This window comes from Populus alba, chromosome 10 (genome assembly GCF_005239225.2).
Source record: "Populus alba chromosome 10, ASM523922v2, whole genome shotgun sequence".
NCBI classification, from domain to species: domain Eukaryota; kingdom Viridiplantae; phylum Streptophyta; class Magnoliopsida; order Malpighiales; family Salicaceae; genus Populus; species Populus alba.
The window spans coordinates 3,813,561-3,885,649 of NC_133293.1; the positions used below are offsets into that span (position 1 = coordinate 3,813,561).

Below are 72,089 nucleotides of genomic sequence, written 5' to 3' on the forward strand. Positions count from 1 at the left end.
TACAACAACAACAATAACAACAATAACAATAATTATTATTATAATACTCAGTACGTGGCGTTGTTACACCTGAGAATGATCCAAAGATCGGGTCACAGGTTTCCAGCCTATATACTGAGTTTATGAAAAGATCAAAGGGATATATTACAGAATGTAAATAACAACAACAACAATAATAAAAATAATAATAGTAGTAGTAGTAGCAATAGAAGAAGATGAAGAAATTAATGAGAACTTTGAGTTGGAAGATTAATGTAAGGATTAAACAATGATAAAAACGAATGTCAAGGTTAGAGGATCCACTAATGGTACTTCAAACAAGTATAATATAAACTCTTATTACTCAATTGGAAACCACACATAAAGGAGGTTCCAATTAGATTATAAATTGTTAACATGATTACATTAGTTATCTTATTCGAATAAAGCTAATACTTGTAAATGTTGGCAGGCGTTCATGATTATAACTTATGTTAACAACAAATCAAGTCCCTTTCATAGCTCAGGTGTCGGTTATACCATACAGTATGGGCTATGAAAGTACCAAGTATTTGTTTGTACCCAAGTGTTATACAACATAAATCTAGATTAACCATTTAACAAGCAAAGTATTAAAAGTGAACAAGATAACAAATATAAAACATGTTAGTATCCATCGTTAAGGTCCATGTTAAGTTTATATTATACTTATTCTTACACCATTAGTGTGCCCTTTTCACCTTGACATAATTAACTTAGCTAAACATAATGGAAGAAAGAAACATAAATAAACAAGATAAGAACATAAATGAGAAAGAAGTTAACTAAGTAAAAGAAAGGAAATGAAGTGCATAAACTTGATATTAATGAAAGCAAGACATAAGCAATACAAAGAGAGAAACGCAAGAGCATGATCTTGATCTGAACACCAAGATGCCTCAATACATGGTAAGTGCCTCCTTTTATAGGCCAAAATTTGGAACTATTGATTTGTTGACTAATTGATGAGTGGGTGGCCACATCTTGACTAGATAACAATCCTTATCTTCTTGTCTGATCAAGACGTCATTTCTAACATCATAATTTGCCCAGAATCCTCAAGAATGTTCTAGGAAATTGTCTCAGCTTTCCAACAAAAAAAAGATGAGGTCATTTGGACTTCTAGAACTCAAGATATGGGCTGAACACTAAATAGTGTTTGGGCTGCAGGACAGCTTCGGACTTCTTCGTTGTTCCTTCAATTTGGACTTCAAAACGACCTTTTCAAATCTTGGGCTCCTCATGAAAGTTGTAGGCTTTTGTCTTACCTTTCCATCCATATAAAGTGGACCTAAATCCGAAATCTAGAGCTCCAGATATGATCCAATTACCGAGCAATGTTCCGGTTTGGACTGCACCGACATCTCTTTTCTAAGTTTGGCCATCTCTTTGTCCTTTAACTTTCAATGCTTAAACTCATCAATCAATCCTTTTATTTATGTGATAGTCCTGCATTTAAAATGAGCATTTACCATAAATTAAGGTATCTTATAATATCAAACTTGTTATTATAAAACATGCTTTAGTTAAGGAGTTATTGATACTTCAAGTGCAAAATGATGATATAAAACCTTGATAAACATGCACTTTTAAGTACTAATCAGTAGCCTACGCACTAGGCCTCATAATTTTATATATACATACATATATATATACACACACACATATATATATACATATATAATTTTAAAAGACAGATGACATGTTGTATATCCTTTATTTTATTTAAAAAAAACAAAGAGGCATCGGCGACGAGTATCCTGCAACCTTCGAATTAGGCGATTGTAGGGTTACTAAAAATGAAAGCAACCATTTTGTTTATCCCAAATACCATAAAGATCTTAATAAATCCAACAATGCCTCAAATAATCCTAAACTCAACGTGAATCAGAAAAAATTCTCGAGCTCATATCTACAATCTTAGGCAATCAGAACGCTATGAATACCTCGATGAAACTCCTCTCACTAGATGGAATCTGTTAACACAAAAATCAATTATTATGGTTGTAAGAATTAGTGTCAACTGATATTTTTCCTCTCGATTACCAGAATTCAATGACTCTCTCTCTCTCTCTCCCTTTTAAACTAAAGACAGAAAAAAGATTATACCAAAATTAAATTTTAAAAAATTAAAGATCAATCATTTAGAAAGAATGACTTACAAAAAAAATTAGTGTTGTTGATTAGCGTGTTAACAGTGTGTTTTCTACAGCCAACATCTATCTCATTTAGTTTTTGTCTTTAATAATAATTAGACCATGTCAATAGAAGACATGAAAACAAGCGATATATTTTCTTGACTTCTAAATCTGTCAATATCTCTGGATGTAACTCCTCTTTGATTTTTCTTTTCTTCCTTTGGATATGGTTATGGGCTTGACCATATTCTTCTTGAGGGTTAATAGTTTACTGAGTGCTTGATTCTCCAGCTACTTTTGAAATCACAAAAAGATCATCGGCATTGCAAATATTTTGTTTGGACCATATGATCAACATATCAAAAGGGGTAAATGCTATAAAACATCGATTTTATTGGGCTATTCTTGTTCAAACCTTTTATGATTCTTGTTCCCCAAAATTGCAAGGGAAATTATTAGCTACATTTCATAGATTGATGGTGAAATGACCCTGAGGTAATTAGTTTAGTCATTTTAACTTCGTCTTCTGCCTTGGTTTTTTTCCTTAGATGAATGCATGATTCTCGTTTTGCCTAATGCTTTTGGAATGTCCTGATTATTGTAGACCCTGAATCAGATGTTCATCGTTAATGGTGGTCCTGGATTCAGGCTTTCATGGAGCACTGCTAAACAGTTCATATCAGTTTCTGGGCAACAAATACTAGAGCAAATTGCTTAGAGCAATCGATGGTAGGTAAATAATTTGACCTTTCCAACGCTCTCTAAACTCTCTTCTGAAACTCATGGTTCCCTCTCTCTTTCTAACTAGTGACTTGCCAAAGATTTTTTACAGTACTTTGCATCCAGATGGCTCAAAATGGTGAGAAAGCCAAATGCCACAAGAGCACTTTTTTAGGAATTTATAAGAATACAATTTTTGAAGATAATCAGCCATACACAAAGGTATTTTAAACACCCAGTTTCATGCCAATAAGTGATTGCTTAACACTTTTTTGGAATTCCAGCAACATGAAGAAAATTTCTTCTTTTAGCGAAGAAAGAGTTGTTGATGCTGCAAATTATGGTCATTCAAGGAATCATTTAGTACATCAGATTGTTTCTCCGGTTCCTGGACTAAGTTATCAGGATATATTGAGAATTCTATGTGAACTTCGTGATTATATAGTTCCGTAACTTATAACAAAATTAATAACAAATCCTAGAAAGCAAAATAAGTTACACTTTAATAAGAATAAAAACATCCACTTAACAAATAACAATTCACGGACAAGAAATATATAAAAAAAACCACCACAAAGTTAGTTATACTTTAATAAGTTTAATTGTTCTTTGTTTGACCAAGAAGAAAAGCGTTGCGTAATACAAAACATAAATTTATTCAAAACATCATAGTTAAAAAGCTTAAATAAGTACAATCTAAATAGGGTGAAAAACATCCTAAACAATTCTAAAAAAAAGATTTATTAAAAAAACAGGTAAAAAAATTCTAAATCAACTAAGAAACTAATATAAATCATACTAATATAAATCATTTGTAGTAGATTCTAGATCTTATCACAATGTTTTTTTTATGATGGTAAATCTAAAATTTTAACATGATATAAAACAAGACCTCTGGAAATATCCAGTAAAATTTCAATTCGATTTAACAATTGAATAAAAAAATATGATTGTTAGCGTAAAATTATTCATTAAAAAAAAATCAGCAAAAATGGGGGAAAAAAAAGCTGAATGTTCTCAGTTCCAAACCAGAAGCCACGTCCCGTGAGAAATAAGAAATGCTGAATGCTACTACTATAAGGCGAGTCGTTTCTAATCATTTTCTTTTATTTTATCTGGAGCTGTTTCCGGCATGAGAAAAATCAACTGAATGTTTGTTTTTGTTTGCCCAGGAACTCGAGGATGCCCACGCTAAACAGGAGGAGGAACTCCTAACCTACATTGACAGGAAAAAGAAGGTATAGTTTACGTACCTCTGATATTGCATAGCAAAACCGAGTGATGCATGCAAACATTGTTCTAATTAACTATTTCTTCATGTTTTCAGATATTCGGGTTTTAAATTAAGAGTTCATGCTGATGAGGTAGTAGATATTGGGCTGACAATGGTGTTTGTAGAGATTTTTAGCCCCATAAATAATACTAAGGTCATGTTTGTTTCCTAGAAAGTAGTTTCCGGGAAACCATTTTCCAAACTTTCCTGTATTTGTTTGTTATTAGAAAAGTTGATCAACGAAAAACACTTTCCGGTCAACGGAAAATACTTTCTAGTCAACGGAATACTTTCCAGTCAATTTCAGTCAAAGAAAAATTTGACTTGGTTTTCAGGAAAGTGTTTTCCCTTTATCTGTGTTCGTTTTCCGGAAAGTGATTTCCGGGAAATCACTTTCCAAACTTTCTTGTGTTTGTTTGCCAGTAGGAAAGTTGATCAATGGAAAACACTTTCCAGTAAAAGGAAAAATTTCACTTGGTTTTCAGAAACTATTTTCCTTGAAAAATTTGGGGGGAAAACACTTTCCGGAAGTTGTGAAAATTTAGAAATGTCATTATTTATTAATTATATCAAATTTGATCCTCAAACTTTTGATTGTTTATATATATTTTGTTTTGAATATTTATTTTTCAATTTCATCTCTTAAAATTTTATTTTTATATTAACTTTGATCCTTATTTTTATAATTGCTATTTGTTTTTTCCTTATCATATTTTTATTAAAATTTTTTATCTATCAAATTTGGTCCTCATTCTTTTTATTGTTAACTTATTTTATTTAAAATAGTTTATGAAATGTTGATTATTATTATTTTAATTTCTTCATCTTTCTTTTTTTTTTAAATTTTTTAGATATGATCTCTATTATTTTTGATTATTATTATTTATTTTATTTGAGATAATTTATGAAATTATATATTTTTTTTTCAATTTCATTCTCATTTAACTTTTTAATTTGTAAAATTTGTTACTTATTATTTTAATAAACTTGAAAAAATAAAATATTAATAAGTTATTTTTCAGCTCATTTTCCATGACATAACCAAACACTGGGAAGTTTTTCCAACTCATTTTCCATTACATTATCAAATATCGGAAAATACTTTCTCGGAATTCACTTTCCCCAATTCACTTTCTAAAAGGAAACTACTTTCCAGCAAACAAACAGAGCCTAAAGATGTTTTCAGACAAATCCCGTATATGCTGCTGTGCTGCTATTATTATTATACTATACGATTCTATAAAAATTGAACAAACAAACAGGCCCTAAAAGCACACAAGATTTTCAAATGATTTTAAGAGCAAACAAGATATTTCATAAATTCTTTTCGGTATTGATTCCAAGATTTGAATCCAAAAGGTCGAGCATATTTTTTAAATTAAGAGTTTTTTGCGCCATGCTTGCTATTCTATATACATCAAATTTCCTAAATTGGAGATCATCACATATAAAATTAGAAAGGTGATAATCCAGAAAAATAAATAAATACACGTAATAAAAAGAAAATTTGATTGCTTTGACTACTAAGCTGCATCAAGATTTACTTGGGCCTAAAATTTTTGGCACGCATACCAAAATCCTCTTGACTGTCCATGTAAGCAAGCAGCTCTTCCTGCCTCATTGAAGCTTTCATATAGAGCCTGCTCAGGAAGCATAAGTGATTTAAGCCATCGCACAACTAGAGAACAAACAGACAATCCGTCCCATGATAACATGCATTTGATGAAAACAGAAGCACGAGATGAAACAAACAAAATGCATTAAACGCTTTGGAGAGGGGAAAAATTACCAGAAAGCAATATGAACAAGACTCCTCTCCCACCTTCAGCATGATACTAAGACTCACTTTAATATGAACCCCATATATCATCTACGTCCTCATCGCTAACACCAGATTTCAGTGGACCATGGTGGTCTTCAGCAACATTCTCTTCCTGTTCTTCTTCAACTCCTACATTCTCACCCTGCTCGGGTTTTGTAACTTCACCCTGCCAGCGCATCCATACATGCATTACCAATTGAGTGATTTTTATATATGAATACTGGCATAAATGTGTGTGATTGTTTTGAAGGTAAAAGTTGAGCCTGCAACCCTCCCACCACCCCTCCCCTCCCTATTGGTGCCACTACTGCAGATTAGACTACTGCAACTAAGCAGCAAGGGAAACACAGGATGAGCCAATGAAAGACATAACACTATTAACAGTGATCGTTACCATCTAAGAAAGTCACAGAAGGCCATATCTAGGCCCTGCAGTTGAGCTTCCCTTAACTTCTAAATCAAGTCAAGATAAAGTTCTCACACCGGTACTACCTATTATGCTTGAATCTCTTTATTGTGCAAAAGCCAAAAGCAGTCTGAGAACCACATGAATACCAATTGGACAACCATATCAGATAATCAACAGTAGGGAAATGTCCACGAGAACAATAGAAAGCATAACATGAAATATATAGTCAGATTCCAACACCAATAGAAAGGGGGCAGGAAAAAAAAGCATACACTAGTTTCAGCATTTAGCTCTGCATCCTCCTCGCCTGACACATCAACTAAGTCATCTTTGTAAGACTCTTGTTCTTCCTGAGTACCAGCAACTTCTTGTAGCTGCTCAATTAACTTTTCAAAATACGAATTATCTGCAAAAAAATCATATTATAACACATAGTATCCAACATGGCTCATCTCGCAATGTTTAAAATCAGTTTAAGTTTTGATTTCTTATTCGCTTGATCCTAGTGGGAATCCTGGAAAAACACATATACCATGCTATGTATAACACAATCTTTGGCCACGTATGAGAACAAATTATGGATTTTCACAATATGATATCCTTTTAGGCTTTAGCTAAGCCAAATGTATATTTCCACTTCTAGATTTTAAAATGAAGCTACAAATCAGCAAACTAGGAGACTTTGATTTGAGATACAGTAGAAAATGTGATACCAGGCCCATGGCCAGTCAGTAACCACTTTTGAGATGAAGCCAAAAGAGAAGAGAAGGAAAAAAAACGCCCAGTTAAAAGATCTTGGAATCCCCCTTCACTCGGTTCCCAAATAGTGCAGACACCATTGTGTAAAAGATATTAACTATACTATAATACAAATTCAGCTGACTAGGAACTGAACTTTCAAAAAGAAAAAAAGTTATGTGATCTATTCACCTTTTGGACGACTGCTCAGAGCTTCATGGAGCCTTAAGGGGTGCTGACGCTCCTCCTTTTTATATTTTAACTTGACTTGATGCCGTGTTCGACCAGGAAAAAGTTGTTGGATCATCGATAAATCAGTCCCAAATTGTTGAATCCCCTAAAACACAACAGCAAATATATCAGTTGAAACTTGAAATACAAGACAAGCACAAAACACCAGGCATCCTGGGGTTGCATGTTGTGGATTGGCTCGAAGAAATTCATTAAGTTACATAGGATTTCTATATCTTCTCTCTCTTCTAACATCTCAAATTATATTTTCAGGGAAAAGAATCATAAATTTACACATTTGTTTTTAGCTTTTCATCACTATAACAATTACTTGGTAGTAGAACTGGAATTTCTTACCAACCAGACATGATAATGCATGTCACAGGGAAAAACTTTCCCTTGACTCTCTGATGATCTGTCCACTTAACAAGTTTTCAAAATTTTCAACTTACTGGAAGAACCAGCCAAAAAAATATTTAGACTAAGGAACCCAACAAAAACTAACACTTAGCCAATCATCATGACCTTTGTTCTATCCATGACTCATTTCAAATAACCAACCTAGTATGCTATCTTAATGTATCATCACATAGAACAGCTTCAACAATTTAGGCTCCTAAGCACCACAAGCAATAGTGTACGGAGTTTGCAAAACTAAAATATAAACAAAAGATAGAATTTAGATAAGTTTTAATTTCATGAGTACAAAAATTGAAACAGGTAGTTCTATTTGCTTTGTTTGTCAGTAAAACATGTGGTTAATTATGGCCTTTTAAATGCAGAATCACAACTATGTTTACCTCATAAAACAACTCTGTGTCTTGTTTTGACCATCTTGAATTGGGTGCTCTGTCCATGAAAGACTGGTAGTTGAATAAAGACGAACTTGGTTGAGCCCTAACATATGTTTGGTCATCACCATGGGTTATGTCTTCTTCCGAAGCAAATCCATCCTCTTCATTATGGGAATATTCTCCATGAAATGGATTCTCAGTGCTGCAACATAGTGAACAAAGGTTCAAATCTTATACTTTAAAACTATATATAAGCATCTTCTTCCGGTGTGACGATTTTAGCAATCATTCCTGGAGGCTGGAGCATGAAGCATTATTGTCAGATTTTTCTTTTTTACTTTAACAAGACTAAACTGCTTTTCCGTTTATTAGACAGATCAAATTTTACCTTGAGTTCTATGGATTTGGTCCAAAAGAAAAAAAAAGGCAAAGCAAGTGGTGTGACATGTGATGAAATGTGCTTCCAATAAATTAGATTACTAGAAGCATTTGAACAACTTTTGCTTGTTTTCTATTAGAAGAAATATGGGAAAAACATATCATGCAAACAGGGCACAAAGCAACTGCCAAATACACGTGACATTACAGTGGCTTCCATTTATACGCAAAATTAGATGTATACATATACTGATTCAATCACAAGAGCCATGGCAGTGTGATGCAACATAACAAAAGCTCCTCAGCTAAGTATTACTCATCAATTCACACCATACCTTTGATTGTTTGGGGGAATTTTTGATGTTGTCATCTGCATAAAAAGGACAGGAGGTCAAGCATAGAAACCTTGAACTTCTAAATATGCAAACATAACACGAATACAAGTATACTAATATGGAGATGACATTGATAAACCAAATCACAGTAAATTGTTGCACAAGAGAGAGGGAGAGGTGCACATACTGCTAACCGCTCCTTATACTCTGCAAACAAAATGATGTCCCTGATAGGCAACCTCTTGAAATCAATCTCATCCTCTGGCATGTTAAGCAAATCCTTATTCACTGTATAAAAGAAAGCAATTTGGTAAGACTTAGATAAGAATTCATAATCTCACCTAACAACTGACACACATATATTGAGATTACCACATCTTTTTTTTCGACGAGTTGAATGAGAAAATTTCTTGTGAGGTTTTTGTGTTGACTGTCCTGGAGTGTCATTGGATCTGTTGCGCTTTCGAACTGGTTTTTGATTTTCAGTCACTGGTTCCTTTGATTTTTTTGAAGCTCGTTTCTTTCGAGATGCAATTTCCACTCTGTTTTCATCGTCACTCTCTTCATCCCCTCTAGGTTCATAATCATTGTCTTCTTCATCAACAGAACTACCAGGAGGTTCAGGTAACCCACCATTATCATGAGCTTCATCCAGCTCATCAACAACTTGAGGGCCAGCTGCCAAGGAAGATTTTTTGGACTTCCGGGAACAATTTGATGCTGAAAAAACCTTTCTTTTTCCACTCTTAGAACTCTAAGAAGAAACCAAATGAAGTTAAACCCAATTGTCAGAACTAAATAAGATATTTATCCATGTCAAACAGCACTACCTCCTTTTCAGGCACTACAGGAACATCCTCTGAGCGCACGACATTTGCATTAGCCAAGCAATTGCTTTCTGTAAAGTCTTTCTGATTTTGATCCACTTGAAACTCAGAGGTACAAGGATCTACAGGAAGAAAATCGCCTGGGTGCATGGATGAGTCATCATTGCCATGAGCCTCATATTCTGGCTCATCACCAAGTTGAGGGGCAGCGGCCTGCTTTCTCGGACGCCTTGATGATTTTTCATGTTCGTTCATGTCACCAGCTAAGGAAGCTTTTTGAGACTTCCAAGAACTACATGATACTGGGGCAGTCTTTCTTTTTCTACTACTAGAAGTCTTATAAGAAACCAAAAACAAGTAAGCACCCTATCTACACATCTAAGTAAAATATTTTATTCATGCAGAACTTATTACCTCCTTTTCTGGCAAATCAGACGCATCCTCCTGATGGATAGCAGTCACATCATCTGAGCGAGAAGTTTCTGTAAGGTTTTTCAGTTCTTGGTTCATTCGAATCTCATAACTACAAGGATCTGGAGGAATAAAATCACCTGGGTGAGTGTGTGGGGAATCAACAATATTATCTGATGGGAAGGCAGCAACTGAACACCCATCAATGTTTATGGTTTCAGAAGGAACAAGTTGAACATTTGGTGGTGGGGCCATAACAGACTCCATGACATCTGGGGACAAGAAACCTGGAGTTTCCAAGCCAGGAAATGCCCCTGATTCCTGAAACTAACCAAATTATTCCAAAATATATTTGCAAGGAAGAAATTATACAATTTAAAGAAAGGCTGTAGAATTCACCTCTAATTCCAACCTTCCATTATCAACCTGAACAGCAACTTCAATGGGACTTGAAAAATCTGGCGCCACCACATTACATTTCATGAATGCTGAAGAATCAACAAAATTTTGTGCAGGCGAGCTGGATTTTCCCTTTGAGTCCTTCTGACAAAAGACAGTAGCTAAAATTTCTGGAGGAGAAAGAAGAGCCTGGCCATTGTTTCTCCCAGGCTCTTTGGTCCCAGCACTCTCCATATTAGGCTCACCAACATGATCGGTTAGTCTACCATTTTCAACACCAGAAGATTCAACGGGCAGCATGTTATCCAAGACAGTGGAAGCTAGACCCGCCACCGTTTCTACTGCAGTATTGGGAACAGCAGAAGCAGCTAACTCAGATGTTCCCTTCCTAGGCCGGGCCTTTACCTTCGACTGTAACTTGCCAGCAGCCCTCCCTGACCAAAATAATAATAACAACAACAACAACAACAATAATAATTTCATCAATCATCTCATAACAAAAGCAAAAGGAAAGGGGGGGATCAAAGATTGTGCAAGCGATATATACCAGTTGATATGGCTGGTTGAGGATCCATATAATCAAAAGCATCCAAATCTAATCTCATGGAACCAACCTACAACCAACAGAATTTCCAGAATTATCAAACTCAACCACGCATCTTGGTGCAATATATCAAGGGCATGAGACGGATCAAACCCTCACCTCTATGGCAGATTCTACAAACCTAGAATTCAGGCCATCATTTCCAGACTTCATCTCTGCAAGTGGAGTATTTTGGGGGCTCACATCCTCTTCAGTTGCAATATTTTCAGATGAGGGGTTGACTAATTCCAAGCAGCTGTTATCATTGAAATATAAAACTTCGCTGTCTTTTGATGGCTCATTACTCTTAACATTGCCCTGCTGAAGTAAAGTTGGGCCATCTGGGTTCATCCTTGTATTTGCAACATCAACAGGCTCTGTGGATTGTGTTTTTTGAGAATGTGCCTGAGGTTCTTCCTCGGCACATTTAGATGGAGATGAAGAGACGGGTGCTGGATTTTCATTTCTTTGCCGAGGTTTAGCCTTAGGCTTGAATTTCCCACCAGCCCTAGCTGTAGCAGAAGTGAATCTTTCAATAGAAGAATAGGGTTTCCATTAGTGACAGATCAAAAATGTTGTGAAAGCGTATCTTACAATTATTTTTTAGAGATTTAGGAAGAATGTCTTCCAGTAGATCTGAATCAAACCCCAATGAGCCTGCCTAAAGACAGAAATTTCAGGACTTATCAATCCCATGGATGCAACACATCAAAAACAAGAAAGAAGAGGATGATTTCTTACCACTCCTACCGATTTCACAAAGCTAGATTCCTGGTCATCATTACAACCAGATATTGCAGCCTCCAAATCCATAGCACCAACAGAGCCTGCATCATTTATCCTAGCAGGGGAGAGGTTTGCTGCCTCCAAGCTTCCTATTTCCCAAGAGGACAAACCTTCCTTATATTTCTGAGGTTCTTTGACCCCAACCATGTCAGAGGTGGCTAAGGGACTCCCTGACTCTTCAACCAATTTTGTTTTTCCATCATTGCTTTTCAAGGGTTCCTTTGTCCCGGTAGGTGATGATGGAGACAACGAACCAATTTGACATGTCAACTTCTCATCCATGATACCAAAAGGCTGAACAGAAATATTTGTGTCCAAGCTAGTTTGCGATGCTGCCACAGCCTTTTCCTTGGCTTTACTTGGAGGAATTGAAGGAATTGGTACAAATTCCACCTTTTTTGGTCGAGGTTTGGACTTAGGCTGAAACTTCCCACCTAACCTAGCTGCTAACAAAATTAACATCAAACAACCCACTTTTTATTTAAAGCCAAAAAAAAAAAAATTTGTACTTTGATTTGCCAAGCATTGCTTACCATTAGTCAAGGCAGGCTTAGGAAGAATATCATCAAAAGGGTCCAAATCAGGATCCATTTGATTATCCCAACACAATATTGATGACCCAGCTATATTATCTCTGTCTCCACAATCAAGTGGAAGCCCAGCAGAAAAACCCCCAAAAAGGGCACTGGTACTCTTCCAGCACGCTAAGGAAATCAAGAAATATAATCAATCAGAAGATTGCAGTCTTGAACTTTCAAAATTTCCTGGAAGACTACTTCAAGAAATGAACTTACTTATACAAACATTCCCAGCTAAATAACACTATCACTCTTCAAATTAAGTTAAGCCCTGCTCTTCAAATCTGCATGTGTTAAGAGCTCACTTGAAAACAATTTCAAACCTAAATAGTTTGCTGCCAGGTTTGAGAACCAGCCATATGAGTTAGGTCCTCTCTGTTTTTGATGTTTATCCATAAAAATTAGAATGTCAACCAGCCAAGTTATATTAAAACCTAAAAGCACCAGAGAAGTGACCATCTATGATTAGATATTGTTGGTCCACTAAATCCCAACAAATAAATCAAACACTTACAATCAGAGCTGCAAACTCTCAAATATCAAGTGACAAAATAAACCATAAGGTATGCTTAACAATTCAACATTCAGTAACAAGTAACAGCATAAAACCAAATTTCATGATAGCTGAATCCCGCAACTTACGTTAGGGGGCCTGTAGCAAGCAATAACCAAGAAAAACTGCTAGTCTGTAATCAGTGCCCATACACCCCTGTGAGAAATAGCACATGAGGTATTTAACATAAGCCTGCATTTCATAGTATCGAAGCAAAAGTACCAAATTAACAAGCATGCACAAACCTTTTCACTGATGTAACAACATCACCAGATGTGCTGATCTCTGGATCAAGGGCTCCACTTGCCCAGCTAGTCATGATATAAAGAGACAATGAATAAAACTTGAGTGAAGAATTACAGTACTTTTTTAAATACAGTAGCAATGCATGGGTTAGGCTTTTTTTCAATAAATGCATGGTCATCTTCTGCATCGACAGCAACCAGTTATCGGAAAATATCATATATCCTATGAAAAACAGACAAACACTCATAACTGATGCAGACGGCTTTTAGGTAGGCACAAAGCATCCCTCGGTGGGTAAACTAATAAGAAGCGTACACACAGAGCATCGATTCATTCATTAAACATTAAAGATCACAGTAGCATGGCAACATTAAAAAATCTTACACTAGTAGATATGAATATGGCAAGGGCATTTTGATTTCAAAAGTTCAGAATCTAGTGTATTACTGTCTTACTTGGTATGATAAGCAATGTATCATCAAGACAATGAAAAACAATTAGTTTAGAGCAACTCTGAAATATAATATAGAGGAGCACCAAAGGCTATCAAATACAAATAAAGAGCTGCAACATCAGAGTTCATCACAACAATGATTTCCTTTTGATAACTTTAATCCACATGCTCATTAATTGACTACGGGATATATGAAAAGCCAAAGAAACAGAAGCCACTTTAAAAATAAGTTCAGGTTAGAAAACATAATAAAATTTGATTGAGCAAAATTTCATTAATTGACTCTGAGATTAGTAGTTGCAAGAGGAAAAAAACTTGAGCTCGGCTGATTACAATGGCTTTGTTTTACCAGGTGCAAAGGATTTTTCCACGTGGCTTTGTCAAGATTTAACAAAATTATTTGCCATTAAAATGACTCCCCGGCTCCCCCCTAATTAGTTTCCCAACTAAGAAAACTAATTCAGAACTCAGAAACTCCATATACAAAAAAAACCCTTCAAGGTTGCAGATCACTTACCAGTAGGTTGCAATTTGCAGATATAATTCTCTTCCACCCAGATGGAAATTGGAGAGATGGAAAGAGAGGTAGATTGTACAAAAGTGGAATTTGGAAATTGGCAAGTTATGGAGAGATGGAAATTGGAGAGATGGAACACTGGATGGTAAGTTACTTAAATGTTGCAGAGACGATTTGTTTTGAATTTGGAAATTGGAAGTTTGGATTGGAACACCGCAACTGGAAAGACTTTTAGAAAGAGAGGCGCTAGAAGACGCTAGGTTTTTTACTTTTTGGTGCTGTTATTGGTTTCCTGTAGTGCAGTATATATATTCCTTTTAAACACGTGTAAAACAGGTTCAAAATCGTGATTTTAAATGATTTCAGCCGATTTCATTAAATTTTACTACAATTTTACCACTTTTCGAGTTTATAAACGGATTTAACACGATAGCATTAATTACGATTCATGATTTTAACAACCTTACAAATAAATATTAATTTAAAATAAAAATAATATTTTTTTAAAAACAGAATCTCAATATATGTTTTTCACAAAAAAAAATATTAAAAACATAATACAAAAACATGGAGAAAATGTTATTTTAAAATAAAAAATAATTTAAAAAAAATTAAAATTTTTTGGGTTAGGTGTCGCAGCACACAAACTCAATATAGTTTATTTAATTTTTGAAATAAACATAACAAAAATATTAATTTCAAGCAAAAAAAACACTAAAAAAAATTGTATTTTTTTTTATAATCATCCTATGCCAATGTCCTTATGGTGGATTGTTTATACTGTAGCTATTTTGACCGTGCAGCACCAAAAAGCATTTTTGGTCCTGTGTCCACACGACCCAACACCCTGCAAAGGTGTTGGGTATGGCAACTCAGCCATACCCAAGGCTATTGAGTATGCATGTATAACCAGACCCAGCAGCTATACACCCTAGGGCCGTTCCACACTATATTGTTGGTCAAAGTTTACGGCTGGGTGCGTTGCCTTTTCTTTCTAGAGCTGCTGGGAGACCCATCAGAGTGTTTAACTGTGGGCTGTTGATATCAGAACCCAATGGCGTTGGGTCCTGCTCAACCCTTTAGAGTTGGGTTCTGCCCCAAACAGAACCAAAACGCTGGGGTCGTTGTCTTCTCTACCAAAAGAACCAACAACGTTAATCTTTTGAATTTGTAATTTTTGAAATAACTTTTGACAAGCTAGGCTTGAGAAATTGAAATTTTTTTAATTTAATTTACTTTAAATTAAATTATTATTGTTATTTTTTAAAATATATTGTGTCTTGAAAATTTTATTTTTTTATATATATATATATATATATATATATATCAAGATTTGTATCTTCTTCTTCTTCATTTTAACTATAATTAAATCAATTATTATTATTATTATTATATAAATTATGATTATTATTGACATGGATCTAGCATTTCCTTTTAGATCCATGAAACTGAGGCTCAGCAGGTACACCTAATTATAGTGAGAATCTTGGTGCTGGAATACATTAGAAGCCACGGCATGGCATTTGCAGCATGGAGTTTCCCATCCAAAACCAATGCTATTCCATTTTTAGACCAATAAAACGAAGGGATCAGATCACTCCCTACTGTGTATGCAATGCCAGACCCCTTGCAACCGGTAATTGACCCGATAAAATAATCAGGTCACGGGTTTTTGTGGGTCAACCCTTTCTTTAAATATAAGATTAAATAAATTAAACTACTACATCATCCCTAAACCAAAACCTAGTGATGAATTGCTTATCTTTTCCTACCCATTTTTAGCACAAGCAGCCCAATGAAGAATAAAATACTTGTGTAACTAAAATTTAAGTAGCAGAACAAAAATAGAATGGTATTAGCTTCCCACAAATCCAAAAGATTCCTTAAAAATCACAATAAATCATAAAACATGAGAAGAGGAAGAAGAAACTAAAACTCACTCGATTCATTTCCCGTATTTTCACCATTGCAAAGCTAATCAATCAGCAAGAAGATCAAAAACTAACAATCAACAAAAAGATCAAAAACTAATAATACGGGCAACATGGAGGAAATGCCTTCACAGTCAGTGCTCAATGTGAATATGTTAATGAAGAATGAAACCAACAACAACAAAGTTCATGTTTGCAAGTCATATCAAGTGTTTCTCTTCATGGGTGACTAAAGGATGGTTGTCAAATGAATACTTTTTTCAATTATTTGTTCCAATCAGAAGAAGAGCTTAAAAAGCATGGAAAAAAGAGGGAATCATTCAAAATCTGCACAATTGTTTGCAATAAGAAATCTCAACAAAGAAAAAAACATAAAAAAGTAAGTAGCGTGAGGAAAATAAAGCACCTGTAGAAATAAACTCCAACTTCTCCGATGGAATCTCAGCCAATTATCTGTTCTGCAAGAAGAAGAGCTTAAAAAGCATGGAAAAAAGAGGGAATCATTCAAAATCTGCACAATTGTTTGCAATAAGAAATCTCAACAAAGAAAAAAACATAAAAAAGTAAGTAGCGTGAGGAAAATAAAGCACCTGTAGAAATAAACTCCAATTTCTCCGATGAAATCTCAACCAATTATTTATTCTGCAAGAGATAACAGAAAAGGAAATTAGGGGCGGGCTGCTCTTCTTAGAAAATTAGGGCATCTTAGGAAATTAGGGCAGAGAGCCAGAGACTAATTAATTAGTTGTTCACCTTTCGTTCCCTAATAAGCACTATAGCTGGAGCTATAACTTCTTCTCCTGTATGTGGTAGTATCTGCTGCTCGAGATTAGGTGGTCTTTCGCGCAATTGCGTGAAGCCTCTCGCTATGCTACCTTCACCTTCCTTTGGGCGAGGTCAGATCTGGAGAGGAAAGGACTCAAAGCAAAGCTGCGCACGGCAGGCAACAGCTGTCACCATTCCCGGGCGAAGGAAGGCTGGAGTGCTCTGAGGAGATCTGATTCTGGAATTTCATTAAACAATGATTGTTATGTTATATAACGGCTGTTATTAATAGATGAAGAGTTTGTGAGTAAATGTCATAATGAAAATTGCCTGGGTACTCATTAATAGTGTTGAGTTCATAATTATTGTCATGTTTAAAATCAATTACTTTTCACGTGAAAATGTATTATAGCCATTATTGTTATATGTACTTGCATCAAAAAAATTTATGAATATATATAAATAGAAGAGATAAATAATTTTTATTTTTTATGGGTCATAATTATTTTTTTATATTTATCTCTTTTTTCAAAATGAATTAAAAAAAACTAATAAAATATTGTTAAATCCTCTTTGAGCACTATAAAATTTTTATATACTTGCACAAATGCTTTATTTATTGGAGTTATATTTATTTATTTTTCCTTTATTTTTTTTAATCATTTTTCATTTCAAAAGGAAAACAAAATAAGATTCAAGTTACATAAAAGAGGTTAGAGATAAGGTTAAGTTAGTAAAATAGATACAATTATAGAACCAAAATAAACAAAGCGAAAAAGAAAAGAGCCAATACTCAAAGCATAACAATCTTTCTTTTTATAAAGGTTTTAGGATATTTTTATTTGGGTGATTTATATGGATTATTATTAGAAAATCGGAATAATTAAGTAATTTATTGTTTGTGATAAACCAACCTTAAAGAGTTTATCTAACCCCTGAAAAAAAAAAAATCTTCAAGTAATTTTTATATAAATCGTAATATAACTCTAAATTAATTATCTTACAAGATTCTTAGAACTTCTGAAAAAATTTAAAATTATTATTTTTATTATGTTTATATGTTTCATAAAAACCATGAATATGAATATTTTAGGATACAAGCATAACATTAAGAGCTTTATGTACCTTACAATTTGAATTGAGGAAGCCGATGAAAAAATAAGAAAGACTTTGATTAGTCACCTAGGGGCTGTTTGGGAACGAGGTTTAACCTGCGTTTAAAAAAAAATTAATTTTTTTTTTTGCTAAAATTGAGTGCAGTTTGTACCTTTTGGATTGTTTTAATATGCTGATGTTAAAAATAATTTTTAAAAAATAAAAAAACATCATTGACATATATTTCGACACGAAAAGTTATTTGAAAAGCAACCATTATCACATTGCTAAATACGCTCTTGATTAACAATCTATTTCGATTGGTTTTAGCTTTCCACGTCAACTACAACAATCAATGTATATTTTCTGGCCATGAAAATTGTTAAAAACAAGTTTAAAAAGAAGATAGAAGATGGATACCCTGTTGATGCACAAATTACCTTCATTTAAAAAAAAATGTACGGACTTGTGATATTGACTTCATTAGTAATGAGTTTGGTGATATGAAAGAATGTATATATTCTTCAAAACCAGTCCTGTCAAAACTCCAGGTGAATTGGATATAAAGGATAATCATTTTTTTAATTAGTTTGATTTTTTTTTTAAAAATAATCAAATTAATTTAAAAAATTCAAAATCAAACTAAAACCAGTTCAAATCGACCAGTTTTGATTATTTTAAAGCAAAAATTAATTTTTTTGGATTGGTTTGGTTTTTTCTGGTTCATCTTAGTTTTTTTTCAGTTTGGCTCAGTTTTTTTTTCCGGTTTGGCTTTTTTTTTCGGTTTCAGACTTATGAAAAAAAAAAAAAAACCGAAACCGGTCGGTTAAACCGACCGGTTTTTCATTTCGGTTTTGGTTAGATTTTTAGATAACCGAATCACCCCTACTAATCGGTTTAATTCATTATTTTTTCACAATTTGTTTTTTGATTATTTTTTTTTCAGTTTAATCAGTTTTTTAATTTTTTTGTTCACCTCTAGGTAAAACCCATGTTAAAAGCTCTTTGATTTTTTTTTTTGTTAAACAATATTATTTTTATATTTTTTTTAAAATTGATCAATTCTCCTAGCCAGTGCCTCGTGTCTTGTTCTCAAATTGATCATGTGATTGAGTTTTAAAACTATAATAATAATAATAATTATTTTTATATGTTTTAGTTGGATAATTTTAGAATTGATTTTTTTAATGATATTTTAAAAATAAAAAATATTATATTTGAAGACAAGACCCCTTTATATATCCTATTTTTAAAATATAAAAATTCATTCTCAAATTATTTAAGATAAATTTATTTTTATGTACATGTACCTCTATTTTTAATCAAGTAAAATTGCATCTCTATTGTCACTGTTTTCTATATCTTGAAATAGGAACAAACACTACCGTGGGTCTCACCCAACAAACTTCACCACGCCAAAAGGGCCATCAAGCCTCTGCATAACATAAAATAGTTAACGTGTGCATATATAAAATAAAAAAAAGTAGGTTTTAAGCGCCAAAAATTTTGATTTTTTTTTTTGTTAAAAATAATTTTTTGGATGTTTTTAAATAATTTTAACGTGTAAATATAAAAAATAATTTTTTAAAAATAAAAAATATTATTTAAAATATTTTTAAATAAAAAACACTTTAAATCATAAATACCATTATAATATCAAATGTACCTAAATTTCAACTCATAATTATACATGTATTGCAAACGCGTGCAAATGGACCTTTTTTTTTTCTTTTCCAGTTTAACTCAAAAATTATATTATGATCATAAATGCATTATCTGTAAATATATTGTTAAATGCATTATCTGTATTGTTATTTCATTGACAATTAAAGAGTGAAAAAATAGAGAGTAATCTAAAACACATTCGACATGGAATGATATTTTTCATTGAAAAATACTTTATAGTTTGGACTGTTGTTAGCCAAGGGGCTCCAAACATGGTAATTCCTTTTTGGATTCAATTTATATCTATGTGATTTGTACGAGATATAATTACACCAATGGAATTAAATTTATTTTTATTTTTAAAAAAACATTATTTTAAATTGAACCTCACATAAATGCATGCCTTTCAAATTTCAAGGAAGCCATTACAATAATTTAATACATTAAATGTCTGTTTGAGTGATAGGTATTATTTTTTAAAATATTTTTTAGTTGAAAATATATTAAAATATATATATTTTTTTAAATTTATTTTTAATATTGTCATATCAAAATAATAAAAAAAATATAAAAATAAATTAATTAAAACCTAAAATAATTTAAAATTTCTTAAAAAAACAATTGAATCGCGATGCGAAATATTACCTAAATCAATTTAAAACACTAGAGAGTTTAAATATCACATTTATCATGCACGGGCCATCCTTACCATGTCCATGAACATATCCTTACCCCAAGTTTCCCTGCAGGTGAACCAGCTGCTACCACACAATCTATACCCAAAGGTTCGAGTCTACAAACCTAACCATTGACCCAGGGCTAACCGGCTTCCACATGGGGCGGGAATAAAAGGCGGGAAATTCCACTTCACCCCGAAACACGAACCTCAAAAGCGCAAATAAATAAAATAATGAAAAAACCTAGATATATTAGCGTGCGTGCGTGCGTGTGTGTATATATATATCCCTAAACTTCCAAACCTGCCCTTAATCCCCTCATTCTACTGCCTATGAAAGTCGCTTCCAAAAATCCAAACACACTCTCTCTCTAGAAAAAGAAAAGAAAAGTTGGTAACCCTCGATCGGAGAGAAAGAGAAGAGAGCAAATTTCTCATGGCGAAACCCTCGAAGCAGCAAACATCGTCTGATGAGGCGATGTCTTCGGATGAAGAGCCGATTAACGAGCAGATCAGCGAAGAGGAAGATGAGGAGGAGATCGAAGCGGTGGCTCGCTCAGCTGACTCCGAGGAAGATGAGGCCGCCGGAGATGCTGAAGGAGACGACGGCGAAGGCGACGAGGCTGACGAGGTAGTTTTACGGTCTTGCCACTGGCAATGGTTGAAAGTTTGTTACATGTTTGGATCTAGTTAGGGTTTTGGTGTTTCAAGGATTTTATGGGGCAGGGTTAGGTTTAACATTTACTGAGAATCTTGTAGAGTACATATAAATGGCTTGTTTTTCTGTTTGGTGTTTTGGTGTCTTTTTTTTTTTTATAGCGAATGAGACTTGCAAAATTAGTTAAATTAGGCTTGAAAAGGTGGAGGTGCTGAGAAATTACATGTAATGCGATGACGCGAATAGGTGATTTTGTGTTTACGCTGGATAACACTGTGTTAATGGGTTGCGGGAAAAACTGAAGGAAATCAAGTGAATTAGGAGAGTTGGTATCTGTTAATTAAATTACGTGGATTCACATGCATTGTTTTTCCTTGGTATATAATATATCATTGCTTGTACTTTTGAAATGAGTTTGATGATGTATAATTTTTTGGATTTTTTTGAACTGCAGGAAGTAACCAACAATGAAATTAGCAAGCGTGAAAGGGAGAGACTCAAAGAAATGCAGAAATTGAAGAAACACAAGATTCAGGAGATACTGGATCAACAAAATGCTGCTATAGATGCTGATATGGTATGTTTGTTTTACAAGACTACTTAATTTATATCTGTTGCATGTAGTATATGGAAAAAATTGTTGGATAAGTTTACTTAAGTTAGTTTAATTGCAGAATAACAAGGGGAAGGGGCGCTTGAAGTATTTGCTGCAGCAAACTGAGTTGTTTGCTCATTTTGCTAAACATGATCAATCATCATCCCAGAAGAAGGCTAAGGGAAGGTATAACTGTTGTTTGTAGAAGATCCCTTCTCAAAAGAATTCATTTTGTTTTTTGACATGAAGAGCAAGCGCTAATCATTGAGATTTTGGGGTATCTGAACACATACTTTGTGAAACTTATATACTGTAGTTGCTTGATTCAGTACTTTTTTTGATGTTATACTTGTTGGAAATTCATCTAACAAACTAGTGTATGTTGTTAATTGCTTGCTGGAAACTTTTCCCTATTTGAGTAAAAGTATCGACTATGCATTAGTCATTTAACTGTGTTTTAGTAAGATTCATGATTTATTTCAGAGATTTTATTGCAAAAAGGACTTTGTGAAAATCATAGAAGGCTAGGTTTTGGATGTCAGTCCAAGTAGTACTGGAATGGTGTTGATGGGCTGATGCACATATTCTTGCCTTCATTAGCAAATAAAAAGCTGGGATGTGGGGAGAAGAGCATGCATCAATATGTAGCAGACCGTGATTTTCATTAATTTATCTTGATAGTTTACTGAGATCATGAGTTTAATAATTGGACTTATCAAGGTGAGCAAAGATTGGGTAGACGCGCATTTCAAGCCCACTCTACCTTTTCATGCAACTCTTGCAGGAACCTTGATTTGCTTAGAGTGGACTGAACCGCTTTTATGCTCTGAATTCACCATGCATGCTTGTTGGCAAGGTAGTGAATACTGGTCATGCCTCAATGCTTCTAACTGCGATATACTTTTGTTTCATAATTTAATCTAGGGGTCGGCATGCCTCAAAAGTAACCGAGGAGGAGGAAGATGAAGAATGCTTGAAGGAGGAAGAAGATGGTTTATCAGGAAACACACGGCTGGTGACACAGCCATCATGTAAGGGACCTTATACATGTATTTTTTTTTATGCAAGAATGCATCCATACACACACATGCATCTCTCTGACTGACTGTTAGATTAAGTATATTGTAATTTTGTACGCTATTGATTTGGGTCCAAATACATTCCCTAGGCTGTTTGCATTCATACACTTTCATTATATTGTGTATCACTGCATTTGAGTTATGGATTCACTAATATTCCATCTTTTGCTAGCTGGCTCGTTGCTATTTCTTTCTTATTCCATCATTTGCTAAGCAAACGAGATGATCCACATTAATGGTAAAAAGATTTTTAACCTGACTGTCCATCCTTAATTTATATGTAACAAAATTAATGTTAGCTGAAGAATAGCATGCATCATTGTTGATGGGTGTCTGGCTAATTACATATTCTCATGACACAAAGTATTTTCATTGATGTGATTGTTCTGGGGTAGCTTGATCTTGGTGGCTTAAGATTTATTTTTATTCTTTTCTGCAGGTATTCAAGGAAAGATGAGGGATTACCAACTTGCTGGATTGAACTGGCTTATAAGACTGTATGAGAATGGTATAAACGGAATTCTTGCAGATGAAATGGTATGCACTAAATAAGACATGGTCTTGGTGTTATCCTAATTTTAAAGCGCTTTTGGTTTTGTTTTCTAGAGTGTCAAGTAATTCTGTATTGTAGTTTTTTGTGCTATTAATATCATCTTCATTTTTCAATCCAGGGTCTTGGCAAAACCTTACAAACTATCTCTTTAATGGGCTACTTGCATGAATTCCGAGGAATCACTGGTCCTCATATGGTAGTGGCTCCAAAATCTACACTTGGTAACTGGATGAATGAAATTCGTCGTTTTTGTCCAGTTTTACGTGCTGTCAAGTTTCTTGGCAATCCTGATGAAAGAGTAAGTTGCTTTAGCTTTTAGTATAGTTTAATAATAGTTTTTGCTGCACTTGTTTGTTTTTTTAAAATTTCTATGCATGCATTAGTTGATAATTCTATACTGCATATGGTCTTTCTTTGTTTTTTTGCCAGAAACATATACGTGAAGAGTTGCTGGCTGCTGGGAAATTTGATGTTTGTGTTACAAGCTTTGAAATGGCCATCAAAGAGAAGTCCACCTTGCGTCGCTTCAGTTGGCGGTATATTATCATTGATGAAGCTCATCGGATTAAGAATGAAAATTCTCTCCTTTCAAAAACAATGAGGCTTTATAACACTAATTACCGCCTCCTCATTACTGGAACTCCACTTCAGGTATTTGTTTGGATCTGTAAGGATTGAAAGTTGTCAAGTTGGACATTACTGTAGATTTGTTTTACTTCATTGAGATTGGCAAAATGTTGAGTGGTCATGAGGCTGCACAGAAATTTACTGTTTTTTTGTGCATTCTTCTGATTGCAATTACATCAAAACATTCTGTATAGTTTCTCTTATATAAACATAATGTTTTCTTATATTTTTTTTGTGCAGAACAATCTTCACGAACTCTGGGCTCTTCTCAACTTTCTTCTGCCAGAGATTTTTAGCTCAGCTGAAACTTTTGATGAATGGTTTCAAATTTCTGGTGAAAATGACCAGCAGGAAGTTGTTCAACAACTGCACAAGGTAAGGAATTACCTTATGTTGAGCCTTGAAGGAAATCAAATGTCTTGGAAAAATATCTGGATTCTCTTTATTTTGCCACAATTAGTAGCCATCTGATATGTTATCTCCATGGATTTTGCATTTCCAAGGTCCTTCGGCCATTTCTTCTCCGAAGATTGAAATCAGATGTTGAGAAAGGTTTGCCTCCCAAAAAGGAAACCATACTGAAGGTTGGCATGTCCCAGATGCAGAAACAGTACTACAAGGCTTTGTTGCAGAAAGATCTTGAAGTTGTAAATGCTGGTGGAGAACGTAAGCGTCTTTTGAACATAGCAATGCAGCTTCGAAAATGCTGCAACCATCCATATCTTTTCCAGGGTGCTGAACCTGGTCCACCATACTCTACAGGAGACCATCTTGTTACCAATGCTGGTAAGCTTCACCTCCTGGCGGATATGGAGTTTATTAATGTTTTTGTGCTCATAAATTTGTAGCAGAAATTGGTCTTTATGTTTTCTTCCTTTTCCAGGTAAGATGGTTTTGTTGGATAAGTTGCTTCCTAAGCTCAAAGAGAGGGATTCCAGGGTCTTAATTTTTTCACAGGTAAGTTGTTCATAGCTACAGTTGGCTGGATAGCTAAGATTATTAATCTGTGTACACCAACATTTGAAATGCCCCTCTGCAGTCTCTAGGCTTTTATGTTATAGTTCAATTACCTTATTACTGATCTTGTGGTTGGTTCTGCCTTTAATGCAGATGACAAGGTTGCTTGACATTCTTGAAGACTATTTGATGTTTCGTGGGTATCTGTATTGTCGGATTGATGGAAATACCGGTGGAGAAGATCGTGACGCCTCCATTGATGCCTTTAACAAGCCAGGAAGTGAGAAATTTTGCTTCTTGTTGTCAACAAGAGCTGGAGGACTGGGTATTAATCTTGCCACTGCAGATGTTGTCATTCTTTATGACAGTGATTGGTGAGGCTCTTTTTCAATCTTTCTCACTGCTGCTGCTGCTGCTGCCTTTTTTTTGTTTTCTTGTTAAGGTTTTTGATGCGGCTCTTATTGCAGGAACCCACAAGTTGATTTACAAGCTCAGGACCGTGCTCATAGGATTGGTCAAAAGAAAGAAGTCCAAGTGTTCCGTTTTTGCACAGAGGTTTGCATTTGATCTTTGATGTGCTCTGGTAGAAGCCAAACTATGCTAATTTTAATTCTCATTATGGTTGATTGTGAAACAGTATACAATTGAGGAAAAAGTGATTGAGAGGGCTTATAAGAAGCTTGCACTTGATGCGTTGGTTATCCAACAAGGAAGATTGGCGGAGCAGAAAAGTAAGTTGCATTGTCATTTTGAGCATTTAACAGTATTGGTGGCTAAAATTTTGCATGCGTGACATTTTTATGCCTTTTTCTTTCATGCAGCTGTTAATAAAGATGAGCTGCTTCAAATGGTGAGGTTTGGGGCTGAAATGGTTTTCAGCTCTAAGGATAGTACCATTACAGATGAGGACATTGACAGAATCATTGCTAAGGGAGAAGAGGCAACAGCTGAGCTTGATGCCAAGATGAAGAAGTTTACAGAAGATGCAATCAAGTTTAAAATGGATGACAGTATGTGAATCCACAGACAGATTGAGATTTTGACTTTTCGTGTATTTATTTGCTTGGTGATTTGAATGCTAGTGTACATGTAATAATGCTGATATTTTTTCTGATTTCTGGCAGCTGCTGAATTATATGATTTTGATGATGATAAGGTAGGTGCAATCCTTCCATTCTTCTTAGGCAATAGAGGATATTCTGTTTGATCTCCATTTTTTTTTAGTATTACTTTGAGGCTTGCTTTCATTACCTTATGTTCTCAGTGCCTCTATTTTGATTCTTATTGATGAAGGATGAGAACAAGTTTGACTTCAAGAAAATTGTCAGTGAGAACTGGATTGAACCTCCAAAGCGGGAGCGGAAGCGCAAGTAATGCTCCCCTTTGCTCTCTTCCTTTATCTTTCATGATTTAAGCATATTGGTTCAGCATTATATGACACATTTTTCTTCTTTGCAATCTTTTCTTTGATCAGTTACTCAGAATCCGAATACTTCAAGCAAACAATGCGCCAGGGTGGTCCAGCAAAACCAAAAGAACCTCGAATTCCTCGCATGCCTCAATTGTAAGTGCTTCTCAAACTTTCTGCTTTCGCTTCAGAATGGATATGAATTTTGAGATCCTGTGTTTGAATGTTCTTGTCTGCTGTTTTCAGGCATGATTTCCAGTTTTTCAACACACAGAGGCTTAGTGAGCTGTATGAAAAAGAAGTACGCTACCTCATGGTGGGTGATGTCATTGATCTCACAAGTTTTAATTCTGCCTTATCTAGTTTTGCTTTCAGAGGTACTTGTGCATCTTACTTATTGGGTTGCTTATCACAATTTCAGCAAGCACATCAAAAGAATCAACTGAAAGATACAATTGAGGTGGATGAACCTGAAGGTACTTTGTCCCAGTTGCTTCCAATTTTGTCCTCATTTTGTTTTTTATATCATTTTACTAATCAGTGACTGATTATTGGATATATAAGAGACTGGAGATCCATTGACTGCTGAGGAACTGGAAGAAAAAGAACGACTTTTGGAAGAGGTGAATGCAATTTCAAGTGTTGATTGACTAATTATGGGTCTCTTTACTTACAATTCATTGTATAATTTCAGGGATTTTCCTCTTGGAGTAGAAGAGACTTCAATACCTTTATTAGGGCTTGCGAGAAATATGGTCGGAATGACATAAGAAGTATTGCTACTGAAATGGAAGGGAAAACAGAGGAAGAAGTTGAAAGATATGCTAAAGTTTTCAAAGAGCGATACAAAGAGTTAAATGGTGAGTGATGCCAGATTGTTTGCTTTTTTTTCTTCTTTTCCTCAGATGTTTATTAGTGGCTGTTGATAAAGTTCTCCTGGATTGAACTTCATGCCTGTTAAAGTGGGGTCATATGGCATTATTGGGTGCAAGGGTCCTCTGGTAACAGAACTGACACCAGCATGCTATGTATGCAAAACAAACACCTGGAAATTGCTCATTTGGTTGCAATAACCTATTATTTGGATGTTTCGCATTTTTTTGTCTGCATGTACTGGTTGTTTTATCCTGTTCGCTTGTATGTGAAACAGCAGTTAAAACTGTGTTTGATTGTTACTGGTTGTAGATGGGTCTGGTTTTGGTCGGGTTTCTTTTGTTGGGTAACTTGAATTTTGTTAGTTTATTAGACCTTGAAAAGGATTAAAGTATCTTTCATTTCTTTTCTATTGTGGCATATGTATAGATTATGATAGGATCATCAAGAACATTGAAAGAGGGGAGGCCAGAATTTCTCGTAAAGATGAGATCATGAAAGCGATAGGGAAGAAGTTGGATCGCTACAAGAATCCTTGGCTTGAATTGAAGATCCAGTATGGTCAGAACAAAGGGAAGTTGTACAATGAAGAATGCGATCGTTTCATGGTGCAGTAATCTCTTTTCTTTATTTGTAGTAATGTCATACAAAGTGCTTGTTTATTTCCTTGAATTTTAAACATCTAGTGATGTTAAATGACTCCTTTTTGCAACACAGATATGCATGGTTCACAAGCTTGGATATGGGAATTGGGATGAGCTGAAAGCGGCATTCCGTACATCGCCTTTGTTTCGTTTTGATTGGTTTGTGAAGTCTCGTACAACTCAAGAACTGGCAAGGAGATGTGATACCTTAATTCGGTTGGTGGAGAAGGAAAACCAAGAATATGATGAGAGGGAGAGACAGGCTCGTAAAGAAAAGAAGCTTGCCAAGGTTCTATTTATGATCCTCACTATCCAACCTTGCCCACCAAAATCGCATGCATTTGCATGCCTGGGTTATCATTTATTGTCCTTTTTCTTACACTTAATGTTGGGTTTGCTTGATTTATGTGGTTGGGTCATCTTTAATCATTCACTCCAAAACTCTTTATGATTATCATATACAGCAGAGCATGACCCCGTCCAAGCGTTCAATGGGAAGACAGACCGACAGCCCTCCTTCCCAAAAGAAGCGGAAACAGTTATCGATGGATGATTACCCAAACATGGCAAGTTTCAATTGGCCATCAATTTTTTTTTTTTTAATTTCTTTTTTCTTTTGAGGTGCTGGTGTGGATAAAATTGTTAAATTGTACCTGATTTTGTTTTGCAGGGAAAAAGGAAGAAGTAATCTAAGTTTATTATAGGATTTTTTTAGGGGGTACAAACTTATACAAGTGTCATGGTGAGTACCCCTCCTTTTGTTAATCACAGACCATGGTCCTTTCTTGTGGAGAAGGCCAATAACAAATTATTAGATCTGAACTATTGCAATATTTTTATCTATTGCAGTTGGATGTTAGGAGGCTCTCTAATGAAAATTTATTGGGCGAACGGTTTAGATTTCCCTGATGAAAGATGGATCTTCTCTCATATGTTTGATGTGTTGATCTGAATTTTGAAGCTGCAAAAGGTTCATGTGCTAATCTATCTGTACACACAAGCAAAAATTAGAGTGGTGCCCCCCCTCCCCTGTTTTCAGCAGAAGTTGACAGAACAATAGTTGTCCACATGAATACATAATTTATCCAGCTTTTACCAGCACAGAAGTGGCCATACGTCCAGGGATCCTAAACCTTTAGCAGCAAGTAAAATCTGTTTAGGTTATTTGTTTTTTTTTTTTTTTTTTTTCCGGTAGTAAATTTGAATGTAGGAAGGCGCCCCATTTTTCTGGAGGTACTGTAGTTTCAAATCGGCAACTTTTGCAAATTATTTTTTGCTTTCAAGTTCTAACCTTTCTTGAACAGTCTGGTTTGGTTGTCTGTTGTGCCCGGGTTGGAGGAAAACATCACAAGCAGTTAGAGGCGTCAGAATGCACTCCAGAACGGTTGCGGGAAGTTTCTCTCAAGGAAATCCAATCCCATAAACCACCACCTCCACATCCATAAACCGCTTCTTCTTCTTTTGTCAGTAACACTTGGGCAAGATTATGCAACTCGCTTCTTCATGTCTGAGATAATCCACTCCAGAACCCGTAAGTCGGTTTTCAGTGAAGAAGAGAGAACACCTTTAAAATTCCAGAGGAGATTGAGTACTTGCAATTCCAGAGGCACGGAACTGGTTTCTTGGTGCTCGGAGTTGAACGCATTTGAAACTGACAGGAAATTTGTTGTGCGGCGCCAGCATCAGTTTGTTATGCTTTAGCAACGCTAGAGAATCTGGGAATTCGTCATGGGCCATCTTAATTAACATTAACAATGCCACCAGTGTAGCCAATATTTTATTTTTTATTTTTTAGCTCTAGACTAGCTGATTAGGAACAATAAAATTATAATATGGCCCTTATCAACAAAAAAAATTGCCCTCCGCAGTGGGGATAATAAAACTTTTTTTTCACATAATAAAATAACTAATCGGAGAAAAAAAACTTTAAACATTCACTTTGAATTGCATAAACTTGATTAACATTAACAATGACACATTTAGTGTAGCCAATTTTTTCTTGTTTTTCAGCTCTAGATTTGCTGAATTGAAACAGTGAAATTATAATTTGGCCTTTTTCAATCCCTTTTCAATTAAAAAATTTGGCCACCGCAGTAGGGATAATAAAATTATTAATCAGTAGGAAAAATGTGAACTTTAAACTCACTTTGCATTGCATAAACTGTACTCACTTTGCATTGCATAGTAAAATAATTTAATTTTCCTTGATTTTAAATTTTCTTAAGCTTATGTCTAGGAGATCTTGTCTTTGAACTATGTTTTCGTTTTTTTCAGTTTTTTAATTGGATTAAGGGCAATTTGGTGTTTTAGTAAAGATAAAATTTTATTTAATACTAAAATGTTATTGGCGTGTTTTGCTCACATGATTGTGCCTGTGCGTGTTGCATTGTTAGTGCTTAATGGTCACCTACTATGGTCATGTTTGAATTTTCAAAGTGTTCCTCTCCATCATTGAATGGGCATGTGTGACAATCTTTTTCTCTCTCTCTTTAATTTTCATTTTAAGTTTCTTTTAAAAGTAAATTATGTTAGACAAACTTGCTATTTTATTTTATTTTATTTTTTTTTATTTTGGAAGACCAACTTTGATTGAGATTGATATTCAAACCAGAAAATTAATATTTATAGTCAACGAGAATTATCATAAACAAGGTTGGTTAGGTTGAAACCTTTTTGTCTTACATCTAGTTAGTTACTATCTTACTTGTTTGATGCACACATTATGTGTATTTGTTCTTGTTTTATGCTTAGATGTTTGAGCCTACTATTCTTCTTGGAGAATAGCATATTGGGTATCTAATGGCAATGTGTTTTGCTATATTATCCTAGTCAAATCCATTACTTTTAATTAGGGAAGCACATAAGAATGGTTGAATTTGGTTATTGAAATGATGAGTGAATCACAAATTTCTTCAAAACTTGTTTTTTTTTTTTTTTGTTCCAGTGAGATTATAATTTTATTAATATTAGGAAGAAAAAAAAATACAAGCTAACCTAAAAAGAAAATGGCTCATAAAACTACACTAAATCACCAACAATATAATAAAAAAACTTACAGAAAGACGAAACTACCATCAATAACATTGCAAAACTATCACACCATAAAAGAGGCTCCCACCACTCATGAAAACAAAGCTAGATTAAGACACATCACAACTAACAACTAAAAGACCGAAGTTATAGGATCCGACTTGAAGGTTGACCTGACCTAAAGCTAGGTCTCATGTTGGGTAGATTGACCTGGATTAATCAAAGTTTTGACTTTTTTTTTTAAAGTACGTAATAACATTGTTTTGATAAAAAATAGAGTTTTTTTCATTAACTCGACTTGAATTAGATCCTCATAAATCTACCAAGCTAGGACGAGTCTTATAACTAGGTAAAATATTAACAAAAAAATGGTAGACTCAACATTAGCCAAACACGCTAGAACTAAGAGTTTTCAACATATCCTTAAACAATAATATTAAGACATAGAATATTAGAGACACCCATAAAAACACAAACTCAAAGGAGTTTCAATTTTTTTTCTTTTAAAGATTCTTCACCTTAATCTATTCCTCTCTTTCCTTTAAAATTTGTTTCTTATAAATAAATAAATTCAATAATGACTTCTTTACCATTATTTCTAGAAAAAAAAAAAGACAATCTCTAACTTCCTAAGTTTGTAATGACTCCTCTTTCACACCATGCTTAACATCTAATTCAAATCTTGTGGTTTTGAGCTTGAAAGTGATGAGAATCAATAACATCACCAAATAATCCATCAAACCTACTTATTGGACCAAATTACAATGTCAAGTGCTAAAAAGATTAAATACACTTTCAAAGGGTTAATTCAAGACATTTAGGGCAAGTCAAGCTTCAAGATTTCAACTAGGAGTGATCAAGCCTTGATTAATGTGATCCATGTAAGGTTTGGACAAGGAGAGGCAGTTTTGGGCTTAATTTTCTCTAATACTGTTGGGTAAGGTTTAAAGTTTACCAGAAGATTTCATAAGCAAAAATATAGGGTTAAAATCTCATAACAATCGAATATAAAAAAGGCTTTGCGATAAAGCCTAAAAGCTACTATGTGAGAATCGTATTATTTTTCTAGTTGGTTTAAAATTATATTTCCTTTTGATTTATGGATTTTCTACAAGGAAGCTTGGTACTATATTTCATAAAAATATAAATTTGGTAGCCCTATCCTCCTCAACATCGGCTATAACAACAATTTTCTTTTGTTAAATGGATTTTCTACTAGACAAGCACGTATGTGGCAACAATTTTTTTTTTCTCTTACAATGAATCCTAACTTTCAAAGGATTTTCAGCTGGCAACTTGGAGAATTAATTATTGACACGACCAAAAGATTGATGTCTTCTTCCAAGTATAAAAGCGTCGAAGTAATAAATAACCCGGCAAGACTGGAGTCGAACCACATGGAGGTTAATTGTATAAATTATAGACAACAATAATACAACAACAACAACAACAATAGTAATAATAATAATAATAATGAAGAAGAAGAAGAAGTTGATGAGAACTTTGAGATGAAAAATTAATGTAAATATTAAACAATGATAAAAACAAATGTCAAGGTTAGAGGATCCATTCTACCAACCTCTATTTTTCGGTGCTCCTCTGTTTATATAGAGCCCAGCGGGTTAATGGGCGGTAGGTTGAGGGTCAACCACTATTAAGGCGCCCATAACTGAAGCCAACGGATGACGATTACTGCTGCAATGTTTCTCAGCTTTTACTACTGAAAACGGTCTCTGGCTTAAAGAAGAAGAAGATGAACAACGTCTTCAAAACGACATCGTTTGGAGATAAATAGTGGCCATTTTTGTTTTGACCCGTGAAGTTTAAAAAATTTTATAATTAAGCCCTTGGTTTAAACTGTAATTTCCCCTGCATTTCAGCGCCTTTTACTAGTCCTTGGACTTTAATCTATTGCAATCGTGCCCCCAATTAACCCCAAAATTTGCTATTTCTTCAATTAAGTTCCTGATTTAATTAAACCCAAGTCCAATTAAGTCTAAAACTTATCAATTCTCCAATTAAACCCTTGATTTGATTAATTAAATTAATTCCAAGCTCAATTAAGTCTCAAAATTTATCAATTCTCCGATTAAACCCTTGACTTGATTAATTAAACTAGTCTAAAACTTTAATATAATCTTTAAACTTCCAATCATGTTGCCCTTAACCCAAATTTTAATTCATTCTTCATTTATTTCATTTTTACTTTTTTTTTCATCATCATCATTATTATTTTTATCATTTTTTAAATCATTTTCAGTAAATAAAATTAAAATAAAAGGTCAAAAATTAGGTTATGACAATGTTGATGAAATGCCATCTTTGGAGGATTGTAGTGCTGTAGAGATTGCATATCCAATTGAGAGGGAAGACTTAGTTATAAAGTGTGTTCTGAATATACAAGTCTAAGAGGATGATGTAAATCATTAAAGGGAGAATATCTTTCATACTAGGTGTCACATCCAAAACAAGGTTTATAGTATAATAATTGATGAAAGCGGTTATGACAATGTCACTAGTACTACTCTTGCTTGGAAATTGATTTTGAATACTATGAAGCATCCTAAGCCTTATAAATTGTAGTGGTTGAATGAATGTGGTGAGGTGAAGCTAAACATATGGTGATTTGCTTTGATATTGGTAGATATTATGATGATGTTATGTGTGATGTGGTTCCAATGCATGCCAGTCGTTTATTTTTAGGGTGTCCATGACAGTTTGATAGGAGGGCTATTTATGATGGACTTAGAAATAAATACACTATTGTAAAATATGATAAAATCATCACTTTTGTACCTTTACCTCCAAAACAAGTGTATGATGATTAATTAAAGTTAAAAAGGAAATGTGAGATTGAGGAGAGTGAAAATTCATGTGAGGACAATAGTGAGAGAAAGCCATTAGATTTGACTAATTCTAAATCAATAATTAAACATATTGAGAATGGAGGTAAGACTCGATAAGTGAAGAAAGTAAGTGTGAGTGATGGTTATTGTGTGGAAAAATTAAAGAAACAACCAATTATTTTTATGTAAGAGAGGGTGAGATCAAATTTGCATTTTATACTAACAAGCTAATGATCTTGTGTATAAAAAGGCTTACTTTAATGCTAATAGTCTTGATCATGTTGTTCCTACTGTGGTTGTTTTTTTATTGTAAGAGTTTAATGAAGTATTTCCTGAAGACATTCCTAACAAATTACCATCATTTAGGGGAATAGAACATCATATTAACCTTGTACCTGGAGTTGTGATTTCTACCTGATCAGCTTATAGAAGTAATCCCAAAAAGATGAAAAAGCTTAAAAGGGAAGTCGATATGTTGATGTTGAAGGGGAATATTTGTGAGATTATCAGCCTTTATGATGTGCTAGTGTTACATGTGCCTAAGAAGGATGGAACATGAAGGTTGTGAGTTGATTGCCGAGCCATAAAAAATATAGCGGTAAAGTATAGACCTATCCCTAAGCTTGATGACATGTTAGATGAGTTACACAGATCATGTATTTTCTCTAAAATTAATTTAAAAAAGTGGGTATCATCATATTAGAATGAAAGAAGGGAATAAATAGAAAACTACATTTAAGACTAAATATGGTTTGTATGAATGATTAGTCATGTTATTTGGACTTAAAAATGCACCTAGTACTTTTTTAAAGCTAATGAATCATGTGTTACATGTATTTATAGGTAAATTTATGGTTTTATATTTTGTTGACATCTTGATCTATAGCATGAACTTAAATGAACATCTTGATCATTTGCGTAGTAAGAAATTGTATGCTAATCTTAAAAAAATATACATTTTACATAGAAAATATTATGTTTCTTGGATATGTTGTAGTTACACAGGATATTGAGATAGGTGAAGACAAGATTAATGTCATCCAAGATTGGCCTACACCGAAATCTGTGATTGAGGTAAGAAGTTTTCATGGTTTGACTAGTTTTTATAGGATATTTCTTAAGGATTTTAGCACACTAGTCGCACCACTAACTGAGATCGTAAAAAAATTAGTTGATTTTAAATGAGGTATTGAACAAAATAATGCATTTAACTTATTGAAAGAAAAACTTTGTTTAACACCTTTATTTGCTTTACCCGACTTTACAAAAGTTTCTGAGATTGAATATGATGCTTTAGGAATAGGTATTGAAGTTGTTTTAATGCAAGATAAACGATCTATTACATATTTCAGCAAAGAGTTGAATGATGCAACGTTGAACTACCCTATATATGATAATGAGCTTTATACTTTGATGAGAACTTGGAGACATGACAACATTACATGTGGCCAAAAAAATTCATAATTCATTCAGATCATGAATCATTAAAACATTTGAAAGGAAAAAGTTAAGTTGAATCAATAACTTGTAAAATGAGTGAAATTCATTGAAACATTCTCATATATGATTAGATACAAGCAAAGTAAGGAAAATAAAGTAGCTAATGCGCTATAATGAAGGTATGTTATTCTATCTACCTTGAATGCTAAATTGTTATGATTTGAGTATGTGAAGGAATTGTATGTGAATGATGGCAATTTTGCTAATGTATTTCATACATGTGAAAATTCACCTATTGGGAAGTTCCAAACTTTGATGAATAAAATATTTGTGTGTTTAAGAGTACTCTCCTACTTTAGTTCTCTAACAAATTGAATCGACTTATCGAAGAATAATTGTCTTTGTGGAATCATCTTATACTTCTCATTCGTGAATTGTTATTCGTTGGGTGGGGGTTTTAGATTTCAATAATGCTGGTGTTTATGTTCAAGTTAATCTTTGTGTCACACTTCTAAACTTGATTTCTTGGTTTTCTAGAAGTTGTATTGTTTGTTTGTGGGTTAGGTGATCGCATGATCACGAAGTTTGCATCAAATACTAATAAATGACTTCATATTTCATGGGGATTTTCTTATGATATTTTCAGTTCTTATTGAATTGTTTCTAGTTTATGTTTTGAGGGCATGTCCTCTTAGCCTCTCTCTCAGGTATTCCCATGTTTTCTTGTTTGTGGCTTTAGGTTAAGTAGGTTTTACCCCCTTTTCTGAGCTTTGTGGAGTTTGCCCTTTTACTGATGTTTTGTATCTTTTTCTTTAATATACTTACCTATATATATATATATATATATATATATATATAAAGGCTACATGATATGATCAATACTACACCGAAAAGATCCATTGCAAGTTCCAATTCAATTACAAGATCAAGGGCAAATAAGCTCAAACGATATATTTAACGGGCTTATTTAGAATATTTGGACCCAAGATGGATTTTAAGGAGGCAACACCAACATGTACCAACAGGTAAAGATCAAGACCTTAGTCAATTTAATTAATGCACAAAAAAGGGCCTAATCCATCTGTTTTATAGGCCAATTAGTTTTTACAGTTAGAATTTTTTTTAATGCATAGTTTTACTATAACAAACATAATTTTTTATTTAATTGTTAGATCAGGTTGAAGTTTTACTAGAAGTTTTCAAAGTTCTTGTCATATATTGGGTTAGAATTTCATGGAAATTGAACATCGGGAAGGCCTTACAATAAAATCTAGAAGCTGTTGTGCGAGAATTGTATTAGTTTTCTAGTTGATTTATGATTCTTTTTTCTATTTTATTTAAAAATCTTTTATTATTTTTTCAAAATTTTTTAGGATGTTTGTAATTATTATAAATAGGGTTATTTAGCTTGTATTTAAGTTTTTGGGGGAACAAACTTTGATTTCAACAATTATTATTGTGTGGGGGATTTTGCTTATACATTTTGGTTATTCATTGAACTATTTTGATTTATTAAAGAATTAATCAAACTTTATGATATCTTCTATAATTTTTCTTCGCGTCTCTTTATAGGCATTGAGTAAGGGTTTGGCTTTTATAGTTTTGGTGCATCGATATAGGTTATCGTTATGTCAAGTTTAATCACAATCATGGATTTAGCTTTCTTGAGAAAAGTGTATTTGATTACGGGTTTTTGGATCTTTATATCCATTAGGTTCGCATCATTACAACTTTAACAAGTAATGATCACACTTTTGTCAACTTAATCTATGTACAAGAAGGACTTGATCCATCTATTTCACGAGTTTAATTAATTTCGACATCATATACATAGAGGGGGTGCACTCGACAACAATGAGATTATGTGTTTCCATGTATTTTATGAATTCTAAATTATGAAAGAATTCCTTATTGTGTGTGAAAACATAGGAGGCTAATGATTAATTAACTTGAAGAGTTTTCCTTATTGCGACATTATACATATTTCATTCAAGGATCCTTTTTAAGCAAAAAAATTATTCAACAATTGCTTCTTCTTATTTTTAGTGTGCAGAAACTTAGCATTATTTTTTAGAATTATTATTTTTATTATTTCTCATATTTTGGGCCTTATTTGGGATACTTTAGGCTTTATTATAATTTAGGTTGATGTTAGTCATTATGTCAATTATTTTTTTACTTTATTTCAAGTATAAATGTTATTTTATAAGACTATTTTTTTAAGTTGGAATACATTATTGCCGCATATTGTATGTATTGTGTGAGGATTCTCTTATTTGGTTCATTAAACTACTTTGGCTCCTCAAAAAATTAATCAAACTTCAAGGTGTTTTCTATACTTGTTGGAGTTTCTTTATAAATGTTGAGTGATGGTTAATATTTTATAATCTTAGTATTTCTTACAAGTTATCTCTGAGTTAAATTCAATCATAAGTTTAAATTTATTTTTTTTAAAAAAATTAATTTAATTAAGTTTTTTTATTTTTATATCTATAATGTTCACTTCAATAAGATAACTATATCTAAATTTCTTACATGTTAGATAAATAGAGTACTATTATAGTAGAAACCTTGTAGATATCCATTGTAATCTCTAATTGAAAAGGTTTAAAAGCAGTGTCATCTCTAACTGAAAAGACAGGTTTCATTATACAGAACAACTTCAACGGGCAGGACTGCACGGACTCCAACTGCCCAATTAAAATGTGGTCTGAAAATTTACTTTTGACCACGGCTTCGTCCTACACAGACCACTATCTGATAGCTCTTTCTCCAGGAAAAAAACGTGTAAGAAATTATTTACGCCCTGGCAGAAGTAGCATTGTAATGGAGACTAGGTCGCTAGTGTTGTATTTAAGCAAGATCTTCTACTGAAAACGAGTGTTAGAATAAACAATCCATCCCCATACGAGGCTACAGAGATGACAATGCAAACAATCCAACAATAGTAAGCATAAGTGACTCATTGGAAAGATTAGCTTGGAAATTAACACTTGCAAATCATTCTCGAGCATGAAACATCCTACCCCACACAGAGAGAGAGAGGGAGAGAGAGAGAGTGATAAGATTATACATGGAGAACAATATCATGAGAAGAGAAGCAAGGTGTTCGTTACAGAGTGATAAGATTATACATGGAGAACAATATCATGAAAACTTTTTCTGTATAAGCCGAAACACGACTGACTCAAAGAAATCCATATACAAGACTATTGAGCACAAGCTGTGACACCAATGAGGCACCCAAACCAAACCCACTAAACCACCCCACATAAAACAGAAATACATGGGGGCAGAAATTAGCTAATCTTCCCAGATTTCCTTGTAATATGAACTTCAGAAACCCCTAAATACATAGAATGACATGTTGCACACATCATTCTGCAAGTGGGGTTACCCTTAAATCACATGAAATTGAACACTACCCCTTCCCCTGAACTCTTCTTTAACTGTGTCCTTCCTCCAACCATATAATTGAAGAATTCATTTTCCTACTGCTACAAGAATGATACAGGACAAACAACAGTCAAAGTTCGATACAAGAAGTCTTAACCCTGGTGGGAAATTGAAACCAAGACAATGAAGGATGATGTATGTGCAACCTCTTTTGTCATGATGACCCTCAAAAGCATGTAGCATACGCTGTGCCTAAAAGACCATAACCCCATAACAATGCCCTTGGGGTGCCATCACTCGTTTGTACCATCAAAACTACCCATTGCATTCGCCCGCCTTTTGTCTCTCCAATTCTCACCCCATACTTTTGCTTCTGCAACTGCTCGTTCTCTATCTAAATCACGATTTCTTGGAGTTTCCCTTGCTCTGCTGGTATTCACAGGACTATCTCTCTGAGTATCCTGTTGGTCTGAGTCGTCCAAACCCCATTTTCTGCCAGATCCACCTGTTTCACTCCTTCCTAATTCTGCACCAGTGCTGAATTCCCTAACATGGTCCCGTTTCCTATAGTCAGGTGAGTTTTTGTAGGTGGAAGGGGAACCATTTCGCCCACCACGTCCATGCTCGTCTGGGCTATCCAGCCCATCAGCCATTCCCCTCCGATCATCTCTGTTCCTAGGTGTAGATGGTCCGACTCTGTTACTTTGATTGACAGCATTTGGGTCATAGGTTTGGGAAGCTAAATATGTGAGAGCAGTCACAACATCGCCTATTAGAGGCCTTGTAGCAGCCTGCTCTTGCAAACACATAGCTGCAACCGCAAGAGCTTGATACAGTCCTCGCATTGGATAACGGCCTTGAAGCAGTGGATCAGCCATTTTAGGGAATTTCCTACGATCCTTGAAAAGTGGTCTTGCCTAAAAGCCCCAGGTCCCAAGAAAAAAACAGAGGGAACATAAATTTCTTTTCATGTTAATTCAGTGTACAAAATAAAAAGGACGTGAATTTCCATGATGCATTGATATGAAGCATTAAAAAGTTAGCTGATAAATAAAAGGAAGAAACACTTACCCATGCAACTAGATTATGCTCTCCAGGAGCCCGGGTGTTATCAATTGCCTTGCGCCCTGTGATAAGTTCAAGAAAGACAACCCCAAAACTATAGACATCAGACTTTAAAGTAAGTTGGCCAGTCATGGCATACTCTGGAGCACAATAACCATATGTCCCCATCACACGTGTTGAGACATGAGTCTTGTCACCAACAGGACCTAGCTTTGCAAGTCCGAAATCTGACAACTTGGGATGATAACCCTCATCAAGAAGGATGTTGGATGATTTTAAGTCCCGGTATATGACAGGAGGGTTTGCTTTATCATGCAAGTATTCCAATCCCTTAGCCGCACCAGCTGCAATCTTCATCCTTGTGTTCCAGTCCAGAGGCTCTTTGTCCGGGGGAAGATCTGAAATCAACATTAAATAAGCTAACAAGAGTGGGTTGCAGAAACCATATTATTCTTATCCAAACTTGAAACATGCATACAGGCAGATAAAGGGGATCAAAATCAATCACTGAAATGCATCATTTTAGAGTAATTCTAAATCAAGAATCTTTGATGTTAAAGTTATGAAGAAATGTCAGCAACCACCAAAAGTGATATAACAAGAACAGTACTTTGTTTTACAAGTTACAACTCCAAGCATCAACAGATATAGTCAATCAAGGGCCTCAATATTGCTACAAAAGGCTGGTTTTGAGTTTAAAAAACAAGTTTAGAAACTCCAACAGATATTTGGTAAAGTTTCTAAAATCACAGTTTCAGAATTTCAAGACACTTACAACTAAGTTCTGGTTCAAACCTTGGTTCAAAAACTCAATTGCAAATACAGGCTAGATATTATGCCACATAGCCCTAGAGCTAAACAGATTGCCACCCAAACCTATCAACAGCCTTAATCTCACACTCTTGAGCTGCAAGAACCTGCCTTTTCCATTCAGCTCACCCGCAGCTATTTTCTTATACCTTCAGCAATTATCTCTTCTCTAATTATCCCTTACCAGATTATGATAGGCTTTTCTTGTGTTCCAGCCTCAATTCAAATCGAATCCAATCACACTGCACTCTACACTCTTCCTGCACAGGGTAGGACCATCTCAGTTCAATTTTCCTCAACGTCAGTTGGTGCTACCCTTGACTACAATAGCATTAATTTGTGATGCTGGCTTTACTACTGTAACTCATCCGATCATCTCAACAGGGGTTTCTTTGATAGCCATGACAGCTATACCAGATAATATTAGTGGTTCCTTTGCCCCAGTTTCAAGGATCTTACTCATTTCCCTGTAGACTTAGTTATTGCCAGACTCCTAGAGATTACTCTAATTTCATACTGAAAGGGATTAACAAAAAAACATGAAACAACAACTCTCAGGCCAAGCACTTCTGTCTATGGGAAATTAGATATTTAAGATTAGTCCATGCACAAACAGAAGATCTTTTCTCTTCATATTGAAAGATAGTACTCATACAAAGCCATTCTCAGTTGAAGAATTGAATTCAGCAGCTTAACACAAATTTAAGCAGGAACTCATAAGCAACCATTTAACAGATGGTTAATGCTAGTTAATCAAAAGATTAGACACAGGTTTGACAACTAATCCTTCTAAGTTCTGCATGGCAGTTATGTGAAGCAGACCCAACTTTAATCTCACACATACTGTAAGCAATATTGCCAAAAGCTTTGCAGTGAGTCTAGTTGTATATGCAATAATCTACTAATACTTTTGATCGATCATGTTTGCCATGAACTACCAAGATAAAACCTACACTAGAATTTTTTTTTTTTCCACTTTGCATTCTTCTAAAAGACCGCCCTAGCATTAAATTATGGATATGATATAGCAACTCATATCAACAAAAGTGCAAGCATGCCTTCATTGTTGGAATGCAGCTCGTGAAGAAACTAAAATAATAAATTGCTACTTGATCAGATAACTACACCACAAATAAAAAACAACACAACACATGAAATTGTCTTCAATATTTCACAGGGGTATTCATATGAATTGAGGAAAAATACCAGGTATCAATTGCAAAATTCAAGCAATTTAAAAATACCACTAGCATGCCAGATTCAACTACAACTGATACTAGCAATATCAAACATACAAACAGTACCACTTCAAATGCTAATGACACTGGTGGTGGCATTTTATAAATACTATCCCAGATTTGACTATTTTTATCAGGCATCATTCTGCTAGTGTTTATGTGTTAGAAGTGCAAGTTTGGCATTGGAAACAAGCAAAGATCAGCAGGCCAGAAGTGAAGTTTGGGCAGAATGCAGCAATGGAAGTTGCAACTGTAACTGCAACTAATTCTGCAGCAAAGATCAAGAGGATTACGTGGAAAATTAATTAGTTAGCTAGCTAGCTGGACTGGTAGTCATCAGTTAGTTGTTAGTTAGAAAGGATTGAATTACTTGTATAAAAGCATAATTGTACAGAAACTTGTGAGGCAAGCAATAGAAGTTTCCAGTTTCAATTTGCATTCTTCCATCTTTCTCTTCTAGTTTCTCCCTTCTGCATTTCTTCTAAAAAATACATTGTTTTGTTAAGAAAGATCTCAACAAATTGGTATTAGAGCAAAGATCTTTGGCCACTAATAGAATACTGAAATCTTGAGGTATTTTGGAAGTGGACTATGGTGGAAAATAACAAGATTAAGGCGTTGGAAGAGCATAGAAAAAGACTTGATGAACAAATGCAAAGCATTCATTAAGAACTTCAAGATTCCATAGCTGCAAACCAGAAGCAATGGCGGGAACAAACAAAAAGGGCAGAGCAGAACAACGTGCAAATGGAAGCCATGATGACCACATTAAAGTTATTCATGAATAGCCAAGCAGAGAAAGAAGAGATAACTCAGCTTCAGATGGGATAATACCTAACCATAGAGCTTACAACCATGGGGAAACTATGGGAAACCATGATATCCATAGGGTTGGTACAATGTAGCATTACCTAAAGTGAAATCACCTACTTTTTGGAGAGCAAATCCAAGATGGATTAGAAAGTGCAAGAAATTCTTCAAGATGCACTTCACACCAGTGAATAAGTGGGTGGGAATAACTTCCTTATACCTTGAAGGAAAGACAGAGATATGGAATGAAGAATTCTTCCTAAGAGGGTATGATTTGGCTATTTGGGAAGAATTTGCAGGAGCCATCTGTATGAGGCTTGGTAGTGTAAAAGATGATGAAGAATTTAACAAGTTAGTGCAGGACAAAGGTGTAAAGGAGTATGTGCAAAGATTTGAAGAGCTTAAATCTTTAATGAATGCTTTAAATCCACCACTACTAGAATCATATTACATCTCCAACTTTATAAGTGGAATCAAGGATGACATTAAACCAATGCTCAAGATCCTCAAGCCAACAATTCTGATGTGGGTTTTGATCAAGTTGAATGGCAAGAGGAGTCTAATAATGCTTTGGCCAAGAAGAATAGATTCATTCCAAGAACTGCTCCTTCATACAATATGGGTGAAGAAAGCAAGATTGAGGAATATGGTCTATCTTTGAATGCATTGGTTGAAAGTTATGCACATAACACTAAAAGGATCAAAGGCAGTTGTCAAGGATGAGACATTGTCATTTCCATTGATAGTGGCAGCACACCTTCATTGAAGCATATGTTATTAAAAAAAATTAAGGCATCCATTAAGAATACTATTATGCTTGTTGTAACAGTAGCCAACAGAAATGTAATACTCACAGTCCAAAATTCATATGGTTTATGCAAGGATACAAGTTTCAAACAGATTTGAGAGTGATTGGAGTAGACTGATTGAGAATCTACTCAACAATTCTGTTTGACTTCATCAAAATGAAATTGTCATTCAGAAAGGATGGTAGGATGACTGAATTGAAAGGAATTATAGAAGAAGCTGGATTACAAATGATCACATCTGCAAAGGACTATAAGAGCTTGAGAGAGGCAGTGTATGGCTTTATGGGATAATTTTTTTTTCCATGAAGGTATGTGAAGAACCTACTTAGGCTATGTAAAACTCAAAAGTGAAAACATTGCCAGAAGAATACGATTCAGTGTTTGCAAAACCTAAACACCTTCGACCTGCTAGGGGATTTGATCACATGATTCCTCTGATACCTGGGGCCAAACCAATCAATATCAGACCTTATAAGAGCTCATTTGTGCATAAGAAAGAGATAGAGGTTGGTTAAAGAGATGTTGCAAAATAAGATTATACAACACAATTGCAGTCCATTTGCTTCTCCAGTGTTGCTGGTAAAAAGAAAGATAACACATGAAGGTTTTTTGTTGATTGCAAGCAACTACATAATTTGACTATCAAAACTAAATTTTCCATTCCATTAATTGATTACTTAATGGATGAATAACATGGTTCTCAATTCTTCTCAAGTTGGATCTTAGGTCTGGTTATCATCGGATAAGAATGCACGAAGAAGATGATGAGAAAACAACTTTTATAACTCATCATGGACACTATGAGTTCAAAGTTATGCTCTTTGGCTTGACTAATGCTCTAGTTACATTTCAAGCCTTGATGAACACTGTGTTGAAACCATTCTTAATAAAGTTTGTACATGTATTTTTCGATGACATTATGGTATATAGTTCTACTCTAGAACTACATATCCACCATCTGAATTTAGTACTAGAAACATTAAGGGAAAAACACTTGCTAGCAAAGAAATCAAAATGTTACATTGAGGGAAAAACACATGCTAGCAAAGAAATCAAAATGTTTTGTGAGCAACAAGTTGAGTACTTGGGGCACATCATATCAACAGAAGGTGTGCCCACTAATCCAAGAAAAGACAAAAGCAGTGAAGAATTGGCCAATTCCTTATTCAGTTAAAGAGTTGAGCAGTTTCCATGGATTGACAGGATATTACTGGAGATTTATAAGGGGATTTGAAGTCATCAACAAGCCATTAACTTAGCTTCATTGGAATAGAAAGGCACAAGAAGCTTTTGACAAGTTAAAAGATGCCTTATGCAAGGCTCCAGTATTAGCCTTGACAAACTTCAACTGCACCATTGTGCTAGAGACTGATGCGTGTGAAAAAAGATTTTGGTGCAATCTTGAGCCAAGAAGGGCCACTAGCTCACTAATGGCATTAAGTCCAATATATCTTAGACTAGCAATCTATGTGGAGTATATGGCTATACTAATGGCAGTAGAAAATGAAGACACTACCTGCAGCATGATCAATTCATCATTAAAACTAATCATGAAAGTTTAAAGCACCTTTTGCAACAAAGGATTCATACTCCTATAAAAAATAAAAGTTTAACCAAGTTGTTAGGGCTAAGATATCAAATTCAGTTAGGAAAGGCAAGGAGAATGTTGTAGCATATACTCTATCTAGAAGAATTGGTGATGTGGATAGTCCAAATGAAACACCATTGATTCCAAGAGGACGGGAGCTATTACAATAGTGGTACTGGCATGGTATAAAGAAGTAAGTGAGACTAACAAGGATGATTCTCAATAATTATCGCTGAGAAAATGATGGATGCAAGTAGTTGGCTAGATTACACTTTTGTTGAAGGGGTGCCAAGATATATGAACAAAATAGTCATTGGTAAAAAGAGAAATTTAAGAGAAAGATCGGCAAGTGTTGCACATGATTGATATGTAGAGGGGCATGCTGGATACAAAATTTCTATAGAAGACTCAAGGCAATGTTCTACTGGCCTTAATGAAGACTTTAGTTAAAAAGCTAAAAGTTTGTGGAAGAATATGATGTGTGTATGCGCAAGATAGAAAGGATAAGCATACTATGGATTACCACAACCATTGACCTGGAGAAAATAACCATGGATTTTATAGAAGTACTGCTGCATTCAAGAGGAAAAGATGCAACATTCAGAAGGAACCTAGAGAAATATAACCATGAATTTTATAGAAGTACTGCCACATTCAGGAGGAAAAAATGCAACATTCAAATAGTTGTCATGTTTACCAAGTAAAAGCATTTCATAGCAGTAACACCTCCTTTTAGTGCTCAAGAGATAACTCAACTTTCCTAGGATCATTTCTACAAATTGTATGGGTTGCCAACAACTACTGTCACAGACAGGGATAAGGTATTCACTAGCCAATTTTGGAAAGAGTTGTTTAAACTATTGTGGGTGAAGCTACTGATGAGTTCATCATACCATCCACAGACTGATGGCCAAACCGAAAGGGTTAAGAGAACTATTTGAGGTGTATGACAATGCACAACCCAAAGAAGTGGCATCACTGTCTTTGGCTCAATACTGGTACAATACTAGCTTCCATTCTTCCATCAAGATGAGTCTTTTTCAAGCTCTACATGGATATCCTCCACCAAGCAGAGAGATAGCTACACAAGAAACCACAATAGTAGTTGCAGTAAAAGAGGTAATTAAAAGAAGGGCTAACATGGATCAACTGTTACAAACACAGTTGGAAAGAGCTGAGCATAGAATGAAACAAATATAGATAAGGGAAGGATAAAAAGATAATTTAAGGTTGGGGATTTAGTGTATCTCAAGCTTCAACTTTATAGACATACAAGTGTGACATTAAGAAAAGGCATCAAGTTGAATCCCAGGTTTTATGGTCCATATAAGATTATACAAAGGATTGGGTTAGTAGCATACAAGTTGCAGCTACAGAAGGATCTACCATTCATCCAGTTTTCCATAAATCTTTGGTTAAGAAAAAGGTGGGAAACAATGCAGTAGTCTCTTCTTCATTACAAAAAGTGGATGAGTTTAAAAGAGTTGAAGTTAATCCTGTGGCCATTCTAGATAGAAAGATCATAAAGAAGGGTAATAGAGTTGTGGTTATGAGATTTATTCAATGGTTCAAACTATTCAAAGAAAATGCAACTCAGGAAGATTAAGAAGTCAATTATCCAGCCTTGATCAACAGAAGTGCAAGTAAGTTTGGCATTGGAAACAGGCAAAGAAGCAGAAGCAAAGATCAACAGGCCAAAAGTGAAGTTTGGGCAGAATGTAGCAATGGAAGTTGCAACTGTAACTGCAACTAATTCTGCAGCAAAGATCAAGAGGATTACATGGCAAGTTAGTTGGTTTGTTAGTTAGACTGGTAGTAATCAGTTACAAGTTAGTTGTTAGTAAGAAAGGATTGAATCACTTGTATAAACGCACAATTGTACAGAAACTTGAGAGGCAAGCAATAAAAGTTTCCAGTTTCAATCAACATTCATTTACCTTTCTCCTCTCATTTCTCCCTTCTGCATTTCTTCAAAAATAAATTGTTTTGTTAAGAAAGATCTTAACATTATCAAATCAAATTCAAACAGCAGCTGCCACTATAGCAGCATATATGTATCACCAACTCTCCAATCCCATTCTCTTTTTAAGACATTTTTAACAGCATCATCAAATCATTCTTAGATTATCCCAAATACCATAACTCTAATAATTGGTCTCAATATCCTCACACCAATGACAATGATGCTTTTGCTTATAACATCAATTGTGGTCGGTTCCAAATTCAATTCCACAAAACGCAGTGTTTTCCCCCCCCTTAAAACTTCCCCCTAAATACTGACAAAATGTTTCAAAGAAACAAGTTGGCCAGTCAATTCCCTCACTTCCTTTTGCTGATCTATACATAGATTTGATGACTCCTAAAACTTTCCTAAGCTTTTTATTCTGAGAATAACTCAGCAAAAGGATATGACCAGGGCTAGATACCCATGTTTTCTGTCCATTCTTAGTCAACTCTCTCACTCTCCTAGGAAGAAAAACTCATGCAGATCACCAAACACATAAAGAGGTATGATATCCACATATGTCCTGAAATACATATTTTTAACAGTATGTAGTGCATGAACCAGTGATTCATCCCTGATCTCATGAATGGGCGATAGAGCAGTCTGTCCAGAGAAAGAGGTTAAAGTGAATGCACGTTGAAAATACAAGTGGTCTGCCATAGGGGATCTCATTTTTCTACCAGGTGATGTGACAGAACAATTTAACCACACACAATGAGGTTGTATGAATGCAATGTATTAAAGCAAATAAAGCAAAGAATCTAACCATGTAAATGATCCTCCAATGATCCCAATGGCATAAACTCATAAACAAGGAGGCGTTGGTCCCCATCAGCACAGTAGCCAATCAAGTTGACAAGGTTTGGATGGTGTAAGAGGCTGAGCATGAGAACCTCCACCAGAAATTCTCTATTTCCTTGAAGGCCATTTCGGTCAAGCTGTTTCACAGCAACTACCTGCAAATGCAATTTCCAACCAACCAAATATCATCAAAGGAGATCAACACAACATTCTTTGAAATTACAATTCAGAGCAAAAGGCTAAAAAGGTAAAAGACCACAGAATTTGAAGCTTAATATCAAAAGTCACAAAGTCTAACAGATAGTGCACATAATGTAAAACAAACATTACGGAATATATACATGCATGATAATGTGTTCATCCATTTCAACAAACCACAACTTACCTGGCCAGTGCTCTCAATGCGACCTTTGTAAACACGCCCAAAACCTCCTTCACCTAACAAGCACTCTGGTCTAAAGTTCGTTGTGGCAGCAGCTAATTCTCGGAATGTAAATATCTGTGCTGCAATGTTAGCTGTTGGTCCATCTTTGGGAATTGATTGTTCCTTCTTGGGATCAGAACCACTCCGAGATTTTGATTTGTCTGCATGAATATGTGAATCAGAAAACAGACAGATGAATTGCTACAGCCAGAACTTCGAGCAAGCTAAATTATGGAACACGATTCAGCAGTCGAGAGGATAAAGATATCTATAAATAAATAGATAAAATATGGAACAGCATATCTTTATGCTGCTCTATACCTTTTATGTGACTCTGAGCACTTTACAATTAGATGAACTTCCCAAAACAATACTACATATAAAGCTAGAACAGCAAGCGAGATGTTGGGCTTTTCTTATGGGTGAGTATTCTGAAACTAGTCTTTGTCCAAACAGAAATGACAACAATCTCATCTCATATTTCGAAGACAACATTAATTTAAGCCTAACACATCACTGATTTTACATTCTTCATAGAAAGACTGAGGACATAGAAACACAGATCACCTCAGAAGTTTTCGGTTTCTCATTCCCAATCTGCTAGGGAAATAGAAGATTTCAGTTTGAAAGGCAATTACTACCATCCCATTTCATCCTAATAATGATGATTTAAGACAGAAAGCAAAACATAATTATAAGAAACAACACAAATAGAGTTACTAAAAACAAGAGTAGATCACCAAAATAAACGCTTGGCACTACACCGTCAGAACAAAAATTAATCAGCGCAAAAAAGAAGCTAGCAATCCAATAAAAAAAATGCAAAACTTAAAGAGAAAAAACCCAATTTATCAAGCCACTCATTAATGAAACAGATCAAAGCATTACCCAATTCTACCAGCAAACCATCACCAAAAAACTCTAAATGAAACTAAAAAAAAGCATGATTCAACACAACAAAACCATCGAATGATCTTTAAAAAAGAATACAAAAACAAAACTCATTCACCAAAATTAACAAAAAAATCAAATTTTGTTACCTGAACTAACTCTGCCAACATGGTGAGACTGACCAGCTGAACCTTCTTTAAGTGAATCCTTCTTGTTCAATTCTTTAACAAGACCAAAACCACTACTACCCTCCTTGTTTGATGACCCAAAACAAGGAAAACACCCACCCATATCAAATACACACAAATCAAAGACGACCAACTAAACCTTTACCACTCAAAAGATTGAAATTTTTTCAGAGTTTGAATCTTTAATACAAAATTGAACACGAAAATTCTGTGTCAAGTCACTCACTTTGCTTTCTTTTGCTTTTGCTTTCTCTCTCTAAAAACTTTCCCTCTCTAGGATTTTCATTGTCCATTGAAAGTAAAGATCGATCAAGTGAGAGACCGAGAGTGTTAGATCAACAAATAGAAGAAAATCTTGTGGAAGCTCAAGCTAGCAAACGAAACAAGAGATTGTAAAAAACACAAGAAACCTCGAAATAAAACTCAAGTGATTAATGTAATAAAGTGAAGTATTTTCCTTTTCTTTTTTGAATATTTAAAAAAGTTTAAAGCTATTTGTTTTCTGAAAAAGTTAGCTACAACGTAATGATGTAATTATAGAACAAAAGTAATTAATGTAATAAAGTGATGCTGCTTCTTTTCTTAAGTTTTTTATTAAATTTTTTTTTCAATTAAATTATTTTAATATTTTTAAATTATTTTAATACATTAATATCAAAAATAAATTTTAAAAAATAAAATAAAATATTACTTTAATATATTTTTAAATAAAAATTATTTTAAAATACAACTATTATTATATTGCCAACAAACTATTAATTTCGTGTTTTAATTCAGCTCCTGTACAAAAGAAAAGAACAATATATCTTAAATGTTTTGTTTGGATTGATTTATAGCTTATGCTATTTTATCATATTTAAATTCAACCATATATTTTAAAAGGAAATTTCATATTATATTAAATTCAAATTTTTTTTTAAAAAAATATTGTTGTTTTTCGAATTCTTTACAATCTTGTTCGTGTATCTAATTTCTTCATATTTTTTTTAAATATATTTTAAACACAATTTATACTATAATACTTCATTGTTGATATAAATATAGAAAAACACTTTATTTTAAATTTTTTTTCTTTTGTTTTTCAATTTTTATTTTTATTTTTTTTAATTTATCATTTAATATTTTTTAATTTTAAATTAGTCATTATAAGTTTTTTTTTTATGATGTTATTATAGTTTTAAAAAAATATCTTAATATTTAGTTAATATTTACTTTTTATAAATATGTATTTTTATTATTATTTTATTAAATAAAAAATAACATCAATAATCCAGGATATGGGTTTTGTAAATTAAACCACAAAACCTAAGTTGATTCACATATCATAACCTCAATATTAAACAAATATTATATTGATTTTTTTTTAAAGTTAAATTATATTTTTATTGGTTATTCAAATTATTTTTAAACTCACTAAATCAATTGTATCATATAAAGTCAACTCTCACGGATGTTAATTTTAAACTCCTTCTATGCAAAAAGTTAGGTTGAAAGGTTTCAAAGGCGACCAATTGGAATTGATTTAATAATAATATCGAATATTTTTTTTTAAAAAATTCCATCTTCCATTTTTTTTTCCTTTCTATTAAATACTTTTTGTCTATTTTTTAAAATGAATTTTAACCTTCAATATTTTATTGATTTTGAATTGATATTTATAATTTGTTTATATTTACTTTCTATAAAGTTATTATAGTCTCAAACAAAAATTCCGGTATTTGGTTTATATTCAATTCTATAAGCTTTCTATTTTTGATATGATATCATTAAGTAAAAAATATTTTTTTAAAAAATTATTAAACTCAATAGAGTCCGTGATATGAGTCACATGTTTGGTAAGTTGAACCTTGAAATTTAGATTAATTTAATATGTTTTTGTTTTAATATTAATAAAAAAATTTTTTCTAAAGATTTTTTTTAAAGTCAAATCATTTTTTTTTTACTTGTTGTCTGACTTGAATTTTTGACCAATTAAGTAGATTAGATTGAATTAGACAACTCTCATGGATTTAATTTTAAAACTATAGCTAGACAAAGAGTCAAGTTACGAGAATACAAGATTGAGTCGTTGCGTTGAGTTTAATAATAATATCAAATATTTTTTTAAAGTCTAATATTTTTTTAGGTTTATCTTTTTAATCCAACAAATATGGTAAGATGAGCCTCAAAACTATAAATTTATTTATTAAAAAAAAAAAAACTAACCAAACTATTTTCTATTTTAGGCGTGTATTGTTTGCCTTCAATTCCAGTGAATTTAAATCTCAGCAAATTATAAAATACAGCTACAAAAATTATTTTACTTCTGAAAGAAAAAAAAGAAATAGAAATCTTACTCGAAAAATACAGGGATGCCATAATTGCTAAGTAAACTATACGCATCCTCTTGTATATTTATTATTATATTATTTATATCCTTTGAGTTATTTATTTTTTTACCGTTTAATCCTGGTGTCCTCGTAATAAGTGATTTTTTTTCCAGTTTTTGTAATAACTGTCCAGAAAGTGGGACCCAATGAAGGGATGTGCTTCAACACTTGTGATGGAGATTCCAAACACATGTATAAAAATGTTTAGAGAAGTTGTCTAGGTAGGGATTCCAAGTGATAAGTTTTATTTTAGTTTACCTGCGACGTGGGTTTTGAACTGTTGGATTGGAATCTGATTTTGTTCCAGAAATGTGAGTTGCGTCATGGAGATTGATCCAACGTCTGGGAAACTCGGTGCTGGAAGAAATATATATGTTGATTTTAGAATTTTTTTCTCTTTCAAAAAGCAATTAATTTTAGGATACAATATGATTTGTTGTTTTTTAAAATATTTTTTGTATTAAAATATTTTTTGTGTTAAAATATATTTTTATTTTTTAAAAATTATTTTTGAGATCAACATATCAAAACAATCTAAAAAATATATATAAAAATTATTTTTTTAAAAATATAGATATAATCGTATTTTGAATTGTTTTTTTTTTTTTTTTTAATAAAGTAAGGGCAACGTGCATAAACCCAATGTATTATGGTTTGTCCATATGAATTTGTAAAACAATTACAATTTACTAGCCATAGTGTTACGGTATACCACAGTTTTGAGAAGCATGGACTCCTTTTTTTTTTTTCTTTTTTTTTTTCCATTTTTTTTTTAGATTTAGCATGGGCTCGATTTTTTCCCTCAAAACTTCTTACTGTTAAACATGGAGACGTAGCATTTAGTAAGGCTTCAAATTTTAAGGAAATAATTATTATTATTATTTGCAAATATACTAGTAAGAGTGAATGTCACTTATGTTTAATCTTGGTTGGAAAGCTACCCGAGAATTCCCTTGATGTTAAAATAAAAAATTAATTTCAAATATATATATAAACGTGAAACTAGAATTTAGGTTTAATCTTGGTGTGAAAGCTACCCAAGAATTTCCTTTATGTTAAAATAAAAAATTAAGGTCAGGTTTTAGTTATATACTTAGGTTAGAACAATATTGTATATGAATAAACTAACAAAACACTAAAATAGCTAGGTGAAACATTGTTTCATCTACTGTATACTTATATCCATTAACAATATAAACCAAAGTTTTAAAATCCGGACCAGCCCGACGAGTTGACCCGGGACTCGGCTGACCCGGGCCTGGGATTGGTCCGGGTAAAGGCAAAAACCTGTTTGAGAGTTGGCCCAGTGAAATCCGGTCGACCTGGTTAGTCGACCTGGGACCCGGACCACCCGGTCAAACTCGACTGAGACCCGGTCTCTCTTTTTTTTTTTTTATATATATACTAATAGACGTTAAACGACGTCGTTTTGGCCTTTGCCAAACGATCAAGAACAATGAAGCAGAATTGGGAATATTGATCACAAGAGAACCACAAAAGGGTTGTTCTTAGTTTCTTGAAAAAATGGATAAACAAGTGGGGTTTTTGTCAATTACCTTGTGATATTGTAAAAAGTGAAGTGTACAACAAGAAGAAGATAGAGGAGAGAGGAAGCTTAGAGAGTGTCATAACTGAGGAAGAACTTGAGTTTCACCACTTCATCTCCTGGTTCTGGTTCAGCTAAAGATTCTTGCATTATCTTGTAGGGTCTTGTGGTTCTTTTTTAAGTGAATTTTTTAAGTAGGTTCTGGTTTGTCTTTGGAGTTTGCTTGCTGGCCTCAATAACGAAGAAAGAATTCCAAAGAACTCTACTTCTAACAAGAGTGAATGATATTGCTGGCCAAATCTTAATAATAGCCTTAGGCCCTTATGGTAACTTCACCTAGGTTGACACAGTGAGTTCTTGAAGTGATGAAGCCACTCACAGGCTGGCATTTTTAGTGAGAGTGACGTTAGAGAACTAGCCCACCAGGACAACACCATTTGTTTTTTTTTTGTTGACCAGGGTCAACCCATCTGACCCGTGACTCGGTCACTTGACCGGATCGATAACCGGGTCGGATTTCAAAACTATGATATAAACTCACACGGTGCTAATTTTCTTTAGCAACATAGTGTATTTTTTTGAAAAAAAATATATGATCCTTTTATGTTGATTTTATTAGAGATTTAACTTGTTATTGAGTTAACACTTGATTTTGCAAAAAAATCTAGATTTTAGATTTTTTCTAAAAAGATTAGAAATAAAGAGACAATAATTGAAGAATAGGAAAAAAATAAAACCCTTTTTAGAAGATTAGAAGGAATTAGACGTGAAAATCAAGGGGGGGAATTATTGAAAAAGAAAAAGAAATGAGAGAAAAATGGATCCACATAGCCACACTAGAGCTACACCTCCTCCATGTGTTAACTTAAAAGGAAACCACTGCTAAGACAATTCTAACAACACCAACCTTTTTAGGCATAAGAAGTATTGGAAGCATATGTTGACTCATGCTCTTCCAAAAATATCCTTTAGCCAATAACTCCTTTACTTGTCTTTGAAACTCCTTTACTTGTCTTTGAAACTCCTTTGTTTCATTTGGATTATTTCTATAGACTAGTTGAATGAGAATTGTAACTCTAGTCACAAGATTAATTTGATGTTTTATTCCTCTATTGTAAGGTAAACCACTAGAAACATCATCATGAAATATATCTTCATATTTCTTGTAACATCCTTAAGTTTTAAATCTAGGTTTAGTGGTATCAAGTCATAGTTTTTTAAAAACCAGGGTGATTTATTTTTAATCTCATAATTCATGACTCATGATTACAAATTACTATCTTAAAAGTCATTTAAGATTCTACTAAAATTTCAGCAAAGACTCCTTAAAACTAAACATTCCCAAGTATCGACATTCACAATTCACACATGCTATCAAAACTTAATTCATGGTCCAACCATCTTGGACCTTTTTTCATGAGCAACACAAACCACTTTCCATTTCACAATCCATAATCAATCACATTAAATATACTTCATAATGAAGAACATAATTATGAATATACGAAACACTATGAACTAGTATATGCATTCTTAATTTAATAAAATGAAATAAGTATTATGTTAAATTTCAAACCTAATAAAAGAGATTCAATAGTGTTAAATTACATCTTAATGCTAGTTTACTTTACATTACAAACATTAGTCACAAAAATTATATTACAAAAGGGAATTTTACCTATCCATAATTACATTATCTTTGCCTAAACAAAAGAAAACACTATAAATAATCTATTGCTCCGCTCGGGTTTGCGATGAGCCTAAAATCAATTTATTATACAATATAAGCACATAATTCAACAAGTGACACAACAAAACATATACACCTCTAATTTTATTTCATTAAACCAAAATCCACACTTTAAAAATGTGTCATCTTTTTATACTTATCAACTACTTGATTCAACCTAAATAATCCATAAATAACTCGACAAGTTAGCCACACTAACACAACTAGCTTCACTTTAGATAGTTAGTCAAATTAAGTATCTTGACATGAAATCACATTGACATCACTAGCTCCTCTCTAAACAGCTAGTCAAATTAAGTATCTCTACAATCAATCACATTAACGCCACTAGCTCCACTCAAAATAGCTAGTCAAATTAAGTATCATGACAGTTAATCACATTGATGCCACTAGCTCTACTCTAAACAACTAGTCAAATTAAATATCCTGACAATCAATCAAATTGACGCCACTAACTGCACTTCGAATAGTTAGTCATGTTAAACACCACGCCCATTAGTTTCATTGATGTCATTAGCTCTATGCAAGACAGCTAGTCAAATCAATCATTCCTTAATAGTAATAATTATGTAAATAAATGCAAATTTTTAAAAATTAGCAATTTAAAAGACTTAAGAAATCTATTAAGTAGAAAAATTACAAGGCACCTACCTAGAGCCCATGCTCGTGTTGTTGCTTCCCTGATCCAATAGCTTCTCCTATACCATTAGGATTTCAATAATCATTATCATTTCAGTCATTCTAAGAATCTCATTCCAATTCTTATCCAACCAATATTATCTAACCAATAACAAGGGAATCCTTAAAATTCCATACACATGCTCACTTTTTATGTTCATACTCATTCTTATAGGTTCAATTGTTAAAATCCTTAGTTCAATGACAATTTTAAGAACACATAAAACAAACTATGGGTCGTACCCCCTCCTTACAAGAAGTTTTGACCAAACCTATTTCTTAAGGGACTAAAAGTCCCCTTCCAAATCTCATGAAATTCTCTTTTCATATAGTCTCAAAATATGCCTTTTAACACAATTCATTACATCAATTTAAATTAGAAAAAAAAAATCTAAACCCCCCTATTACTATTACTATTACTATCATGTGGCCAAAACCACCACAAAAAAAAGGACATGCATTTCTTCCAAAATTTCATTTAAATTTGTTATAACTCAACCATTATACATTTCACTTAACAAAACTCAACCCAATTTTCATAACAACCAAGTCAACAAAGTTCATTCCTATTTTATTTGTTTAAGCCGAAACTTCTCCCTATTGGAAACATGTGTTTTTTTTTTTTAAATTTTTTTATGTGATTTAATTCCATGCCCAATAATTAAATGCATTATATAACATAATCAAATACATATTCCATGTCAATTTGAACTAATAAATTCAAACCCACATACACTAAGTTGGACATGATTTGATGCGATCCAAGCAACACCATGAGATCTGTTAGAGGTTTCAATTGGTCCAGTGACAATACATAGGGATAATAGTTTCAAAGAGGCTTTTAATGGATTTTTTCAAAACACATGGGCTAATAAGGTGAGCTTCAAGAAGTTATTAAATAATGAAGTATAAGCCTTGATTAATTTAATTCATGTTCAAGAAAGGCTTGTAGGTGGATATCCAAACATTATAAAAAGATTAGAAAAAAAGATTCAAACCTATCAATTTTGACGTTTCATTACTATTTTGGTCATAATTAGAGCTACAGAAGGAATTTTAATATGATTTCAGTTGAATTGAAAACTAGACATCCATAACTTTCTAGTGATATAAGGCACCAATGCATTAATATGAGAGATAATTATGCATTCGAAGTTAGGCTTTGATTCTACTAGCAAATTATGAAAACGACTTTAATCTTATTTAAATTAGTTGGGTTATTGTTTTATTTATATTTTAATTATTATTATTAGTCTTTTTAGATATATTAAGGCCTTTATTTAAATTTTGTTTCATTGTAGTATTATTATTTATTAGGTTTATCTATATTCACTAGAGATATCCTATTAGACTTAAGATTCTTTCTAGTATAAATACTCTTTTATAGAGACTTTTTGAAGAGAATACTATTTTTAATAAAAAAAATATGACATTTTTGCTATTTTTAATGTGATTGAGTTATTCTCATACTAATATGAACCATGTTAGGTTTGAAATTTACCTTAAAATGCATACTAACTAGTTTTGCAAGATTAAGTTTATCTCTCAAAACATACATAAGATAGAGCTAAAATTTTACAAGGAGATACTAAACACATGAAAATACATTTTGGTAAAATTTTAGGTTAATTAAAATCTAGTAGCATATTTTTTAAATTGGTTGTAGTTGCTGTTAATGTTTTGGCAGATTCATTGATAAATTGTTATTTCTTGGTTATTTTTGGCTCAATCAATCCAGACCTGAAATGGGTTAATTTTGGCAGTAAATGGATATTAAATCAGGCTTGTGTAAGTCATAAACTTGTGCATGAGCTTGGGCTACAAGGATTCCTAATGTAGTTTGAACTCATTAAAAAAAAGTAAAAGTCCTTTCTTTTCCAGGATATATATGGTAGCCAGGGACTCTATAAATACTTTTGTTTTAGTTGTGTTTTTTTTTTTTTTTGTTGGCTCTCTTTAAGTTTCGATAGCCTAGAGAGAACTTTAACACTTATTTTCCCATTATTAATTTATACTTTTGGGTTTGGTTAATTGGCTAAGACCTAAGACTTGTTTGAGATTAATTATTAATTAGTTTTCAACTATGGCCCACGGCTTGTTTAGGTCCATGCTTTCGGGTTTATTAATATAGAATTTGGGTCAGTTTCATAAGAGGACCAATTTAGCCCACAAGGGTAAATCCATTAGAGTTTTCATTTTCAAGAGTATAAATACTCTTTACAAGGACAAAATTTTCAGACTTGATAATACTATTGCTGCTAAATTTATTTAGCTTGTGTGTGAGAGATTCTCATATTCTTTGGTTATCTAACAAACTAAATTAACTTATCAAATATTAACTAGCTTTATAACATCTTCTTTATACTTCTCATTCATGGATTGGTATTTGTATGGTAGATGCTATTATTTTAGTAGTTTTGGTGTCTTGGGATAAGTTTCCATTATATCACACTCCTATTAGATCTATTTTAGCTTTTTAGGATTCGTTGTGAATCTTGTTGTGGGTTGCGTGACCACATGATCACAAGTTTCGCATCACATACTAATTTCTTAATTGAACTTACAAACTCTTCAAAGGATTGATCAACTTTGTTATGATTTTATATTACTCGTTTGCGTCTATTTATAGGTGTAAGGTGAGAGTGATAATTGCATATAATTTGGTTCTCCAAAGCAGGTTCTCGTTGGGTCAAGTTGCAAACCATTCAAATATGATTTTAACATGTTTTGGGAGGTGTCTACATCAGCTGTTATCAGAGCTTGTGTTATTATCAGGTTATATCCCTTTAATTTTTAATTTGTGTCGTTTCTCGATTTTCTTTCTTTCTAGTTTTGGCTATGATGCGAACTCTAACAGAACTTAATGGAATTCACGAACCCAAGATCTATCTAATCCAAGTTTGAGTATGAAATTGAGCTTATCACGATGGAAAACTTGATCCAAGAGAATAAGATTATAAACCACCTAATCACAACACCTATACCCGGAGATGAGCAAAAGAAGTATAAAATCACTAGCAAAGAATGGTCAATTGTTTGAAGAGTTGAAGTTCAATTAAGAACTAAGAGATGTAATATTTTTATTTTGAAAAAATCTTTTTTTTTTTTTAATATTCTTCACAAAGAGTATTTACACTAGAAAGCTAAATAACCCTAGTTTCCCTAATAGGTTACACATAAACCCAATTTAAATAATACCCAAACCAAACTAAAACTAGCCTAAACTAATTAAAATAAATAAAATAAAAGTTTGAAACTTAAATAAGTGTTGCCGCACCAAAACAGAGATAGATCAATAGTCCAACTAATTAAAGTAAGACAAGGTTAGTTTTTCTTGTAATCTACTGGCAACATCAAATCCCAACTTGAAATGAATGGTTCTCTCTTGTCTTAATGAATTAGAAGGCATGCCGTATATCATTAGAAATTTATGGAAGTCTAGTTTCCAGCCCAACTAGAATCACATCAAAATTTGACATGTAGCTCCAATTATGATCAAAATAGTAGAGAAAGGTCAACTGTCCAATTTGAGTCTTTTTATCCCAATTATTGTGTAATGGCCTTGGTTCCACCAACAAGCCCTTAATGAACATGAATAAGATTAATTAAGGCTTGCTCTTCATTATTTATTACCCAATTTAAGTCCACCTAAACCCATGTATCTCAAATAAGTCAATTGAAAACCTCTTTGAACCTCTTAACCCTAAGCCTTGTATTGGATCAACTGGAACCTCCAATAGATCCTTTGGTGTTGCTTAGATCACATCAACTAAGGTCTTATTTCTTAACAAAACAGAGTATATCATCTCTTATTACTTCAAAATTTGCATCAAACCTGTTGTTACTCAATTTTGGACCCCCACATGTTGGAGACGGTGTATACCTCTTTTGAACAGAGTGTAGGAGTTTAGCTCATATTCTCCAAAAGATTGACAAAAGCACATAAAGAAATATTTTTTTTGAAAACCTTGTTCGAGTTGTTTTCTGCTCTTTTTATCCTTCCCCTTTGCTACCAAAATCATCAGGTTTTCTTAGGTTGATCAGGAGTCTTCATAATGCTAATTTCGTTTCTTTTTTATCTAGTCATTAAGGTTGATTAAATCCCTTAGAATTTGCACTAAAAAAGTGGTTCTGCTGCTGTCACAATTTTTTGTTCCAACTTAGGCTCTAATTCTGACTCAGTTTCATACGATATCTAACCATCCTAGGTATATTCTGTCACTCATTACATATTGAAAAATTGATGTACACATTTATTAGGTCCTAGGGATCATTGTTCTCAGGGAAGATTCTCAGTCAGATTTGGATGCTCAACATTGTCAGATCAAACACCTTTTTGACCAATTAGATTACTGCCAGTTTCTGTTCTGTAAAAAGATTTTATCTCACTTCGACTCCTTCACCAAAGTTGTAGTCCTAGATGCGTAGATGAATTTGAGCTTTTGAATCACTTGATTTCGATATCAGAGGCTCAAGATGTTCCCGTTTGAATATCTAACGTGAAGGCAGAGAATTTTGCCGCGAGAAGGATATTGACCCGAGCCTGCACTAAAAAAAACTCTATTTTTGGCCTCGTTTTTGTGATTTTTGTTCTTAGTTCATACCCTAAGTCATATCAGGATTCTTGGCATTCGTCAGTTTTTGAGTTAGACCTGGAGATCCCTTTTGACCCACTAGATTACTGCCAGTTTCTGTTATATAAAAATATTTTATCTCACTTCGAATCCTTCATCAAAGTTGTAGTCCTAGACGTGTAGATGGATTTGAGCTTTTAAATCACTTGATTTTGATATCAGAGGCTCAAGATGTTCCCGTTTGAATATCTAACATGAAGGCAGAGAATTCTACCGCGAGAAGGATATTGACCCGAGTCTGCAATAAAAAAACTCTATTTTTGGCCTAGTTTTTGTGATTTTTATTCTTAGTTCATACTCTTAGTCATATCAGGATTCTCGGCATTCGTTAGTTTTTGAGTTAGACCTGGAGATCCTTTTTGACCCACTAGATTACTGCCAGTTTCTATTCTGTAAAAAGATTTTATCTCACTTCGACTCCTTCATCAAAGTTGTAGTCCTAGACATGTAGATGAATTTGAGCTTTTGAATTACTTGATTTCGATATCAGAGGTTCAAGATATTCCCATTTGAATATCTAATGTGAAGGCAGAAAATTCTGCTGCGGGAAGGATATAACTCAAGTTCGCGAGGCTGATTCAAAGGATTTTTTTTGGACCAAGGACTGAATCGAAAAGTGTTAAAATGAGGTATTGAAAGCTGGAGAGGGGGGCTAGATCATCATAAATGACATGATTTTTTCCACACCGAATAAGGAAAATGAGACTTTGCAGCTGCACTCTCCATCTGATTTCTTTCCTTTTTTTCGCTACAAATTCTTGCTATTTTTCCTTTATCATTATGCCTGATTTTTGGAGCTCCAACCACGATTTTTCTTGCCTCATTTCAAAGGGAGCAGCTGGCCTTATAGAAGGAAAGAAAATAGCCACACCCTCCTCTAAAACTGGAAAGAAATCAGACGTAAAGCATCAACACAAAATCAGAATATTGTAGTTTCCTTTTGCGTTTTTTTACTGCAAATCAGTAGGGATTTACGTCCTAGGATTAATGCATTGAATCCTTCCTAAATAGAGATATATTTAGACTATATATAAGCCCTTCTAATGACCTAACAGGGGCAGCAAAAACAGAGCAGAAAAATAAGAGAAAAATGGAGAGAAAAGAGCAGAGAAAGAAACAACCAAAGACAGACAAGAAAAACGTAAGAGAGGCAGAGTAAAAAACACAGCAAATAGAGGGAGCTTTCTTTCTTGCATTCTGGTGTTATTGTGAGGAAAAAGGAGAGAAAAAAAGACAAGATGGAGAGGGAGCTTTGTTGCTAAACCTTGACAGCAACGTTTGTTTGGTTTTATTTCATCTTCTGTAGAAAAGAAAACAGTGAGACCTGCAGGTAAGTCTTAACTTTCTCCTCCTTTACTGCCTTTAAAACTTTTGTACCTGTTTTGTCTTTGCTTTGCACATTCATTTTCAATTTTAGACTGTACAATGCCCGCTTGCTTTGTGTTGTTCCTGCCGTGGTTTTGAGTTTTGGATGGGTGACTATGTTAAGATTTGGCTAGCCTTTGGTGTTTTTTTTATCTCCTTTCTTTTGCTGGTTTAGAATTAAGGAACCAGGGAAGGGGGCTGTTATTTTCTTCATCAGCAGCTCCCTTTTCTGTTCGTTTCCTTCCATTTTTTTTTTTATTGAAATAGCCGATCAGGTCTTGCTTTGGTTTCTAGTCCATGATATATATGTGTTATAAAAGCATGCTGTCCCAAGCTCTTCCTTTTTGTATGAACTAGCATGGCAATTTTTTCTCTCGGATTGTTAAAAAGAAAATAGGTCATGAGTCATGGTCACATGCAGTAGGATTTTGATTTCAAAATTTCAGTTTCAAAACTTTGGCTCCCTCATGCATATGGGCTTAGTCCTTTCCAATGTACAAAATTTTAAGTTGATTTGGCTTTGAACGATTTTTGTTACGAATTGTTTCAAGTTTCTTGTAGTTCTTGTAATATGAATGATGGCTTGCTACTTTCCATTTTGGTGTTTACGTCTAATTGTGATGTTTGTGTGTTGACAAAAAATATATAAAAAAAATGTTTTCTTGTGTGTTGCATACGACCAATACCCTAACATGTTTTGAATGTTTTTTTTATATACAAAAAATATTGAAAGTTTTGAAAATGTGTTTTCGAATAGATTTCTTAAACACAACAAAAAATTGTTTTCTTGCATTTTGGGATTTTACAACATGTTTGTAAAACTCCAAAGGGTATTGGCCAATTTTCAAAAAAATATAAAAATCTTATTTTGGGGGGAATTCATCTATTATTCACCGCTAATGTTTGGATAAAGAAATCCTTAAAAGATAAATATCCAAAATATTATTAGGAATAATAAATCCGCACACTTCCTTGAAGAAGCCTTGATTATAATCAAAGACATTTCAATTTTGTTTTTTACTCCACGGTTTACGAGCCGTGAGAGTATAAAACACTAAAAAAAATATGGTTTTTTCTTAGCGCCCTAGATTTCTAAATTTTTGTGCCTCCTCCTTGCGATTTACGAGTCACAAACTCTTGAAATACTAAGGGAAAAATGAGCTTTCGAAGCACATGGAATCTCCTTGGATTTCTATCCTAATAAATCTAGTTTGAATCAAACCTAGAAAAATTAATGGGATTAGAAAACACTAACACCATAATAATTATAAAGTAAGCCAAACATCAAGCAACTTACGTTAGGTAGGGCGTACTAGGGGTACTAATACCTTCCCTTTACACAATCAGTCCCTTACCTTAGAATCTCTAAAAGACCAGTTAGGTTTCCCAGTGACCAAAATACTAGGTGGCGACTCCTTTACATTAAACAAAAAAAAGACCCCAAAATCAATCGAAAGTCACCGCAATGTCACGCTCCACCGCGAGGGTGCGACAGGATGGCGACTCCACTAGGGACTAGGACTAGGCTTGATAATTTGTTTGTTTATGTTATGTGTTATTGGTTTTTGTTTTCTTATATGAATGATACTTTGTCTAAAAAGCTTTAGCATGCATCTTTACATTCTGTCATACATGGTATAGTCATGCATCACTTTATTATTATTATGTTTTTTAGGGCACATACATGTAACTTTAAGTTAAGTGGGGAATTAGCAGCTTGCCTTATGACTTGAGTCAAGGTTTGAGTTTGTGTAAACCCCAACTCTTTGCTGAGTGTTTAGACTAATTGTGATTGGTACACGTGCCATCCCACTATCTGCTGGACCCCCATATTGTCTTTATAAGGGTGATCACTGGAACAACAAGAGACCCTTTTTTTAGAGACCAAGTAGTAAACCTACCGTATGTCTCACATAAAGGAACTAGAACCTATCCTTAGGGTGTATGCTCCATAATATCTTTTGCATCAAAAAAAGTCTAACCCCAATGCATTTTGAATTGCAGGACTTGTGAACGAAATGGCCATCATCACTAAATCTTCTATCATAGAGTATGAGAAAAATTCTGAGCTGTCACAATTGACTGAAGGAGACTGCCTTAGAAGCGATGCTAAGAAGATGTCACCAATCAAGAACCTGAATTGCATTATGAATGAGGTGAACAAGTTAACAACTCATTTTTAGAATGTAGATAAAGATGCATTTTTTAGGAAATACGGACGTTTGGTGGAAATTGCAAGGGTAGAAGTTTTAAGCCTAGCTGTGCGAGCTTTAGTTCATTTTTGGGATCCAGACTACCGGTGTTTTTCTTTTGGAAGCATAAACCTATGTCCCACTGTTGAGGAATATGGATTGTTAACTGAGTTTCCAAACAATCTATATCGGATTTATTTGCCTTTGAGATCTGACAAGATCATCCCCGAACTGTCAAAACTGCTCAGAATCTCCAACTTGCAAAAGTTTTTGGAAAAGAATGCTACTGGTTTGAAATGGAGAATGCTAGAAATTGAATTGGAAAAGAAGTCAGGATTAGAAAAAGAGAGATTGATTGCCTTAGGCATATTTGGCCTTGTGTTGTTCCCAAGCCAGATGGGTGTAGTGAGTTTGGAGGCCGCTGCTGCTTATGTAGAGTATGAGAATACACAAATCAATATAGTGACTGCTATTTTAGCCGAAACGATCTTGACACTTAACCATTGTAGGACGACCGGAAAAGGAGCAATGAGATGTTGCACGCAATTGTTGTATATTTGGATGGTTAGCCATATCGAAACAAAAAAACTTGTCTTCAATAATTTTTGGTGGTTCACCCAAAGACCCCTGAAGTTAGTAGAAGAAGAAGAATGGGGAGATCTAGACAACCAAGGTTAGGTTGACAAATTAGAAGGTTTGCCTAATAGTGATTTAAGTGGAGAGCCCTATGGGTAACAATAATGAAAGTCCTAATGAGTTGTGGACAAAGACGTTGGGTACCATTTGTAGGGATTACATGTTATGTGAGTTATGCTCCTGCCCTAGTGGTAAGGCTGCTTGGGGACATGCAGTTTGTTCCAAGGACTATGGGAAATGCTCAATTCTTTGGTTTGTTCAATGATCCCATTGCAGAAGAGGTTTTGGAGATCATGAAACAAGATTGGAAGCATCTGGTTTTGGTTGAGATAGAAGGTTTAAAAGATCCAAGTGCAAGCGAAGGATATGCAAAATGGAGAGACTTAGCTGCTTCAACCATGCCTTGTGTAGGAGCCAAATCTCCCCAAGCTGTAGAAGAGCCTATTAAGAGAAAAAGGGTAAACAATGAAGATGAGTTGAGAAGACAAGTGGAAAAACTTTGGATAGAGTTAAGCAAAAGCAAAAAAGACAAGGCAATGTTGGAAGAAATGATGCTAGAAGAGGATAAAAGGAGAGCATTTCTAGATGAGCAAATACAGTCTAGAGATGCGAAAATAACAAAGCTTGAGTTAAAGCTAGGTGAGGAGAAGATTGCTAGGAAAGAAAGTGAGAAGGAGCTAGTTGGAATGAGTTTGGATTGGATGCAAAGTTGCTCTGCACTTGAAGCAATGGAGATTGACTTTAACGATTGCCAAGGAAGTGCAGAATATTACCAAGAAAAATTTGCACAAGTGCAGTTCGAACTGATGGATAGGATTGGGAAGTATGAGGATTTGAACAAGAAATATATGGAGTTGGAAACCCGTTCGATGGGGATTGCAAAAGAAGAAAGTAAAAGGAGAGGTTTCGAGGATGTTGAAGCAGAGTTAGTGGTTAAGAAGAATGAGATAAAAGTTATGAGGCTAAAACTTGACAAAGACTGTGAAAAGGTGAAGTATTTAGACAAGAAGCAAGTAGCAATGGAAAAACACAAGGATCAAATCGATGACAACAACACTGCTTTGAACAGAACCAACATGTTGCTCATAGAAAAGATGACCAAGACAAATGAGCAAATGGACGAAGCTGCTGCACATGCTCGAATTATTAGAATCAATGCGCGGAATGTGGGAGGGGACATCATTCGCTATCGTCGAAGCCTAACTGAAACTGATGCCTTTTTAGGGAAGATTGAGAACCGCGGCTTTGCCTTCTTACCTTTGGCTAAAGAGTTTGTGGAGGAAAGGGATTAACATGTTGTATTTCCTTTTTTATTTCTAAATGTAATAAACTTATCAAGCATTAATGAAAAGGGTGTTGACCCAGCTTCTTATGCAAAATTTGTCTCTTGGTGAATATGATTCAAGCAAACGACTCGAAAGGCAGTACTCCTATCAAAGCAATATGACAAGAGAACCTATGTTTATAATGTGGTGGCTATTATTCATTCACAAGAAGGCTGCATCCATACCCAATGAACAAAGCATTCTTATCACAATCATGCATTTTTCTCATACATCTATGCACACATTTGCAACATTTGACAAAGAAAAAGAATGGAAAACGAAGAAAGGTCACAACCAGAAGCTCAGTACTAAAGAGAGTGTGAAGGAGTTCGGAATGATGTGGCGCACCTGGCCAGTATGTTAAAGCAAATGTCGAGAGCCAGAGATGGAGAGGGAATGTCTACTCAACTTGATGAAGCACCATCAGCAGCTCAAATTCCTATCGCACCTATAAACGTGGGGGTAAATACACCAAATAAGCAGCATCTTAATCCCACTCGGCCCATCCAAATCCCTATTACAATGGATTTAACAAACGAGGATCCACATGACGTCAAATTCTCTAATCATGAAGTGTATGATAAATGGACTGCACTAGAAGAGAGGCTAAGGGCAGTTGAAGGAAATGATTTATTTGACCTAATTAAGGCCGCTGAAGTATGTTTGATGCCTAACATCGTAATTCCAAAGAAGTTCAAAGTGCTGGAGTTTGTTAAGTATACCGGAATGGAATTCCCAAAGACCCATCTTTGTTCCTACTATAACAAGATGGTAGAAGTTATCCATGATGATAAATTGTTAATTTACTTCTTCTAGGATAGCCTGACAGGATCGACCCTCAGCTGGTACATGAGGCTGGACAATGCTAGGATAAAGAAATGGACGAACATGGCAGATGCTTTCTTAAAGCAATACAAGTTCAATCTTAAGATTGCTCCTGATAGGACCAGTCTGATTACCATGGAGAAAGGAACTCAAGAGTCGGTGAGGGCTTATGCTCAAAGGTAGAGAGACCAAGCTATCAATGTACAACCTTCACTAATAGAAACGAAGATGGTGACATTGTTTGCCAATACTTTTAGGGCCTCATATTACGAACACCTTATGGGTAGCTAAGCCCAGCATTTCTATGATGCTGTGCGAATCGCTGAAAGGATTGAGCAATGAATCCAAAGCGGGAGAATTGTAGAACCTATAGAGAAGAAGGGTTTTTTTGGGAAGAAAAAGGAAATTGAGGTGAATAACTTAGAAGGCAGGTATTAAGGGAAAGGAAAAAACTACCAAAACTACCAAACACCTACCTCCCAAATCACCAGCATTAACTTTTCCAAACCCTCCATCCCAAACCAACCCTATCAAATGAAATTCCCGGCCAATAACCAAAACATTTACCAAAGGAGAGACAACCGACAACCAGAAGAGCAATTACCACCTTTGCCAATGACCCTAAAAGAGTTATATGCTAAATTGCTAAGTATTGGACATATAACTCCTCTAACACTACCACCTATGCAGCCACCTTTCCCTACCTAGTACAACCCCGAGTTGACTTGTGAATACCATGCTGGTAATACGGGTCATAACATCGAAAACTGCGTGGCTTTTAAAAAGGGGGTATTGCAGCTTATCAAAATCAGATGGGTCACTTTTGAAGATTTGCCTAATGTGAATTTGAACCTTTTACCCAAACATGCTGTAGGTGGTAGTGGAGTGAATACTATGGAGGTCGGTAACAAAGAGAAGGTGCTAAAAGTGACCATGGCAAGGCTATACGAGATGTTGGTACAATGTGGACATTTGGAGAAACCATCTGAACATTGCACGAGGGAAAATGATTTTTTCCCATTCCATAAAAAGAAAGAGCATCATATTGATGAATGCATTGAGTTTCATCAAAAGGTTACGAGAATGCTGACTTTAAGAGAGCTAAGGATTGAGGCTGTAAGAGATAATGAAGAGATAGATATGATAGAGAATCAGGGGAAGTATAGAGTCTAATCAATAGCTAATGGGATCTCGAAATTGGTATTTACTAAGCTCTCATATGCAAACAAAGTAGACTATGGAGTGATGCCTGGAGATTATGGTTATACCTCGAATATCGAAACTCCTTTGCCACTATTCGGAACTGAGATAAGTGGGTGACACAACCAAAAGATTGATGTCTTCTCCAAAGTATAGGAGTGTCGAAGTAATAAATAACACCGGGGTCGAACCACATGGAGGTTAAATGTATAAATTATAGACAAAAATATTACAACAACAACAATAACAATAATAATAATAGTACTAATACTATACTACTACTACTACTACTACTACTACTACTAATAATAATAATAATAAAGAAGTTGATGAGAACTTTGAGATGGAAGATTAATGTAAGGATTAAACAATGATAAAAACAAATGTCAAGGTTAGAGGATCCACTAATGGTATTTCAAACAAGTATAGTATAAACTCTTATTACTCAACTGGAAACCACACACAAAGGAGGTTCCAATCGGATGATTTGTCATTAATAGCTCATTATAAATTATTAACATAATCTTATTAATTATCTTATTTAAGTAACACCAAACTTTTAAATATTGTTAGGAATTCATGATGCTAACTTATGTTAATAACAAATCAAGTTCCTTTCATAGCACAAGTGTAGGTAATACCATACAGTTGGGCTATGAGAGTGCCAAGTATTTGTTGTACTAAGTGTTATACAACACAAATCTAGATTAACCATTTAACAAGCAAGGTATTAAGAATTAGTAAGATAAAAAGATAAGACATGTTAATATTAAACATTAAGGTCCATGTTGAGTTTACACCATAGTTATTCTTACACCATTAGTGTAACCTTTTCACCTTGACATAATCAACTTAGCTAAACATAATGAAGAAGAGAAACATAAATAAACAAAACAAGAACATAAATAAGATACAAGTTAATTAAGTAAAGGAAAGGAAATGAAAAGTATAAACAAGATATTAATGAAAACAAAACTTAAAAATTACAAAAAAATATAAAGAGAGAGAGAAAAAACAAGTTCTTAATTTGAACAACCAAGCCCCTAAATGCATGGCAAATACCTCCTTTTATAGGCCAAAATTCAGAATTATTGATTTGATGACTAATTGTTGAGTGGGTGGCTAACTCTTGACTTGGTGAAAATCCTTATCTTCTTGTCTGAATAAAACGAAATTGCTAGCATTAGAACTGGGTCTACCTGTACTATGAAAGTTGTATGAAATTGTCTTTGCTTTCCAGAAAAAAAAAATGGAGGTCATTTGAACTTCTAGAACTTGAGATATGGGTTGAACACTGAACAGTGTCTGGGCTGCAGGACAGATTCAGACTTCTCCATTGTTGCTATAATTTGGACTTGAAAATGGCCTTCTTAGATCTTGATATCCACATGAAAGTTGTAGGTCTATGTCTTACTGAATCTGTGTAAAACTTTGAGATCATTTGGACATCTAGAACTCGAGATATGACCCAATTACCGAACAATGTTCCAATTTGGACTGCACCAACATCTCTTTTCTAAGTTTGGCCCTCTCTTTGTCCTTTTAATTTCAATACTTGAACTCATCAATCAATCCTTTCATTTATGTGATAGGCCTGCATTTAATATGAACATTTAACATAAATTAAAGGTATTTTATATTATTAGGTATGCTATTATAAAACATGCTTTAGTTAAGGAGTTATTGATACTTCAAGTGCAAAATAATGATATAAAACCTTGATAAAATGCACTTTTAAGTACTAATCACCCCCCTAACCAGCTTATTACTAGTCTCTAGTAATCAAAGCGTTAAAATAGAAAAACAATTTGCAAATTCCACAAAACAAGACATTCATCATTCAACTTCCATTAATCTATCCAGATAAACAAACTCTCATTAAATTCATATATCTGCTCAATACCTCTTAAACAAGGTATTAATAAACCTTTCTATTGTGCTCAAAATATCAACATATAGTTATGGGGCTTTACTTGGAAGAAAACAAAATTTTTGTTCTAATGTTTAAGGTTAACTTCCTTGGGTTATGATTATTATCTTTTTTTTTTTTTTTTTTAAATATATATACATATAACTTAAAACACAATGCATCTTTAACCCATGTAACGAGCTTTCGGCTAATGATTCCCAGACCGGTTGGTCTTAGGGCATTAGGTGTTGAGACACCCATACGAGCTTAGTAACTCAGGTTGCAGATACTGATATGTAGATAGTGCAATATTTGATTCCCTTAAGCTTTTCTCCTCAACCCATGTAACAACCATTGGGCCAATAGCTTCCAAGTCAGATGACTTTAGGGTATTGAGTGTTAAAACTCCACTTCAGGCTTAATTGCTTAGGTTAGGGAGGCTACGAAACCAAACTTATCTACACTTTTATTAACATTATTTTTTTTGTTTTTGTTTTGTTTTGTTTTGTTTTTTTTTTTTTTGCAAATTATATACTATTCCATTCCCTTAGTTGTTACCTTTAATAAAAGAACATAAATAATGTAATAATCCAATGTGCAACCCACAATCATATGTTAAAGTGTGTGTGTGAAAATGAAGATTTAAGAATACTTGTTAAATGAGCATATGAGGAGAATCAAGTGATAACAATACGAGAGTTTGTAAACCTGAATATTTCAAGAAGTATTCTGATATACCTTGTTAAGAATGTCTATCAAGATGCGTTTCAAGAGTCACTTTAACAAAAGAACTCCTTTTACTCTGCCATCTTAGTAACAATAGTTTTGCAAATATTTTATGAAATAGAAAACACAATTTTTTTTTTTAATATATCAACTACTACCCTTTCCCCCCAACCAAAATGAAACATTATCCTCAATGTTTTAAAGTAGAAAGATAGAGTATAGAAGACATCACTGAAATAGCAAACGCTGACAAACCTGAAACACACTTAAACAAATATAAGAAACAACAAAACACAATAATAAAACCAAAAGACACAAAGTTTTTACAAACGCAGGCTCAAATCCAATCTAATCATTTTACAGCTTTCCTTAGTTGACCAATTTATGCGACTCATAGAGGGATCAATTACAGGGGTGAAAGATTGTAGTTGGTCAATCAATTGTTTAGCAGTAGTAGCAGAGATTATGATTTGTCATGCCGAAGATGTTAGAAATTCCTGTTCCACATCATGATCATGAAAAGACAACAACTTATCATAAAACCATTAACATTTAACAGATCTATAGGTTTATGGTGAATGTGTAGCTGGGCCCAAGAGGAAATATGAAAGATCTCTATCAATGTTCCCAAACCACTTGGTAAGGCAATGAAGGCATCAGCATGATTAAACATTGCATTCAGTTGATCAAACATTGTGGGGACTTGTAGTTCCTCTCCAATTGTTTTTCCAATGATGTCTCCTTGTGTTAAAGCTTTGGGGACAACCCCCAAAACTTGACTACCTCCTAAAAATACAGCTTTTGACACTCCCCCCATTAACTCAAGGCTGCCCCCTCCATACACTAAATGAATCTTTCCCTCAACTAGTACCTGACCAAGATGATTTGCTGATTCTAAAAACTCTTTTTCTTTCCCAGGACTAGATCCACCAAAAACACAAATATTGTTTATGTGATGACTTGAGGAACATGCCATTTCTACACACTTCTATATTTGATGAATGTATGGGTTGAGTAGAAATGAAGGGAAGGAAGAGAATAATTTATAAATGAGAAATTAAAAATGCAATCATACCACCTATATGTAGACCAGCTGTAGTCTCACTCTCTCTTTATTTATTTATTTGTTTTGAAAAAGCATGTGTATGTACAAGTAGTTGTGATTATGGCTCACATCTTTCCTTGGTTTTACGTCCAAGAATGGCTTAAACACACTTTATGGGTCGGGGATAGGCTTCCCATCTAGTTTTCTTAAAAACTGACAAACATGGTCTTTTTTAGTCAGATTCCCAAGACTAAGTCGAGCATGTTCTTTATGGAATTGTAGCCATAAATCATGAATTGCACGATGCACATCTCCACTAGGGTGCGTCTCAAGAGTCAATATAAGATTATCTAAAGACCCCTTACTTAGGCCATCTTTAATGAATTGTATTTTATCTTCACGGTTTATAGATACCATTCCTAAAAAACAACATGTTGCATTACAAGTCCATCTGGCACATCTGTGACAGACTTTGAGTCGTTTTGCACGACGTTTCTTTGCAAATAGGCTTTTACCTATTCCAAGCATGTGTGAAATGAAAGAATTAGAGGACTCACTTGATAATCGGACCTTTGCTTCAATAAGCTAGCGAATATCTTCAGGAATTCCATGATTCATTAACAACCTCCACGGTAAATTTTTGTAATCGCATTTTGAGGCAAAACGGGAAAATACGTTTTCAATTTTTCAAATGAGAATTGAAGGAGAGATTTAAAGAAAGGAGAAAGACCAAAGAATTGCACAAATATATACACAAATATCAGTTATTATGGGAAACTAAAAGAACCGACTTAAGAGTCACGGAGTACCGT

The 72,089-nt window shown here is 34.0% G+C and overlaps 3 protein-coding genes across 14 annotated transcripts; 1 reads left to right on the top strand and 2 right to left on the bottom strand.

Moving 5' to 3' along the window:
• Window positions 1–5,461: 5,461 nt before the first annotated feature.
• On the bottom strand, window positions 5,462–17,208 carry LOC118034492 (uncharacterized). 10 transcript variants are annotated; one of them, XM_073411834.1, is made up of 23 exons: window positions 16,895–17,207; window positions 16,732–16,783; window positions 16,548–16,614; window positions 13,239–13,304; window positions 13,083–13,149; window positions 12,657–12,724; window positions 12,396–12,566; window positions 11,818–12,308; window positions 11,671–11,737; window positions 11,197–11,588; window positions 11,041–11,107; window positions 10,494–10,927; window positions 10,235–10,421; window positions 10,098–10,150; window positions 9,687–10,019; window positions 9,229–9,610; window positions 9,044–9,144; window positions 8,857–8,891; window positions 8,150–8,345; window positions 7,311–7,455; window positions 6,653–6,786; window positions 5,939–6,137; window positions 5,462–5,789 (listed from the first exon to the last, which is right to left on the bottom strand). In XM_073411834.1, the coding sequence occupies exons 7-22, from the start codon at window positions 12,451–12,453 to the stop codon at window positions 5,997–5,999; spliced, it is 3,216 nt and encodes a 1,071-aa protein (XP_073267935.1). In that variant the 5' UTR covers window positions 12,454–12,566; window positions 12,657–12,724; window positions 13,083–13,149; window positions 13,239–13,304; window positions 16,548–16,614; window positions 16,732–16,783; window positions 16,895–17,207; the 3' UTR covers window positions 5,462–5,789; window positions 5,939–5,996. The 10 variants fall into 10 exon arrangements, with proteins under 10 accessions (XP_073267935.1, XP_073267934.1, XP_073267930.1 ...); XM_073411833.1 differs by having other exon boundaries at window positions 10,098–10,165; XM_073411829.1 differs by having other exon boundaries at window positions 10,098–10,421; window positions 16,548–16,594; window positions 16,895–17,208.
• Window positions 17,209–20,635: 3,427 nt separating this feature from the next.
• Window positions 20,636–29,026, top strand: LOC118034579 (ISWI chromatin-remodeling complex ATPase CHR17). Of its 3 annotated transcripts, none has more exons than XR_012170946.1 (26): window positions 20,636–20,973; window positions 21,455–21,577; window positions 21,675–21,781; window positions 22,520–22,626; window positions 23,114–23,211; window positions 23,346–23,525; window positions 23,657–23,878; window positions 24,095–24,229; window positions 24,358–24,640; window positions 24,738–24,811; window positions 24,965–25,185; window positions 25,279–25,366; window positions 25,449–25,542; window positions 25,633–25,821; window positions 25,936–25,967; window positions 26,105–26,181; window positions 26,286–26,375; window positions 26,466–26,535; window positions 26,641–26,695; window positions 26,784–26,842; window positions 26,914–27,079; window positions 27,522–27,700; window positions 27,810–28,025; window positions 28,201–28,302; window positions 28,407–28,478; window positions 28,586–29,026. XR_012170946.1 is itself a non-coding variant. In XM_073411847.1 (25 exons), exons 1-25 carry the CDS (start codon window positions 20,779–20,781, stop codon window positions 28,422–28,424), a joined length of 3,180 nt encoding a protein of 1,059 aa, XP_073267948.1. In that variant the 5' UTR covers window positions 20,636–20,778; the 3' UTR covers window positions 28,425–29,026. The 3 variants fall into 3 exon arrangements, 1 of the variants encoding a protein (XP_073267948.1); XR_012170947.1 differs by having other exon boundaries at window positions 28,204–28,302; XM_073411847.1 differs by having other exon boundaries at window positions 28,407–29,026.
• Window positions 29,027–38,114: 9,088 nt separating this feature from the next.
• Window positions 38,115–49,550, bottom strand: LOC118034578 (serine/threonine-protein kinase PBL27). Its single transcript, XM_035039922.2, has 5 exons — window positions 49,039–49,550; window positions 47,960–48,159; window positions 47,540–47,729; window positions 39,520–39,911; window positions 38,115–39,365 (listed from the first exon to the last, which is right to left on the bottom strand). Exons 1-5 carry the CDS (start codon window positions 49,178–49,180, stop codon window positions 38,742–38,744), a joined length of 1,548 nt encoding a protein of 515 aa, XP_034895813.1. The 5' UTR covers window positions 49,181–49,550; the 3' UTR covers window positions 38,115–38,741.
• Between the last annotated feature and the right edge of the window lie 22,539 nt (window positions 49,551–72,089).

Excerpts from the sequence above, each read along its gene's own strand:
- LOC118034492 (XM_073411830.1), bottom strand. The coding sequence starts at position 12,453 with ATGGATCCTGATTTGGACCCTTTTGATGATATTCTTCCTAAGCCTGCC. Across the intron at positions 11,738-11,817 it reads TTGTGAAATCGGTAGGAGTG|GCAGGCTCATTGGGGTTTGA; the intron begins GTAAGAAATCAT and ends TTCTGTCTTTAG. Across the intron at positions 9,611-9,686 it reads CTGTAGTGCCTGAAAAGGAG|AGTTCTAAGAGTGGAAAAAG; the intron begins GTAGTGCTGTTT and ends GTTTCTTCTTAG.
- LOC118034579 (XM_073411847.1), top strand. The coding sequence starts at position 20,779 with ATGGCGAAACCCTCGAAGCAGCAAACATCGTCTGATGAGGCGATGTCT. Across the intron at positions 25,968-26,104 it reads ATGATTTTGATGATGATAAG|GATGAGAACAAGTTTGACTT; the intron begins GTAGGTGCAATC and ends TTATTGATGAAG. Across the intron at positions 26,696-26,783 it reads TGAGGTGGATGAACCTGAAG|AGACTGGAGATCCATTGACT; the intron begins GTACTTTGTCCC and ends TGGATATATAAG.
- LOC118034578 (XM_035039922.2), bottom strand. The coding sequence starts at position 49,180 with ATGGGTGGGTGTTTTCCTTGTTTTGGGTCATCAAACAAGGAGGGTAGT. Across the intron at positions 39,912-47,539 it reads ATTGGAGGATCATTTACATG|ATCTTCCCCCGGACAAAGAG; the intron begins GTTAGATTCTTT and ends TGTTGATTTCAG. Across the intron at positions 39,366-39,519 it reads AGCATAATCTAGTTGCATGG|GCAAGACCACTTTTCAAGGA; the intron begins GTAAGTGTTTCT and ends TGGGGCTTTTAG.